The sequence below is a fragment of the Triticum aestivum genome, chromosome 5D (assembly GCF_018294505.1).
Source record: "Triticum aestivum cultivar Chinese Spring chromosome 5D, IWGSC CS RefSeq v2.1, whole genome shotgun sequence".
NCBI classification, from domain to species: Eukaryota; Viridiplantae; Streptophyta; class Magnoliopsida; order Poales; family Poaceae; genus Triticum; species Triticum aestivum.
Genome location: NC_057808.1, coordinates 489,049,920 through 489,122,008, shown reverse-complemented (window position 1 = coordinate 489,122,008; position 72,089 = coordinate 489,049,920). Strand labels below are relative to the sequence as shown.

Below are 72,089 nucleotides of genomic sequence, written 5' to 3'. Positions count from 1 at the left end.
TCGGCAGTAATTTGTTCACCCACCGTAATATTTTCTATCTTGAGAGAAGCCTCTAGTGAAACCTATGGCCCCCAGGTCTATTTTCCATCATATAACCTTCTACTTTCCAATCTACAAGTTTCTGATCTACTATTTTGCAGTCTTTTACTTTCCGATCTATAAACCAAAAATACCAAAAGTATTGACTTTATCGTTTATCTATCTCTATCAAATCTCACTTTGCAAATAACCATGAAGGGATTGACAACCCCTTTATCGCGTTGGGTGCAAGTTGTTGATTATTTGTGCAGGTATTCGGTGTATTTTTCGTTATCTCCTACTGGATTGATACCTTGGTTCTCAAACTGAGGGAAATACTTATCTCTACTTTGCTGCATCACCCTTTCCTCTTCAAGGGAAAATCCAACGCAAGCTCTAGAAGTAGCAGGAAAAATTTCTGGCGCCGTTGCGGGGGAGATCTACGCCAAGTCGAGCCATACCAAGTACCCATCATAAACTCTCATCTCTTGCATTACATTATTCGCCATTCGCCTCTCGTTTTCCTCTCCCCCACTTCTAAAATGATTTTCGAAAAGATTTGCCTTTTCTTCGCCCCTCTCCCGTTCGTCTTTTTCGCTTGCTTTTTGTGTGCTCGTATGTTGGGTTGCTTGCTTTGTCACTATGGCTCCAGAGAATACCAAATTATGTGACTTTTCCAACACCAATAATAATGATTTTATTAGTATTCCGATTGCTCCCGCTACTAATGCGGAATCTTGTGAAATTAATGCCGCTTTGCTGAATCTTCTTATGAAAGATCAATTTTCTGGCCTTCCTAGTAAAGATGTCGCATCCCATCTAAACAATTTCGTTGATTTGTGTGATATGCAAAAGAAAAAAGATGTGTATAATGATATTGTTAAATTGTAGCTATTTCCGTTCTCACTACGAGATTGTGCTAAAACTTGGTTTTCATCTTTGCCTAAAAATAGTATTGATTCATGGAATAAGTGTAAAGATGCTTTTATTTCCAAGTATTTCCCTCCCGCTAAGATCATCTCCCTTAGGAACGATATTGTGAATTTTAAGCAACTTGATCATGAGCATGTTGCACAATCTTGCGAGAGAATGAAGTTGACGTTACGAAATTGCCCTACTCATGGTTTGAATTTGTGGATGATTATACAAAAAAATTATGCCGAATTGAATTTTGCTTCTAGAAATCTTTTAGATTCGGCCGCGGGAGGTACTTTTATGGAAATTACTCTAGGAGAAGCTACTAAACTTCTAGGTAATGTTATGGTTAATTATTCTCAATGGCATACCGAAAGATCTTCCACTAGTAAAAAAAAGTGCATGCGATTGAAGAGATTAATGTTTTGAGTGGAAAGATGGATGAACTTATGAAATTATTTGCTATCAAGAGTGCTTATTTGGATCCTAATGATATGCCTTTGTCCACTTTGATTGAAAATAATAATGAATCTGTGGATGTGGATTTTGGTGGTAAGAACAATTTTGGTAATAACGTGTATAGAGGTAATTTCAATCCTAGACCGTTTCCTAGTAATTCCTCGAATAATTATGGTAATTCCTACAACAATTCTTATGGAAATTATAGTAAGATGCCCTCTGAATTTGAGAATAGTGTTAAATAATTTATGAGTTCACAAAAGAATTTCAGTGCTTTGATTGAAGAAAAATTGCTTAAGATTGATGATTTGGCTAGGAACGTGGATAGAATTTCTCTTGAGTTGATTCTTTGAAACTTAGATCTATTCCACCCAAGCATGATATCAATGAGTCTCTCAAAGCTATGAGAATTTCCATTGATGAGTGCAAAGAAAGAACCGCTAAGATGCGTGCTAAACGAGATTGGTTCGTAAAAACGTGTTCCTCTAGTTTCCGTGAAAATAATAATGAAGATCTTAAAGTGTTTGATGTGACTCCAATTGAATCTTTGTTTTCCAATATAAATCTTAATAAAGACGGGACTAGAGATGAGTCAACTTTAGTTAAAAGGCGTCCCAATGATTTGGAGTTTTTAGATCTTGATGCGAAAATTGATAAAAGTGGGATTGGAGAGGTCAAAACTTTAAGTAGCAATGAAGCCACTCTTTTGGATTTCAAGGAATTCAATTATGATAATTGTTATTTAATAGATTATGGTGCAATGTTGAATTCTCCTCATGCTTACAATCAAAACAGAGCTTTTACTAAACATATCGTTCATGCTATGATGCAATCTTTTGAAGAGAAGCTTGAATTAGAAGTTTCTATCCCTAGAAAACTTTATGATGAGTGGGAACCTACTATTAAGATTAAGATTAAAGATTATGAGTGCCATGCTTTGTGTGATTTGGGTGCTAGTGTTTCCACGATTCCAAAAACTTTGTGTGGTGTGTTAGGTTTCCGTGAATTTGATGATTGTTCTTTAAATTTGCATCTTGCGGATTCCACCATTAAGAAACCTATGGGAAGGATTAATGATGTTCTTATTGTTGCAAATAGGAATTATGTGCCCGTAGATTTCATTGTTCTTGATATAGATTGCAATCCTACATGTATTATTATTCTTGGTAGACCTTTCCTTAGAACGACTGGTGCAATTATTGATATGAAAGAAGGAAACATTCGATTTAAATTTCCGTTAAGGAAGGGCATGGAACACTTTCCAAGAAAGAAAATTGAATTGCCTTATGAATCTATTATGAGAGCCACTTATGGATTGCATACCAAAGATGACAATACCTAGATCTATTCGTGTTTTTCTGCCTAGCTAAGGGCGTTAAACAATAGTGCTTGTTGGGAAGCAACCCAATTTTATTTTTGTTTTTGCTTTTTTTGGTTCTGTTTTGCAATAAATAATTCATCTAGCCTCTGTTTAGATGTGGTTTTATGTTTTAATTAGTGTTTGTGCCAAGTAAGACCTTTGGGATGGCTTACGATGATAGTTGTTTTTCATCTTGCTGAAAAACAGAAACTTTTGCGCCAAGGAAAATAGTTTTCATAATTCACAGAAGCGTGCCTTTAATCTGATTATTGTTGCACAAGATTGGTACACAAATTACCCAGGTTGTCCTAATTTTCAGAATTCCTAGAGTTACAGAAGTATTCAAAGTTCTCTGATTGCTACACACTGTTCTGTTTTTGACAGATTCTGTTTTCTATGTGTTGTTTGCTTATTTTGATGAATCTATGGATAGTATCGGGGGGTATGAACCATGGACAAGTTGGAATACAGTATATTACACCAATATAAATAAAGAATGAGTTCACAACAGTACCAAAGTCGTGGTTTATTTTCTTATACTAACGAAGCTTATGAGATTTTTTGTTGAGTTTTGTGTTGTGAAGTTTTCAGGTTTTGGGTAAGGATTTGATGGACTATGGAATAAGGAGTGGCAAGAGCCTAAGCTTGGGGATGCCCAAGTCACCCCAAGTTAATATTCAAGGACAACCAAGAGCCTAAGCTTGGGGATGCCCCGGAAGGCATTCCCTCTTTCGTCTTCGTCTATCGATAACTTTACTTGAGGCTATATTTTTATTCACCACATGATATGTGTTTTGCTTGGAGCGTCTTGTATGATTTGAGTCTTTGCTTTTTAGTTTGCCACAATCATCCTTGCTATACACACCTTTTGAGAGGGACAGGCATGAATCCTGATTTATTAGAATACTCTTTGTGCTTAGAATACTCTTTGTGCTTCACTTATATCTTTTGAGCCTAATTTTCAGATCTTGTAGTCAGCATTGATCCAAAATCATAATATTTGGCTACTCAGAGCATGTGTGTGATCAGCCAACCCAAGACCTATCCAGGCCACTAAAGAAACAATTGTGTCATTGTTGCAGCAACTTCTGGGAAAATTCCACATGCCTGGGATGCTTAGCAAACTGAATCTCTGCATATAAACATAGATTGTCATGCTTGCTTCGGTGGTAGGAGAAAGAGAGGAGATATTTCAACATGTTTGGTAGTTTAAGGGAAAGGGAAGGGGAAATTATGAGGGGGAGTTAGCTGAGGGATTAGACTTGGGAAGTCGACTATTAGTCCCAATCCCACGTTTGGTGCGGGGTGGAAATTATTTGTGGGAATTTGAAGGAATTAGTTTCCTTTTTCTGAGAAACGGGAATTAGTTTCCTTTGTTTGATTTGTGGGTCTTGAAATTGGAGTTGCTCAAGATACGATTTAATTAGTTACAAACTGAACCGCTGTTGCGTCAATGTCACATCAGACACAGGAAAAATGATGGTCAGTAGACAAATACAGTTCACGCCATCGCGGCAGTTGTTGTAGTTATTTTATTGTTGTCTGAAAGACAAGCTTCCTTCGTCATTTCAAACTAACCTGAAGAGATCGATGGGAGTCGGGCCTCCTAATTCCCCTTCCCCTTCCCTTGCTAATTCCCAACTCCCACAACCAACCAATGGATTTTAAGTCACACTTACCTAAACTCCCATTCCCTACCTCCAATTCCCCCAATCAAACACGTTGTTTGTGTTAGTGCTGCCATGTTCAGAAATCTCTCCTTCCTCTTGTCTTTCTTACTTCGATAAATATTCGATGTTTATTGTCCTAGAGCTTGCAATGGTGTGGCTGGCGCACTAGCTAGCTAGGATTGGTGCTGCCCAGGAACATGTAAGCCTATGTAGTTTGGTCTATGACATCAGACTTTGTAACTTGTTTAGTGGCTGTCAATTTGTCTAGCTTGTCCCTTAATGAAAAATGTTATATCTCAGTAATATGTTGCTTATGCCATTCTTGGTGGTAAATCATGGTCTTAGGGGTTATGAGCAATCGTGGACTATGTAACTCAGATAATCCACCAAAAAGTAAAGGGAATGCTCACACCATGTACAATGGACTAAATCAGCTATTTTTTTTACCAATACAGTATATAACTATTAGTTTATGTCAAATTTAAAACAAACAAAATCTCAACACATATTAGTATTAGTATCAATCCCTAACATTGGAGTGCACAAATAGACGGGCGCTCCAGCGCGTGCCATCAATGATATAGTAAACAATAGTATCAGGAAAAACAAATGCTCTCCAAGAGATTGTCTATATGATAGTCTACCGCTTGACATTGCCTAAATATTGGTGGACATTGTCTAAACTAGAGAAAACTGCGCGCGTTGCCGTAGGAATCAATTGCAATATATTTTAGTGATTTTATTGTACTAGTGAGCTTGCACGTGCAACGCACGTATGGACTAGTATTACAACCAGATGTGAGAATTCACATACATTGTTCAGTTATTCCAATAGATTTAAACAAATTACAGACCAACTATAATGCAAATGAGTGCTATAGTTTAGCTTATTCTCTTGGTAATTCTTAATATGCTTACACATCTATCAATGTAGCTAAATCATAGAAGGTGTAATGCATGTCTAGTCTGTTAATAGATTTATTTGCGGGCAAAATGGGAGATTCCATAATCAAGCAGAAAATTAACCAATTAAAAAAATCTATATAATAGCTATAGGACAGAAAACTCCGCGTGCAAGTACCATAATGAGTCAATAATTATATGTGGCAACCAGACAAAATTGTATGCAAATAATAGTTAATCACCATCACATGTACTTTCCAGAAACAAAGCCAAATTACAGCCTAGAGCACATGTAATGTCCAGCATAGTTAGGCAGTGATACCTTTGCTACCAAACCATATTCAATGTCTAAGTCACACCAACATCAGAAATATGAGTGAGGTAAATGGCAGCTCGCAGATCTTCATTTGCTATAATCAGAAGCACATAATACTTTAGGTTTCCAAAGAAGAAATATCTGCAACATAGGAACGGAAGAAATTGAACTTTAAAGAACCCCAAGCAATGATTGACTCGCCCTCCTTGTCCCATATGAGCAGCGGCTTTGGTCCTGAAGAATAACACAGGGAAAATAATATTTCAGGCATAGTACAAATAAATATATTGAGAAAGATTTTCTCCCCCATTTCATTAGAGAGAAAACATTTTGAAAAAGATATCTTCTGTACCTATGTTTCTTTTGTACATCAACAACAAACACGATCAAAGAAAATTATCAAAATGTACATGATCAGCAAATCATGCAATTTGTTATGGAATTTTCCTTCAAAAGTTACACCCCCGAAGAATTCCCCTGACCCCTGCCATAGCAAACTTACACAGAAGTATCAATTTTAATATGTAAGGTGCAACACAATCTTGAAACTTGACTGAAGTGAACTGTGGCTTCAAATCAGTGAAACTTGACTGAAGAAATATTCACTGAAGTTCACTGTGGCTGCAAATCTGAAACTTGACAGAACTAAACTGTAATATAGTTTCTAATACACAGCAGGAGGCAAGAGAGATTAAATAATTTAACTGAACTGAACTATGGTCCATAACACTTAATTAAAAATCATTGCAATACAGTGCATCCGACAAAATAGATCAACTGAACTTGACTGACGTGAAGTATGGCCCAAACTAAACAAACACCACAGAATGAAAACTGTTTTAGTTGCTTGCTTCTTTAGGATCACTCAAATTAGAGCATATGACTTCCAAGAACAAAAAAGCACATCACCCTAACCCAGCTCTGCTCGTGCTGCACAAAGGTACATCTACCTGCACGTTATAATCTTAGCACTTCAATTTTCTTAAGTTGGCAGAAAAATAAATGAGTAGACAAAAAAATAAATGAGGTTGGCAGAGGATCGATCACCATTGACAGAAAAATACTAATCCACCAAACAAGGGACAAGCGAGGAATGAGGTTGACAGAGGATCGCTCACCATTTGTCTCCTGGTAGATCCGTGCATCCAGAAGAACAAAATGAATGAAAGTCATAGAAAAGAGAAATAACACAAATAAGATAATCCAGAACCAACACATCTGTTGGGTCTTCTGCTTCAATAAGATCGGTGACTAATTCTATTGGGTCTTTCACAGTACCAACACTTCCTAATACGTGTGTCTACTCTCTCCATACTCTCCAGCTACAATGCCTCGTGCATATGAGACCATAAGCACCGTAAGTGCCTTTCTGCTCCCGAGCTCATTTGAGCTCGGTGAACAGTAAAATCTCAAAAAAATTCAATTTTTTTTTAGAGAAACATTGACAAAAGTTTAAGTGCCTGCAAAAATTCATCATGAAATCACATTCCTGTAAGGCATGGCAAAAAAAACAAATTCAGTGCTTCAAAATGCTTTTGAAAGTAGCTTTTTCAGAATACTGTTTTTGTTTTTTTTTTTTTTGCCATGCCTTCTAGGAATGTGATTTCATGACGAATTTTTGCAAGCACTTAGAACTTTTGTCAATGTTTCTCCAAAAAAATTGAATTTTTTTAATTTAGTTTTGATTTTACTGTTCACCCGAGCTCATTTGAGATGATCAAGATCGACACACCTGTGACAGTGGAGCAAGCTACCTTCCTTATTGCCGTCTTGTTCCTGCACATGTTAAGCTAGGGGGAGTGGAGCACGGCCATTGGACTCGGTGAGAACGCCGTTGTGGGGTTGTTGACTTGTCCGTCCACCGCGGAAGCCGTCTCGGAGCAAGGGCAAGGGGATGTCCCGCAGCTCCAAGCCGTCGCCGCCCCGTAGGCCCGCGTCGGCGCCGTGCGCCGCCTCTCGCCGGAGACCGTCGCCACCGGAGGTTCACCGTCGAGGCTGTCGCGCCCCTGCCTTTCCTCCTCTCACTTCCTTTTGTTCTCCTCTATCTCCTCCTCACCTTCGAAGCTCTCTCTCCCTGGAACCGCCGCAGACCATGGAGGAGCTCAGCCGCCGCCGCCGTCCCTCCGACTCGCCGGAGCCGCCCGTCGTCGACCCGATCCGGCTGCCATCCGCCAGATCCGTGCCAGCCCCGCCGGAGCCCCCTGCATCGAGCTGCCGCGGCCGCCCCGTGTTGACCGCGTCGCTCACCTGAAATCAGGTATCTGTTTGCGTTTGGTTTGTGTTTTTTCCCCTTGGATTAAGGAAGGGATGTGTTGGCGTGGGCGGGGCGTGGAATCGTTGGTCTGGCAGAGCTTTCGTCCGCCTGGTAAATTGCTAAGCGCACTTTAGACTAAGGGTTAGTCTAATTTTGACGGTTAGATCAAATTAAGTGCTCCTCATCGTGAGGCTGTAATTGGTCAGTGTTGTTATGTGTCCGTGAGGTTGTGTGTATTTAGTGATGAATATATTTGCTTGTTTAATAATAGTATAGAAGTATAGATGAAACATGCATATTTAAATTAATAATACTAAAACTAAAAATCAATATTATATACTGTACTTGATTATTGTGTAGTTAGAAAAATACTTTGAATATATCTCACATTTTTTGGGAATATAATTGGTATAATATAATGAAAAAATTCTAATGCATGCCAGTGGACCTTTAATGAGGTGGCATGCATGATGATGTGGAATGCGTGCATAAGTTCAGCTAATAATGTAAAACTTTTTCTCATACATGTCTAGTGGTGGGTTTTTTTTGCGAAAATGATTCAGATCTATTATCAAAGTTCAGCGGAAGTTCAAAGCATCTTGAACATAATAAAAATCACATTGAGATTCCAAGACCCCGAACAACCACCACTACCGCCAGAACGAACCGCCGACGCGCCGCTATTGCCGCTCCCCTACCAGAGCCGGCTTGACCTTGTTGATGACAGCTAGGAAGTCTTTGTGCATGTGCCACTAAGGACCAGCGCCCTAGAGCCGCAGTCATCGCCGTTGAACCCTTGCATAGATCTGAAGCACCTGACACCAATTCTGGCCACAAGACGAGAAACCCTAACCTCACCGCCCCAAAGAGATTGTAGGAATCTATGTCAGAGCTCCATCGACTACGTCCAGACAGATGTACTCGAGGAGGATCGGAGTCCGGGAAACAAACTCGAAGAAGTAGCGTCGTCACCCGTTGGAGCACCGCATCTGCGAGGACCAAAAATGCCCTAATCTAAACTACTAACTGGAGCGGAGGCACTGAGATTCCCCTCCCCGCCATCAGCCACCGGAACGGCAGGCAGAGGGGAGGCGAATCCACGGGCTCGCTAGCAAAGTTTGGAGAGAAGAGTTTGCCCTAGCCGCCTATAAAATGAGAAGAAGTGGGATTGACTTCCTAATTGATCAGGTTAAAATCAGAGAGATAGTGAGATGAACTATTCAGGTACTTTCTTCATTCCTAAATATAAGTCTTTTTAGAGATTCCATTATAAACTACATACAGATGTATATAGACATATTTTAGAGCGTAGATTCACTCATTTTGCTCCGTATGTAGTTCACAGTGAAATCTCTAAAAAGACTTATATTTAGAAACAGAGGGAGTATATAGGATATGGACGATCGGTAGACATTGTCTAAATTTGAACATCATATAGACAATCTGCTGAAGAGCATTTTTCTTCATATTATTTATATTTTGTACACACAACACAATCGTTTTAAATAAGATTATATTAAAATATATGAGCAGGAATATGTACGTGAATTTTTGGGACATGCAGCCACGCCCTGCCGAAATCCCGATCGTCCGCTAGCGCACCACAATTGCTACTTTTTATAGGCCTTTCGCAATACACGACATGTTAATTACCAGCTTTCCCAAATACGTCGTGGTATACGCCACACAAGTGGACTAGGCGTCATTCAATTTTATTTTATTTTGAGGGGGAAAACCAAGTTTATTCAGTAAAGTCCACATGAAGTGGGATACATCTCTGGTCATGAGGAGCGCCAAACCAGACGTGGCGTCTCGGACCTCTCTCGAGAGAAAACTTGGCTAAACTATGTGCTTCATAATTCACAGCACGACTCTCAAAGGAAAAAATACAATGAAAGGAAGAGGCTCTAAGGTTTATTTCCGCGATAATCGCTCCATACATCCCGTGTGACCTCCTGTTGATATCTGAGACGACTTGCTGGCAGTCCGAGGCAATAACAAAGTTCTGGATACCCATATCTTCTGCAAGGGATAACGCCTCCCGACAAGCAAGAGCTTCAAGTGTCGCCGGGTCTTCCACTCCCTCGACCACTAGGGCCGAGCTGCCCATGTAGTTTCCGTCCGCATCTCTACAAACTGCTGCCGCAGATCCTCCTCTTCTTGCCATAACCCCGGCGTCCACATGAATCTTGCAACATCCAGCAGGAGGTTTCTTCGGCCGACGTTGAATGGGTGCGGCAGCCGCTAGTACAGCGACCCGATCTTGTTCCATCGTCTTTATAGTATCTAGTTCTGCAATGAACCGTCCAATAAAGTCGAAGGTAGATTGGGGGCTCTGAAATATGGCTTCATGAATAGCTTTGCGTCGGGCATGCCAGATGGACCACAGTGTAACTGCTGCGAGGATGAACTGATCATGTGATAACATTTGCATGAGTGTGAACAGCCACTGCCTTGCATTTGGCTCCGTGCTCCCTATGATTTTATGTGTGACATCCTCATCAATGAGCGCCCAGACGCTCCTTGATGATGAGCACTCTAGCAAGGAGTGACGCCATGAATCCCGGTTACCGCAAAACCCGCACTGGTCGGAGTAAGCCATGTGACGGTTTGCCCTGACATCGTTTGTTGGGAGGGAGTGCTTCGAAAGTCTCCATAAGAACATGCGAATTTTCCCCGGCACCTCCGTCTTCCATAATCTCTTCCATGATCCCTCCTCTGCAATGGAGTTTGAGGGTCCCGCAGACCCTTCTAACCACGCCTCCCTTCTTAGTTTAGTTGCAGCAAGCATCTTGTACGCCGACTTTACAGTAAAAACTCCATGTTTCTCATAGTACCAAGCCCAAAAGTCACTTACGTTTCTTGTGCACAAAGGAATTGCTAATACAACTTGTGCATCTATTGGCATAAAATGTTGTTGGACAAGTTGCCTGTTCCATGATGCAGTTGCACCAATGATGAGCTCGGACACCCGATTGGGGGGTTGGGGGCAATACTTCCGAGGGGACGAAACATCCCCTCATGGGGCAGCCAGTTCTGACCCCATATGTGTGTTGTTTCTCCGTTCCCAATCCGTCTGATTAATCCCTAACGTAGTGTATCCCTGCCCTCGATGATGGCACGCCAAACTTGGCTAGGATGGCTTCCTAGTTCAGCGCCCAGTATATCCGAGTTTGGGTAGTATACACTTTTCAAGATACGAGCGCTCAAGGTTTCTGGATTCTGTAGCAGCCTCCAAGCTTGTTTCACCAACATTGCTAAGTTGAAGAGTTCAAAATCTTTGAACCCCAAACCCCCCATGCCCTTGGGTTGCGTCATAGTTTTCCAGGAGACCCAATGAGGCTTTCGTTTTCCTTCCTTGCTACCCCACCAGAATTTTCTAATAAGCATGTTCAGATGTTCACATAAACCTCTTGGGAGCTTGAAGCAAGACATAGAAAAAACCGGTACTCCTTGTGCCACAGATTTTACCAGCACTTCCTTTCCCGCTGAGGAGATAGTGCGTTCAATCCAGCCCTGAACCTTGCTCCACAGACGGTCTTTTAAATACTTAAAAGCACCATTCTTTGAACTCCCTATATCAGATGGCATCCCCAAATATTTCTCATTTAGGGTTTCATTAGGAACATGGAGTATATCTTTGATCTCCTGTCTCACAGAATCGGGAACCCCCTTGCTGAAGTATATAGACGATTTTGCATGGTTTATCCGCTGCCCAGTCGCCTGGCAATAGGTCTCCAGAACATGGTACACCTCATTAGCGCCCACACTATTGGCCTTGATAAACAGCAGGCTGTCATCAGCGAATAAAAGATGGCTGACAAGTGGTGCTGTTGAAGCAACCTGCAAACCACTTAAGTTGGATGACTCACTCTTTGATTTTAAAAGGCACGAAAGGCCCTCTGCTGCTAGCAAGAACAAGTATGGAGATATCGGGTCCCCTTGTCTGATACCTCGCGAAGGTTTGAAATGTTGAAGTTTCTTTCCATTGAACAAGACAGAGAAACTGACTGTGGTAACCAGGCCCATAACAATATCAACCCACCTGTTGCTGAAACCCAGCTTAAGCATTATAGCTCTGAGGTACGGCCATTCCACCCTGTCATAAGCTTTCATCATATCAAGCTTAAGAGCACATGATTGGTTTTTCTTGGCTTTGTTCCTCTTCATAAAGTGCAGGCACTCATAGGCAGTTATAATATTATCTGTGATCAGTCTGCCTGGGACAAAGGCTGACTGTTCCTCTGATATAATTTCAGGCAACACTTCTTTCAGTATGTTAGCTATCACCTTTGAAGCAATTTTATACAAAACATTGCAGAGGCTAATTGGGCGGAATTGAGACAGGAGCGTTGGGTTTTTTACCTTTGGGATTAGAACCAAGACGGTATCATTGATGCACTCCGCTGATTCTGTACCTTCTACAATCCTCAATACAACCTTTGTAACACCATCCCCACACAAGTCCCAATGGTGCTGGAAAAAATGCGCCGGGAATCCGTCGGGGCCTGGCGCTTTGGTTGGGTACATCTGAAAGAGAGCTTTTTTAACTTCCTCTTTGCTGTACGGCGCATTGAGAGACTCATTCATTTGTGCGGTTACTTTTGTAGGTACCGTATCAAGGACTTGGTCCATATTGTGCACTCCCTCTGACGTGTATAGATCTCTATAAAAACTGTTGGTCAGATTCTCCATCTCCGGGACATTAACTGTCATCTGCCCGTCCGGTCTTTGAAGTGATTTAATCTGGTTCTTTCTTCTTCTGCGACTCGCTCGGAGGTGGAAGAAGTAAGTATTCTTATCACCATGCATTAGCCATTCGAGACGGGCTCGCTGGCGCCACAAAATTTCTTCTCTGTGATATAATTCGGTGAGCCTCTCAATTAATTTTAACTCAATGTGTGTTGGGCCATATCTGTTTGGGGATTCCCGCAGCTCCTGTAGCTCCTTTTTCAGGCGCTGAATGTCGCGCCGTACGTTCCCAAAGTTTGCCCTTTCCCATGTGGACAGCTCTGTTGAAAGCGACCGCAGCCTATCATTGAGAGAAGAAACCGTATCTCCTGCGCCATTGGCCCATGCGTTCTGGACAGCAGGTTTCAGTGTGGGGTCTCGTTCCCATGCAACCTCATACTTAAATGCTTTTGGGGCCTGCTTGCATGCCTCGCCATGCAAAAAGTTCACATAGATTGGGACGTGGTCACTGGTAGCTGCCGTCTTGTGCTCAAGCTTGGCCGATGGAAAGGCAATGCACCAGGCCGGGTTAGCCACTCCCCGATCTAGACGCACCCTTGTGTATGTACCTCCTGTCACCTTTTTCTCAAAGGTCCATCCTGTGCCTGTATAACCTATATCCGTGAGCCCACATGTATCAAGGGCATCCCTAAACGCATCCATCTGCGCTTGGCTCCTGTTACCCACTCCATCATGTTCATGGGCATGTAAAACTTCATTGAAATCTCCGACGACGAGCCATGGTATATCGCTAGCACCCACGATTACTCGGATCATATCCCACGTTTTGTATCTTCGTTAACTTGTGCCTCTCCATAAACAAAGGTGACCCTTGTTTTCATCTCAACCAGCTCATCAATTTCAACGTCAATATGATACCGAGAATAACCAACAATCTCAAGCTTTATTTCTTTGTTCCAAAAAAAATCCTAAGCCACCACTTCTACCAGAGCTACTAACAGCAAAACTCTTATTATAGCCTAATGAATCAACCAAACTCTCGACTCTAGAACCCTCTATTTGAGTTTCCAAGATACAGAGTACAGAGGGGGCAAATTGCTTCGTTAGTTCACAAAGCTCTCGAACTGTCGCAGGTTTGCCAGCCCCACGGCAGTTCCAACAAAGAAGACTCATTGCGCTAGGCGCGACCCCACTAGGGAGCCCGCCAAATGCGCATCAGGGGTTTTGTTTGCAGCCGTGTTCTTTCCATTGATCTTCTCAGTTGTTGACGTGCTTGGTTTGTTCCTTTTCTGCTCCTGTTTTGAGGATGGGCTGGGTGGAACCTCAGTTGGACCCGGAAGCAGCAGAAGGTTGCTTGCAACGGGCGCTGGTGCCGAAGGATCCATCCCGGCTCCCCTCTTTCTGTTCCTTTCAGCCTCTATCATGGCGACGTCACTGTCCTCCTTCTCTCTGTCAGCCTCAGAAGGATCTTCCGAGGTAGTATGCTCTGCGGGTCCGCGTGCACGACCGCGACCCCTTCCGGAACGGCCTCTGCCCCGTCCGCCTCGTGCTCCATTGCCTTCAGATGAGCTGCAGCCTTCTCCTGGCCCGTTACCCGGACCTTTGAACCAAGCTGCTTTTAGGTCTTTGAAAACCAGGGCTTTCGAGGGGTGAACTCCATCACCGCACTCCTTGAACAGATGGCCCATGTACCCACAAACCGCACACCAATCTGGAAGGCGTTCGTATTTTACCCTAAAGATCACCCTCTGGACAGCATCTTTCTTCTTGATTACCAGCGACACGGCATTCTTAAGAGGTTTTGTAACATCAATTCTCAGTCGAACCCGTGCAAAATTCCCCTCGAAGTCGTGAGATTTTGGCTCTGCAAAGATGAACTCTCCCACTGTAGTGGAAAGAGCCTTGATTTTGGGGGAAAATCCATCTGGAAGATCATGGATCTGCATCCACATGTCAATCTTATTCAGCTCAATTGTTGACGGCTTGGTAAACCCATCATACTGCGCGATGACCACGGCCTTCCCTTTGAACGTCCACGGGCCTTCCTCCATAACGCGCTCCCAATCGCCGAGGCAGCCGAACTGCATCGTATACAGGTTATCCTCGAGAGGGCGTATCTTTACCTCCTTTGCCAAATCCCATGCAATCCTCATGTTTCTGAAGAACCAATATTGGCTATAGGGTTTTTCTGTGTGAACCCTAGCGATTGCCATCCACCGGGTCGATTCCACCGGTAGTTCCTCGTCCTCCACCACAACATCTTGGAGATCATCCTCTTTCAGCCCTAACTCCTCCATCATCGCCTCCAGGTCGGAGACCGCCTGTCCCGATCCCGATGCGATATCCTCCATGTTCTCTTGCCCGAGAAGTTGATCCGCGGGCGGTAAGGAACCCTAACACGAACCCCGACTCCCTGCCGCTGGAGAGGCCACACGGGCCCCTGCAGTCGCCGGCGGGAAGAAGAGGCCAGGGGATGTCAGGTCTCTACGGGGGAAGCTGGATCGCCGCCGCCCGAGAGGAGAGAAAACCCTAACGAGAGGGGATCGAGAATAGGCGTCATTCAATTGATCGTACGAATACAAGGCCCACGTGCCTGGCCCAGATGATGGAATAAAGTGCGGAGATGGGTTTCCCATAGACGGAGATCAGGTTAGCACATCCATTTACTTATACAAGGCCACTATGAAAAATACACTTTGCATATATACAAGGCCATCAACAGTAATCGAGACCAAAGTTAATGATATTCGCTGGAGTTAGCAACCTATTTAATATTTGCATGCATGCAGTCATAATGACACTATAATCAGCTTTCTATCCCTTTCTTGCACTAGTCAATGTGCACGTGCAATGCACGTTAATTTGGAAGTATATTAGGTGCATGCGGATATTAAGTAGGATATTATTTGCGTGTTATTATGTGATTAGCACTATATTTGGCATGAAATTAACTGCACGCTAAACGTGTTGAGCGCTCGACATTGAAGCAGTGTAGGTCATTGGATTGACATGATTTGATGGCCGAGATTAATTGGGTCTGCCTCTTTGGGTCTTTTTATATTGGTATAGATATAGATACATGCAGTGTATTAATGATCTCATTAGACGAAAAGAAAAGTTGGCTTATAATGCAAGAAATTAAATTTTACCTTAATACATGTAATATGAGTTTGTGTCCTTGTATATAAAAATGGAGGGAGTACGTAGAACTTGATGATAAGGTGGGATGGGTTAGGAGGTAAGTTTTGTGTACCGTAACACTGTTTCTTTCCCGGACATCCATCCAGCTTGAGCTTATCTAAAACCTCTTTGTGATTTCTCTCAGGAAAAGGAGAGCTGCCATGCATTGCCTGCCGTTGCGTTGATAGCGCATTCAACCGCTTGCTGGGTGGCTTTATGATTTTCCGGGCAGGTGGCGGGATTGATTCGCACTGGCATGTTTTAACTTCGCCATTACTCGTGTCGGCTGACCGTGCCTTGAATTATTGCCGTTGGGGGCGGGTGTGGTGTACACGTAGCGCCTGGTGTTAATGCTGTTCGCTTCTCCTGAGCGTAATTTAATTATGTTTTGCAGTGTTCTACTATCGTGATTACCGTACTCGGATTACGTAAACATGGTCCAACATGGACTTAATGCTCCAATATCACAACCGTTGCAGTCTATTATTGATAGGTGTTAAAACTAATTATGTAATTAGGGGAAAATCTTTCCTTGCCCAACCGTCGTTATTTCTTTTTTTTTCCGGGAAAAAAAGAATTCTCATTACTCAAGGAGGCTTCTCAGCGAGAGCCAGGTTTATAACAAAGTCCATCCCGGCAGTAAGCCAGACTGCTGTGCGCGGAGTGCTACGGCCATAGGCGGCCAGCTCATGACTAATCATGTTCTGCAGACGGCTACAAAGAGTAAAAGAGATCTCCCTAGCATCGCTTCCAGCCAACCTACGAATCTCCTTTATAAGTGCACGATGTGACGATCTATCCATCTCGCGTGCTGTAATCATCGACACCGCCTCCGCGCTATCCAACTCAACCAGAATAGGTAGGTTAGATCGGTGCAAGGCCAGCTCCAAGCCTTCTCTGCACGCTTCTAACTCCGCCTCTAAAGCGTTGTCACATGTACGTAGCTCCCTACATGCGCTGTAGATGATCTCGCCTCTGTCATCACGCAGGATCATACCTCCTCCCGCCGCACCTGTGACCGCTATGTAGCTCCCATCCGTGTTCAACTTAACCCAGCCCGGCTGGGGCGGTACCCAGTGTGCACGCACCTTGGGCGCCGTACTTTCTGGAGCGCGTGGTGGTGAAGGCAGGACCACCATCTTCCCTTTCTCTAGGTTACCATCAGGATGTTGCTTTATGCACATGAGTGAGTTGATGTATCCGTGCAAAAAGCGTCGAGAGGCTTCGGCAGTGGGCGGCGCCTTGTCGTGTGTGATCTCATTCCGGACATGCCATACTCTCCACATGGTCATGAGCACCACCAGTCTCGCCGTCTCATCCAAGGGGTCCAGCAGTGAAAAGATCCACTCTGGGCCAGTGTTGACGATGGCCTCCACCTTGGGGATGTTCCAGTCCAAGGCCATAACTCGCCAGAGCTCTCTTGCCAGGGGACACCTGCAAAGCGCATGGAATCCATCCTCGCGTTCAACACCACACAAGGGGCAAATGGCAGTAAGCTCGAGGTGTCGCGAGGCTTTATTGGCCCAAGTAGCAAGTGAGTTGGTGACGACTCTCCAAGCGAACACGCGTACCTTAGGGGGAGCAGGGCACCCCCATATGATCTTCCAGATGGCGCGACGACCATCCGGTGCCCTGCTCGTGGCGGAAGCCGAAGGACGCTCGCGCTCGTCCATGGCCAGGCGGTAGGCGGACCGAACGGTGAAGATACCGTTCCTCTCCGGTGCCCATGCAATAATATCCTCGGTGACGCGGGTCGACATACGGATACTGGTGATGACGTTTTTCCACCCTTATTTTTTGGGATGGTAGTCCTCCCACCCTTATTTTTGATGAGATTTTGAATGATGTAAGCTTATTCAGTGTTCAATAAACTGCGCCAGAAGGCTTTCCCGTAAAAAAATTTTATGTAATTAGGGGAAAATCTCCCCTTGCCCAACCGTCGTGCGGTTGTTCCCGCAACGGACGCCTCCCATCGGTTCCCTGGAACCGACGCCCCCAAGTGATGGATCATCGTGTCTCTTCGGGACGTATAAAAGGGGCTTGTAACCATCGATCAAGACACTCGATCACTTTTGATTCGAAACACGTTATCATGCACGTAGAACAGCCAGCAGGAGCAAAAGAAACAACAGAGAAAGGAGAAGAGAGGGAGCACTCGCCGCCGATGAGATGCCTAGCCTCGTTTCCTTCTTCCTCCGCCGGCCGTGTGGCTCGCGCTGTCGACACCAACGCCCGCCGCCGAGGCCGCCGGCCCGCCCGGTTACATCCCCGTGCCGATGCACGCCGTCGTGAACGAGGAGGAGGCGCTCGCCTTCATCTCCGCGCCAACCGGCGCCTCCGGAGTCGTCCGCCTTAGAGCCGGCATGGAGGGCGTCGACGCCACCGCCACGCCTCAACAGGAGGCGGCCGCAGGCTCGAGCAGCCGCACTGAGCAGCGCTTCGGCCGCCTCTTCGGGCGCGCCGTTGCAGCCCTCGACCGCCGTCCCGGCCGCCGCGCCGGCTCGTGGACTCCCGCGAGCCTCAGCCTCGCCAGCGCAGCACCACCAGGAGCCTGCCTGGATCCCGTCGTCGTTGAATCTTCTTGGACGAGGAGGGCTCGACGGTGTCGCGCCGTTGATCACCGGAGCCACGAGAGGATGCGGGGGCGGCCTCTCCCTCCCATCGGCGGCGCCGTGTAGTGGCGGGGATCGAGCAGAGGGGGTGCGGATGTCGGATACTCCGACGCTCATCCGATACGCCCCTCCCCTCTATCTTATGCGGCGTAGCCGCGCGTGGGCTGGCCAAAGGCAGTGTAGGCCCAGGCCCAGGCACCTGCGTGACCTCCGGCTGCCTCCTCTGTGGCTACGTTTTTTTTCTCTGTTTCATTAATCATTTGTACTAATTATTGTATTAGTGCAGTTTTAGACTATGTTTAGTACTGTTTAGTACCTAGTTTGACTGCTACTTACATTTAGTCCAGTTCTAGATTTACTCTAGTTTAGGATTTGTGTAATTATTGGTGTGTTTATATTATGCAATGGGTTGATAATATAAATAAAGTACCGAATTTCATTCGGGAAGAATGACATGTTCCATGTGTTTACCACATCTCATTTTTATTGAACATGTTTTTGCGATTGAGACCTTCTCTCGCATATCAAACTTGCAAATTTTTGAATATTTCTCCCTCATCTTATTTGGAATCACAAGGTAATGAGTTGTGATCTACTGCACATTTGCAGACCATCCTCTCTTACCGTGAGGTCTACGCTTTGTCAATCCCGACAAGCGATTACCTTCAACGTGTATTCCTTATATCTAAATTGTAGCATACACAAGGTAATGGCCATGAAGCCTATTACTATGAGATCTAAGTGATCTTCAAAGTTTTATGTTTACACAATTGAGGTTGAGAATTTTTCAAGTTTACACTTGAGTATCAAAATTTTGCATTCTTATTACAGAACCATGATGGTTTTTAATTTACCACCCGTAAATTAATTATCTTTGGTTTTCCCATGTAGGCAAAGATGACTGCCAAAGAGTTTGAGGAGCTTGCCCTCAATGGCCACAATTACCCTACATGGGCTATGGACATCAAGATCAGTCTTGCGTCCCCTGGGATAGCGCGTGCAATACAACCCCCGGAGACTCCTCTCCCGGCTAGGGCCACGCCGCTGACAGAACAATAGAACTATGTTGCTTTATTCATCATAAGGCACCATATTCATCCAGATCTCAAGTCTGAGTATTTACAGGAGGAATCTCCTAGTACTCTGTGGCCCTCAAAACGAGGTATGAACAGCAGAAGGCAGTAGTCCTGCCAGAAGCACTCCATGATTGGACTCATCTCCGTCTTCAGGATATCAAGTCCATCGGTGAGTACAATCATGTTGTTCATAAGATATGTTCCAAACTGCGCTTTTGTGAGAAGGAACCTACCGAGGGGGAGAAGATAGAGAAAACGTTGTCTACTATGCTCCCTTCAGATGGAATCCTCCAACAGCAATACCGTGCTCGTAACTACACTGTCTATTCCGAGCTTATGCACATGTTACTTCAAGCTGAAAAGCATGATGAGCTACTCGCTAAGAATGGCTCTCAACGCCCAGTTGGGGCACAACCTTTACCTGAAGTTCATCTGAATGTTGCGAATAGGCAGAAGTTTAATGGTACCCTTCGGGGTAAACAATCCAATTTCGAGCATAAGCGAAAGCGCAATGGGAACAGGAGATCCAGAAACCCAGGAAAGGAAAAAAGGCACTTCAAAGCCCAGGTTTGATAAATCTAAGCTTTGCAACAAGTGTGGATGCTACACGCATTCTACTGAAAAGTGCACAATGCCCAAGCATCTGGTTATGCTGTACCAGCAATCTCATGGACGCAAAGCACCTCAAGGGAAAAGGTTTGAAGTCAACTTCAACCTTCATCTGCATAGCGCAAAAGGAGCCGGTGGTTCGCACGATGTTCCTCCTGGACCGAGCAACGCCATGATTCCTTATCTGCCTGAGGATACTGCTGAAACGGAGAACACACTGATTGAGTACACCGCAAACAACGTGTTTGGCGACATCGACTAGTCCGTCAATCTCCTAGTGATCTAATTAATTATGTCCATTTGTGATGATTGTATTAAGAACATAAGTCTGTTGTTGTCTTTATATTGTATTGTATCAACACACTTGATATAGTAAGATTGTATTCTATGTATTAACATGAGGTTTTCTTATTGAAAATTCTTTTGTTTTATATAGTTTTCTACTGGGACAATCCGATGGAAGAGGAATTATGCCTTGTGGACAATGGTACCACAAACTCCTTACTGAGGGAGATGAAATATTTTCAAACTCTGAAAAAGATGAATGGAGATATTCTAACTATCGCTGGACGCGATACAGTGATTGTTGGTACTGGACGTGCCATATTCACCCTCCCAAGAGGTACACAAGTGACGATTGAGGATGCTTTATTGTATCCCGACACATCACGTACCCTGATCAGTTATCGAGATATCCGTAAGAATGGTTTTCACATTGAAACCCATGAAGACAACAAAGAGGAGTATCTACTCTTTACTAAAGATCACGGATATGGCAAAAAGGTACATGAGAAAATTCCTTCTCTATCGTCTGGTTTGTACTATACATACATCAAACCCGTGGAACATGTTGCATACAAAGTAATTTTTCAGAATGTTAACGCATTCCAAACCTGGCATGATTGCCTAGGCCATCTTGGAATAGGGATGATGAGAAAAATTACTAGCAGTTCAATCGGTCATAATATGCTTGAGTCAAAATTTCCTCAATCTTCAGATTTCATGTGCACATCTTGTGCCACGGGAGGCCTAATTTTGAGGCCCTCGCACCTCAAAATACAAGATGAACCACTTCAGTTCCTTGAACGTATTCAAGGAGACATTTGTGATCCCATTCAGCCATTATCTGGACCTTTCAGGTATTCCATGGTTCTGATTGACGCATCTACATGATGGTCACATGTGTGTCTTCTGTCGACACGGAACCATGCATTTACCAAGATAATGAGGCAAGTCATTAAGTTGCAAGCCCATTATCCAGAAAGTCGGATTAAGTCAATTCGAATGGACAGTGCTGCAGAATTCTCCTCACGTGCTTTCAATGATTATTGCATGGCTTTGGGGATTGAAGTTCAGCACTCTGTTCCATATGTCCATACACAAAATGGTTTGGCTGAAGCATTGATTAAGAGGATCAAACTCATTGCAAGACCTTTGTTGACGAATTGCAACTTGCCAACCTCTTGTTGAGGTCACGCTGTTTTACACGCTGCTGACTTGATACAATTGAGGCCAACTGCATATCACAGTTCTTCCCCTCTAGAATTGGTACATGGAAATCCTCCTAGCATTTCCCATTTGCGTAAGTTCGGATGTGCTGCATACATCCCGATCTCACCACCACAGCGGACATCTATGGGCCAACACAGGAAGTTGGGGATCTATGTGGGGTACAAATCGCTGTCGATTATCAAGTACCTGGAACCCCTAACTGGGGATCTGTTCACAACCCGTCATGCTGATTGCATATTTAACGAGGAACATTTTCCGGCATTAGGGCGAGATTTCAAGTACCAGAAAGAATGCCCAGAAATTGATTGAAATGATCATGCCATTTCATCCTCTGATCCACGTACCCAAGAGATCGAACTTCAAGTTCGGAAGATCATTAATTTGGAACATCTTGCAAATAATCTGCCAGATTCATTTACTGATTTGAAGGTGTTACAAAATCCTAAATCCGGCCAGAAACGCACCAGAAAGAGTGGAGTACCAATAAAAACCACTCAACTCCCTATTCCTAAAAAGAGGGGGAGTAGTACGGCCTCTGACCGGAGCATGCTTCTAGCAAGCAGCAAAGGAAATCGAGGAGAAAAACCTCGGAGTCAGTAAATGCAGGTCAACTCAACATTGACAAACACCTGATGGGTTGTATACACCCAGTGGAAAGGCAACCTCCACAACCCAGCTCCAGTATGCACAAACTAGCTGGGACATCAGAACACCCAGACTCAATCGTATTGGGAAATCATGAAGAGTCACTAGGGGTGCAGGAAATTTCCATCAACTATGTTGATTCTGGAGAATCATTTGACCGTAAGACTACGACTGTCGACATATATTTTGCTGAAAAGATTGCAGATATCCTTCTCACTGATCATGATCCAAGTGAAAGAACATGCGGTGCCCCCATGTTTGGTTTTGGTAATTGATGACAATCTCGAAGGACTAATGGTTACCTTGAGTTATATTTGAAGGTTTTGTCCATAGGCTTTTCTTGGAGTACATTTGTTGGTTTCAAGGAGAGTTTGTGATGACCAAGGTGCTATTCAAGGAATTACCTAAAGATTGGTCTTGTGAGAGGTTGATCAAGACTAAGTAAAAGAGTGAATCAAGTTGATCAACACACAAAGCGTAGAAGATGTACCGAGAGGGATCAAGCGATCCCATGGTATGGTAAGCATTGTCAATTACGCTTTCTGTACTAACCCATGATCTTCGTGAGAGTTCTTTGTGGGGTTAGGTTGCGGTGTGCAAGTTCAAGGAAGCATCACGAAGAGATCAAATGCTTGAAGCTTGTCGTCCATTGTGGTGACAATGGACTTGTGAAGATGTTCGGAAGAGTGGCTCACCCATAGTGGAGTATGGGGGAGCAATCAACTAGTCTTCATCGAGCCAACGCAATCAAGAAAGGTGGTCCAACTTGAGGGAGTCAAGATCGTCTTCATCTAGCTCAAGTGGACCATGTACAAGGCAAAGGTTTGCCCTTGATAGGTTTTCTGTTTTACCGGTCTCATGGTGGTAGTTGGGAGACTGGGTTATAGGATCGATTGTCGTACTATCAAGGGGGGCTCTCGATGAGTAGCTTGATCGTATCATTCGTAGAGAGCTCAAACAATTGCATCCTTGCATCATCTTTCTTGGTTCTTGTTTGCTTCTCTTTGTGAGTTTTGGAGCTTTTGGTCATCTTGTTGACAAGCTCGGGTTCATCGAAAACAGAGTTCACTTGCATCTTCAATGATGTTTTCGATGTTGGAGGTTATGTCGGTTCTTCTCTGTTGGAGGTTTCACTCCTCTATGTGTTAGGCATACCTCCCCTGCCTCTTCTTACTATAACCAACAAGCTTGAGTTTGCTCAATTCGGAGCTCATTTGCAGAAGTTATGGCAGTTCTGGTTTTATTGGATCCATCTGTTGTCTTTAGCTGCGTTTTGAAGGCATCCAAGTGCTAAAGCCTCTGTGGCGTGCGGTAGTACTACTCAAGGGAGCGGTAGTACCGCAGGGGCCGGCGGTAGTACCGCTCCTGTGAGCGGTAGTACTGCTGCCTCTAGCCCAGAACACTGGCGCGCACGGAAGTAGGCGCGGAAGTAATTTTTTACTTCCGCGTCCTACGCACCGCTCCTGGTGAGCGGTAGTACCGCTGCCTCGCATCCTGTCGCTGATTGCGTGCGGTAGTAGGCGCGGATGTAATTTTTTACATCCGCCCTTGCGCGGTAGTACCGCTCCCTGTGAGCGGTAGTACCATGCCGCCTTTTTCTCGTAGCTAGCTCCAGCGGTTGTAGGCGCGGCAGTTATTTTTACTTCCGTGGTCGCGCGGTAGTTCCGCAAGGGCAGGTAGTACTACCGCTCCTGCAGTAGTACCGCCCTGTTGCCCGTTTGCAGTGTTGTTTCATTGGGCTTCTGCCGCCCTAGCGGTAGTACCGCTCGTAGGAGCGGTGGTACCGGTCGGTGCAGGCTGTGAGCATAACGGTTGGATTTTCCCCCTCCTATAAAAGGGGGTCTTCTTCCCCAATGAACCTTATCCTTTTGAGCTCGTGTTCTTCCCCCATTGTTGACCTTCTTCGAGCTTGCTAACTCTCAATCCCTCCATGGATTCTTGCTAGTTTTTGAGGGAAAAGAGAGAGGAGATCTAGATCCACATTTCCACCAATCACTTTCTCCTCTATGTGAGGGGAACCCCTTGGATCTAGTTCTTGGAGTTCTTGGTGTTCTCCTTCTTGTTCTTCCTCTCATTTTCCTCCCTAGCATTAGTTGCTTTGGTGGGATTTGAGAGAGAAGGACTTGGGCACTCCGTGTGCCCTTGCCATTGCATTTGGTGCATCAGTTTGAGTTCTCCATGGTGATACGTGGAAGTTACAAGTTGAGAAGCTTATTACTCTTGGGTGCTTGGTACCCTTGAGCTTGTTCCTCTTGGGTGCTTGGGCGCCCTAGACGGTTGGTGGTGTTCGGAGCTCAATCATTGTGGTGTAAAGCTCCGGGCAAGCGTCGGGGTCTCCAATTAGGTTGTGGAGATCGCCCCGAGCAATTTGACGGGTTTCGGTGACCGCCCCCAAGGGTTGCCAAAGTGTACGGGTTCGGTGACCGCCCCCAAGGGTTGCCATTTGTACGGGTTCGGTGACCGCCCTCAAGGGTCCCTTAGTGGAATCACGGCATCTTGCATTGTGCGAGGGCGTGAGGAGATTACGGTGGCCCTAGTGGCTTCTTGGGGAGCATTGTGCCTCCACACCGCTCCAAACGGAGATTAGCATCCGCAAGGGTGTGAACTTCGGGATACATCGTCGTCTCCGCGTGCCTCGGTTATCTCTTACCCGAGCCCTTTACTTATGCACTTTACTTTGTGATAACCATATTGTTTCTTGTCATATATCTTGCTATCACCTAAGTAGTTTTTCTTGCTTAGCATAAGTTGTTGATGCACATAGGTGAGCCTAGTTGTTGTAGGTTTTGTGCTTGACAAATTAACCGCTAGGTTTATTCCGCATTTGTTCAAGCCTCAACCGTAATTATTTTAAAGCGCCTATTCACCCCCCACCCTCTAGGCGACATCCACGATCTTTCACCAAGGTCTATCGTTGAGTGCCAAAAGCGCTCCGACTGACCTAAGTGGAAGGATGCAATCCAAATAGAAATTGCCTCGCTTAACAAAAGAAAGGTATTCACTGAAGCAATACCGACACCTCCCAGTGTTTTCCCTGTGGGATTCAAATGGGTTTTTCTCCGGAAAAGGAATGAGAACAATGAGGTGGTGAGATATAAAGCAAGACTCGTAGCACAAGGTTTCACGTAGAAACCCGGCATTGATTTCACTGCAACATATTCTCCAGTAATGAGTGCAACCACTTTCCGATATCTTACATCCTTGGCAGTGCAAAATCGTCTATCTATGTAGTTGATGGACGTCGTGACCGTATATCTTTACGGGTCACTAGATTCGGACATATATATGAAGGTTCCTGATGGAATCTCTGTCCCGAATAAAAATGCAAAACTCAACATATATTGTGTAAAGCTGAATAAGTCATTATATGGCTTAAGGCAGTCGGGATGGATGTGGTACAACCGACTCAGCGAGTTCCTTCTTCGGAAAGGATCTTGGTCTATTTTTCCAGTTCCAAAAAAATCAGGACCCCAATATGATTGGATATGCAGCCGGCTATTGGTCTGATCCCCATAATGCCAGATCACAGACCGGCTTCGTGTTCCTACATGGTGGCACTGCTATATCATGGAAGTCTTCAAAACAGACTCTGGTGGCAACTTCTACCAATCATTCTGAAATAATTTCATTATTTGAAGCAACATGCAAATGTGTATGCCTTCACAGAATGATAAACCACATACAACAGTCATGTGGAATTGGTTCGATAGAATCACCTACCATTATCTATGAAGATAATCCGTCCTGTGTTGCACAGATGCAAACATGATACATCAAGAGTAATATCACCAAGCATATTTCTCCTAAATGGTTTCCCCCCCATAATCTTCAGAAAAGCGGGGAGATAAGCATTCTGCAAGTCAAATCATGCGACAACTTTACTGATTTATTTACCATGTCTCTACCAAATTCAGCATTCCAGAAATATGTTCATGGAATTGGTATGCGACGACTTAGGGACTTGCAGGTGTCAGGGGAGTCTCTTCTTGAGATATCCTTATTTGAATGACATCACATTATGCTATCTCTTTGTGAGTTTATGTTTCAGGATCGCATCAAAGATTTTATGAAGAATTTTTGAAGGAGAATCTTTTGAGATCATAGAGCTTCCCGAACAATCGTGAAGATGATTCTACATGGTCAAGCATAGATTAGGAAGAGTGTTAAACTAATTATGTAATTAGGGGGAAATCTCCCCTTGCCCAACCGTCGTGCGGTTGTTCCCGCAACGGACTCCTCCCTTTGATTCCCTGGAACCGACGCCCCCTAGCGATGGATCGTCGTGTCTCTTCGGGATGTACAAAAGGGGCCTGTAACCATCGATCAAGACACTCGATCACTTTTGATTCGAAACAATAGGCCATGATGCTACGTACGTACCGCACGACATGCACTGGCAGATACTACATGCAAATACGTAAAGCAACAAGAGAGAAAATTTGGGGCAGAGCTTTATAATAATGGCCATGAGGAGCAGGTTCGCGACGCCGAGGATGAACACACGGTTGTGAACTAAGAGAGATGAACGAGAAGTGAGAATATGATTTGAGCAAGCACGATACTCGGTTCAATGCCCCGCTCACGCCTTGCGGACCATCTACTGCGCATGCGAGTTGAAAAAATACGTGGGATACAGAGTGTTATATGAGAGGCTGGAATCGTTATACAACTTGCGCGTATTCAGGTTTGCACGAACCACGAGAGGGCATGCGGTGTGGATTTCCACAGTGCGTGGCCGCATGTCCACCTGCAATTATTCGTAAGAATATACACAATCTGCTGAAAAATTGATAATATATATGAAGAAAAACTTTCTAGAGATGCTCTAAGAGCAACTCTAGCAAACCCTTAAATCGCACCGACCTGCAAAATAACCGTCAGTTTACGGTTTTGGTCAAAGAAAGTGACCCGAACAGAAACCTTAAAATCGCCCGGCCCGTAATTGTTTTTGAGGGGCACGATAAAATCCCCCTTCCGACCCGCGAAAACGCAGCCCCCCCCCAGACCCGTCGGTGCCTTGTATCCCGCAAAAGCGGTTGGCGGGAGGGACATTTCAGCGCGCGCTCCCCACATCCCCTCCCGCAGCCGCCCGCCACCGTCGTCGCTGCATGCGATTCCGGCCATTTCGTCCAGCAGAATCGCGCCGGCCGCCCCGGATCCGACGAGCCGAGCCACTGCGACGTCTCCGTCGCCCCGAATCGACCGCCTCGAGCCGCCGCCCGCCCCGGATCGACCGCCTTGAGCCGCCACCCGCCCCGGATCGACGGCCTCGAGCCGCCAGCTGCCCGGATCCGACGAGCCGAGCCACTGCGATGTCTTCACCACCCCAGATCGACCGCCTCGAGCCACCGCCCGCCCTGGACGCCAGCCTCGGATTCGCCGCCGCCCCGGTGAGCCCCCTTTTTCTTCCTCTTTTTAGCTTGGTCGTAGAAATCTCATTGATGCAAGCTTCGATTCCGTTTTTATAGATTGGTTCGAGACCGTGCGAGCAATTTTCGCTCGAGGCACTAGTAGAAAACAGGGCTCTCGTTCGGGCCTGGCCAGTGCATTAGTCCCGGTTCGGCACGAACCGGGACCCATGGGGTGCATTAGTCCCGGTTCATGAGCCCAGGGGGCCGGCCGGGGCCTCGTGGGCATTGGTCCCGGTTCGTCTGCACCCATTTGTCCCGGTTCCTGGCACGAACCGGGACCAATAGGCCTCGCTCCTAGCCCACATACATTGGTCCCGGTTCGTGGCACGAACCGGGACAGAAGGGGTGCCTTTAGTACCGGTTCCGGCCATGAACTGGGACAAATGAGTTGCCTATATATACCCCATCGCCGCGGCAGAGCACTCCACAGTGCTCTGTTTTTTGCTGGCCGGCGAGGGGAGGGCATTGGGTGCTCCAGCTCACCTCCTATGCACATGAGGTGTTCGATGAAATGCCCGAGCCACACTAGTTAAGCTTTCTCCTCTCGAAGCTCGACCTCCGAGCTCCATTTTTCCCGAGATTTGTCTAGGTTTATATTAGCGGTCCGTCACGCCCCGTCCCCGTCTTCACCGCCGTCGATCGCCCGCGCCGATCTCGTCGCCGGCACCACCGTGGTGAGCCTCTTGTTCTTATCTTCTTTCCGAAAGAAAAAAATTCTTACTTTACATAGATACTTGTCTAATTTTCTTACTTTTGACACACATAATTATATATAATGCACGCAGATGAACCGACAATGGATGTACGGTGACAGACACACCTCCGAGTACATTAAGGGCGTGCATGATTTTCTCGAAGTGGCTGAGGCAAACAAGCAGAATGGTTTTATGTGTTGTCCATGCCCTAAATGTGGGAATACGAAGTCTTACTCTGACCGGAAAATCCTTCACACCCACCTGCTTTACAAGGGTTTCATGCCACACTATAATGTTTGGACGAGGCACGGAGAAATAGGGGTTATGATGAAAGACAACGAAGAAGAAGAGGACGATGACAACTATGTGCCCCCTGAATACGGTGATGCTGCAACGGGGGAAGCTGCTGAAGATGAAGAGGAACCAGACGATGTGCCCGATGATGCTGCAACGGGGGAAGTTGCTGAAGATCAAGAGGAACCAGACGATGTGCCCCATGATGATGATCTCCGCTAGGTCATTGTCGATGCAAGGACGCAATGCGAAAGTCAAAAGGAGAAGCTGAAGTTCGATCGCATGTTAGAGGATCACAGAAAAGGGTTGTACCCCAATTGCGAAGATGGCAACACAAAGCTCGGTACCGTACTGGAATTGCTGCAGTGGAAGGCAGAGAATGTTGTGGCTGGCAAAGGATTTGAGAAGCTACTGAAAATATTGAAGAAGAAGCTTCCAAAGGATAACGAATTGCCCGGCAGTACATACGCATCAAAGATGGTCGTATGCCCTCTAGGATTGGAGGTGCAGAAGATACATGCATGCCCTAATGACTGCATCCTCTACTGCGGTGCGTACAAGGATTTGAACGCATGCCCGGTATGCGGTGCATTGCGGTATAAGATCAGACAAGATGACCCTGGTGATGTTGACGGCGAGCCCCGCAGGAAGAGGGTTCCTGTGAAGGTGATGTGGTATGCTCCTATAATACCACGGTTGAAACGACTGTTCAGAAACAAAGAGCATGCCAAGTTGATGCGATGGCACAGTGACGACCGTAAGAAAGACGGGAAGTTGAGAGCACCCGCTGACGGGTCGCAGTGGAGAAAAATCGAGAGAAAGTACTGGGCTGAGTTTGCAGGTGACCCAAGGAACGTATGGTTTGCTTTAAGCGCGGATGGCATTAATCCTTTTGGGGAGCAGAGCAGCAATCACAGCACCTGGCCCGTGACTCTATGTATGTATAACCTTCCTCCTTGGATGTGCATGAAGCGGAAGTTCATTATGATGCCAGTTCTCATCCAAGGCCCTAAGCAACCCGGCAACGACATTGATGTGTACCTAAGGCCATTAGTTGAAGAACTTTTACAGCTGTGGAATGGAAATGGTGTACGTGCGTGGGATGAGCACAGACAGGAGGAATTTAACCTGCACGCGTTGCTGTTTGTAACCATCAACGATTGGCCCGCTCTCAGTAACCTTTCAGAACAGACAAACAAGGGATACCACGCATGCACGCACTGTTTAGCTGACACCGAAAGTATATACCTGGACAAATGCAGGAAGAATGTGTACCTGGGCCATCGTCGTTTTCTTCCGACCAACCATCAATGTCGAAAGAAAGGCAATCATTTCAAAGGCGAGGCAGATCACCGGAAGAAGCCCGCCATGTGTACCGGTGATCACGTACTTTCTATGGTCAATGATTTACACGTAATCTTTGGAAAGGGTCCCTGTGGACTAGCTTTTCCAAATGACGCTGAGGGGCGCGCACCCATGTGTAAGAAGAAATCTATATTTTGGGACCTACCCTACTGGAAAGACCTAGAGGTCCGCTCTTCGATCGACGTGATGCACGTGACGAAGAACCTTTGTGTGAACCTGCTAGGCTTCTTGGGCGTGTATGGGAAGACAAAAGACACAACTGAGGCACGGGAGGACCTGCAACGTTTGCACGAAAAAGACGGCATGTCTCCAAAGCAGTATGAAGGTCCTCTCAGCTACGCTCTTACCAAAGAATAGAAGGAAATCTTCTTTGAATGCCTGCTTAGTATGAAGGTCCCGACTGGCTTCTCGTCGAATATAAAGGGAATAATAAATATGCCAGAGAAAAAGTTCCAGAACCTAAAGTCTCATGACTGCCATGTGATTATGACGCAACTGCTTCCGGTTGCATTGAGGGGGCTTCTACCGGAAAACGTCCGATTAGCCATTGTGAAGCTATGTGCATTCCTCAATGCAATCTCTCAGAAGGTGATCGATCCAGAAATCATACCAAGGCTAAGGAGTGATATGGCGCAATGTCTTGTCAGTTTCGAGCTGGTGTTCCCACCATCCTTCTTCAATATCATGACGCACATCCTAGTTCATCTAGTCGACGAGATTGTCATTTTGGGCCCCGTATTTCTACACAATATGTTCCCCTTGAGAGGTTCATGGGAGTCCTAAAGAAATATGTCCGTAACCGCGCTAGGCCAGAAGGAAGCATCTCCATGGGCTATCAAATAGAGGATGTCATTGGGTTTTGTGTTGACTTCATTCCTGGCCTTAAGAAGACAGGTCTCCCTAAATCGCGGTATGAGGGGAGACTGACTGGAAAAGGCACGCTTGGAGCGGACTCAATAATATGCAGGGACGGGCATTCTTGGTCTCAAGCTCACTACACAGTTCTACAGAACTCTACCTTGGTGACCCCGTATGTCGATGAACACAAGAACAATCTGCGCTCCAAACAGCCGAAGCAGTGTGACGACTGGATTACATGTGAACACATCAGGACTTTCAACAGTTGATTGGAAACACGTCTCAGAGGTGACAGCAGTGTTTATGATGAGCTGTACTCGTTGTCCAAGGGACCATCTTCGACTGTATTGACTTACAAAGGATACGAGATAAATGGGAATACATTTTACACGATTGCCCAAGATCAAAAGAGCACCAACCAAAATAGCGGCGTCCGCTTTGATGCAGCAACCAACAGGGGAAAGGACACATATTATGGTTACATAGTGGACATATGGGAACTTGACTACGGACATGATTTTAAGGTCCCTTTGTTTAAGTGCAAATGGGTCAATCAGTCAGGAGGCAGGGTACAGGTAGACCCACAGTACGGAATGACAACAGTGGATCTGAACAATCTTGGGTACACAGACGAACCGTTCGTCCTAGCCAATGATGTGGCACAGGTTATCTATGTGAAGGACATGTCTACCAAACCGAGAAAAAGAAAAGATAAGAAAGCAAATACATCATACGATGAGCCAAAGCGCCACATAGTTCTTTCAGGAAAAAGGGACATCGTGGGAGTGGAGGGCAAGACAGACATGTCTGAAGATTATGAAAAGTTTCATGAAATTCCTCTCTTCAATGTCAAGGCTGACCCAAGCATCCTAATAAACGATGAAGATTATCCATGGTTACGGCGCAATAAGAAAACGGCACAAGCGAAGAAAAAATGAAGACTTTCTCTCTACAACTATTATGATGATGCCATTGATCTAGAATATCACTGCAGTTACATGTGAAGAAATGAAATGCATGTTGTAACAGACGAGTTTCCGTGTGAAATGATGATACCATGCCAATTTGCAACCTTATCGGAGTTCATTTGAAATGCTTTTCAATTTCCGGGTCTTATAGCTAAAAAAGCAGTAAATGCATGAAAAATAACAAATGAAGTCAGAAAGGGTTGAAAATTGATGATGTTGCTTTGAATGGTGCATTTTGAACACACAAGAAGTCTGGAGTTCAAATAAGTTCAAAAAAATGAAATCCCTTTGTAACAGATGAGTTTTCATCTGAAACCCTGATACTTCGAAAGAGATTGTCCGTTTTGTACACGAAGTGCATCTAGTTTCTGCCGTAACCCTCTCAACTTTCTTGCACATGCTATGTGGGTGAAATGATAATACCAAGCCAATTTTCAACCTTTTCGGAGTTCATTTGAAATGCTTTTCAATTTCAGGGTCTTATAGCTCAAAAAAATCAGTAAATGCATGAAAAATAACAAAATGCATAAAACTTTAATATTTGTTATGATCAACTAAAATACTAAAATCAATTAAAATATTATGTTATGATCAACTAAAAAAACTATAATATTCTTCAATAGCAAAAAGAATCAACTAAAAAGATTTTAATAGCAAAAAAATTAACAAAATTTGTTTTTGATTAAAACAGATAAAAATAACCTAAAATTACCAAATTGAGTATAATGATAAAACACAGTAATATTAAACAGCAGGAAAAAGAATCACTCAAAAATCTATTTTTATAGTAAAGTTATTCATAAAACTAGTGATTCACATACATTAAAAAAACAAATTTCAAAACTAATGGCACTAACAGAAAGTTTATAATTTTTGTGACCTAAAAGCAAAAATAAATCACTAAAACTATAAGTATTTAGTTTTAAGTAGAAATAAAAAAATAAAAAGAAAAAAATGCCACCTACTGGCCCTCCACGGCCTGAATACGACTAGAAACCCTACAATGGGCCAGGATTCAGGCCCGCAAAAGGCCCAATAGGCCCAACAGGCATGGCAAAGTAGAGATTAGGCCCGTAAGCCTGCAATAGAGAGGAGCTCGAGATGGTGGCAGCAGCAAAGCTTATAAACCACCCCGAGCCCCTCTCAACTAGCGAGGTGGGACTAAACTTCCCACCGCAGCGTGCCAGCACAAGGCCTATGGTCCCGGTTCGTGCCACCAACCGGAACCATAGGCTGGCTATGGTCTCAGTTCATGGCACCAACCGGAACCATAGGCTGGCTATGGTCTCGGTTCATGGCACCAACCGGGACCAATGCCAACCTATGGTCCCAGTTCGTGCCACCAACCAGGACCATAGGCCTCTGTTTCCCGCCCTTTGGGCTGCCGAAAAGTGACCTATGATCCCGGTTCGTGCCACCAACCGGAACCATAGGTGGGCATTCGTCCCGGTTGGTGCCACGAACCGGGACCATTGATTTTGCTATATAAGGTAGCACTTGTGGAAATTTCGCCAACTGCTCCCATTCCCCCCAACGCCGCCAGGCCGTTCCGCGTCGTCGTCGCCGTCGCCGCCCCTAGCCCCTGCCCCGACGCCGTCGCCGCGCTCCTGACCCGCCATTGACGTCGTCCTCGCCGTCGCCGTCACCGCCCCCGAGCCGCTCCTCCCCGAGCCCTCACCGCGCGCGTACCCCTCCCACGAGCCCGCCGTCCTCGTCGCTGTCATCGTCGCCGGCCTCGTCGTCGTCCTCGTCACCGGCCTCGTCGCCGTCTTGCCTTGAGCCCCTAGTGAGCCCCTTCCCATCCCGATCTGTGCGCTGTTGCCGCCCCTGCGCCGCCGCTGCCCCTGTTTTTTTGTATGTATGTATGTATGTATGGATATGCATGTATATGGATGGATGTATGTGTATGTGTTCATAGTTTTTTTTGTTCATAGCATTTTTAGGCTGTATAGTTTTGTTTTTCTTCAATGTTATGGTTAGAAGAGGAGAGGAAAAAATTGTGTTGCAAAAGTTACATTTAAGGGTTAGTTGATTTAGTGCATTTTAGGATCGTACATTCTAGGTTAGTGGATCGGAGAGGAAAAAGTAAAATAATGAAAAGGAAGAAAAGAGGAAGAAGGAAGAAGTAGAAAAAGAAGGAGAGGAAAAAGGAAAATAAGAAGAGGAAGAAGGAGAAGAAGAAGGAGAAGAAGAGGAGAGGAAGAAGTGGAGAAATAAATAAGAAGAGAAAAAAAAGAAAAAAAAGAGGAGAAAAAGAAAGGAATAGAGGCTCTCCTCTATTCCTGTCTTCTTCTCCTCTTTTTTTTCTTCGATCTTCTCCTCTATTCCTTTCTTCTTCTCCTCTTTTTTTATTCTTCTTCCTCTTCTTATTTTTTATCGGGTATGTCGTTGTCGATATAACCCCTCCCCGATAACTTCGACATGGGGGGGGGGGGGGTTGATAGATAATAGAACTTGTTAAACAAATTTATTTTTTGTAAGTGCTTAGTAGTTGAACTAGTTGATTTAATAAAACTACTTTATTTTATTTATTATAAGTACTACTTTATTTTATTTATAGTAAGTGCTTAATTAGTAGTTGAACTAGTTGATTTAATAAAACTACTTAATTTTTACTATACATAGAAGTAGTTTATTTTTAGTAAGTACTAGCTACTTTATTTTATTTATAGTAATTAAGTGCTTAGTAGTAGTTGAACTAGTTTTATTTAATAAAACTACTTTATTTTACTATATATAGAAGTAGTTTATTTTTAGCAAGAAAATTAATAGGACTAGTTTGTTTTTTTAGTTCAAGCAATTATTCCTGCATCGACGTCGACGATGCCTATCCTGCATCCTCGTCGTCGACTCGGCGGAGGAGGCCGGCTTGATCAGAGGGGCCATGTCCGGGACTGGGCTCCGCCAGGCTGGTATTGGGAAGTGCTACCTTCCGGGGGGGCGTAGGTTGGTGAGGAGCCAGCCCGTCTTTGACCCGATCCTTGTTTGGTGGCGGTCGCGTGGGCCAGTGACGGTGCCAAGGCTTCCAGACACCACGGAGGTGGTACGTCACCGTGTCAGCGAGGAGGACGAGCACGTCCGTCGCTACATGGTTGCGTTGGAGGGCAGGTCCGACAATACCTGGCAGGTTCTTCAAGGATCTCACTGGAGCTATGATCCTATGATGGTTCCTTCTCTTTGGGTGTCCACGGTCCGCGCCGATACCCGTCGGGCGCTACGGTTCTAACTGTATTAACGATGCTATATGTATGATAGTATTCGAGGTGTATTAGTGATAATATTCGACGATGTACGGACGCAAGAGATGATGTAGTTTTGCTTATAATTGAATGCATGCTAATTTGAATACTACTTTATTTTACGATTTGGTTTTGCTTATTGAATGCTCAAATTGAAAAAGTACTCCTACTTTGAATGCTAAAATTACAGAGCACTATGCAAGGCGTATGCATTTGATTAGTTGATAGCTTATAGGGTTTATGTTTTTGCAGAAATCTAGGAGAGCCCCTCCATCATACCCGCCGTCGTCCCCGTCACCAACCCCCCCTCCGACCTTGAGGTGAGACCAGCCAAATCTCCATGTCAATATGAGTCCTATATATGAGAGGACGATATGTCCTTTTTTAGAAAGATAATTAAATGATATTTTGGGTCGACTTTAAGTCTGTCGAGTCTCCATCATATATGAGAGGACGAAGAATCCCGACTGTTGTCATGGGGGTAGCTTCTCCTTCGTTCCCGCGTGCTACACAATTTGGTGTAATGCACTCGGGAACGAAAGGAGGAGCTACCATCACCGACGGTAGCAATGTCAGAGAGGAATCCGTGAGGAAGAGTCTCCACCATATATATATGAGAGGACGAAGAATCCCGATTGTTATCGTGGGGGTAGCTTCTCCCTCATTCCCGTGTGCTAGACAACTTGGTGTAATGCACTCGGGGATGAAAGGAGGAGCTACCATCACCGACGGTCGAATATATGTACACCACGTGAGTTGAGTGTTTTCAAGAAAAGACTCGACAGACCAATAGTCAACCCGTGATGAATAATAATGATCTAATTTAGGTTTTTTATGAACATAGGAAATGTCGTACTCGGACGACGAAAGTCTCCCGGGGGAGTGCGACTGGTGCCACGACGACCGAGGTCTGTGCGATAGGTTCATTGAGCTGGACGAAGATCGACGCTTCAGCATTAAGCTCGAGGAGACCTTTGATGTTGAAACGGTATGCAGCGACGACAAGTGTTTTTTCGTAATTAAGCACGACTTCAACTATATATTTCAACGTGTACTTATCATCTTTTACAATTCGACTAGCTTATCCCATGCTATGCAAGACGCTATGTCGTGGAGAGGATGGGTTTTGAAGACCATGAAAATTCACCTAAGGACCCATCATGGTATGGATTTCGGAGTAAAACTGTACAATTCTGAGAGCGTAGCCCATTTTGGTTGCAAAAATTGGGAAGCACTTTGCAAGATGTATGGTTTTCATGAGGATATGCTTGTCACCATGGATCTTGGTGATCCTGAAATCGAGCAAAACAATCTGGACATTTGGGTCTTTGTTGATACGCCTCCAATTCTACCGCTATGTGAGTTTCTCAAACATAGTTATTAGCTAATTTATATTGTTTATTTCAAAATAGTTGACAGCTTATTTTCATTCTTCAAAGAATGTGCGGAAGATGGTAGACAAAACCCACTACGATGACTGCGAATTAACTTATCAGGAGAAAAAAATCATCTGATCGCATTTTGTACTGATCTTGAGAATTCTACAATCAAACTCCTCAACATTATGGTCAATACATGCCACTAGTGCACGTGTTGAACAACAGTAACTTCCATGGAGATACCCTGGTAAGATTTTTTACTATTACGACATCCTTGCATCTTTTGCATACTTCTCAAACTAGTACATCATTGCTAACTACGAAGTTATTACTATGTTTTTCAACAGATAATCCCGAATGATTGTGTGCCTCATCTGATGTATCAGCATGGTGGTCGCCTTGATGTTTTGAACATACTGCCAGGTCATCCTACGAATCTCAACTGTCCATACCGGATTTCTTAAAGAAGTGGAGACATGACAATCAAAGAATGGAAAAATGTATGGACAGTCGTAAGGAGGTTCTTGGAAGCAAAAGGAAGCGAAGCGCAAGAATTGGAGACAGGATGATCTCCATTCTCCATAATGGAGAGTCAGGGTCTATATTGTTTTATGCTATTTTACCTTAAAGAGGGTATTTAGGTCCTACCTAATACTAATGATCATGTGCCTAGAACAATTAAGTAGGGTTGGTTCGATGACTATGAGGATGATGATCGTATGACTTGTTATTAATAACAAGTAGAAGTTGTATGATGATGATTAGTAGGACTTATTATTACGATGATGCATGATGCGGGCATGAAGAGTTATTATATATCAGTGGGTGAAATGAACAGGATTGGATTGACGTGAAGGCAACAAGCATGTGGTGCATGTCGAAAGTAGTACTAATCCAAACTTGATCAAGTTAGGATTAATATTACTTTCGACATGCACCACATGCTTGTTGCCTTCACTTCAATCGAATCCATATTTAGGCATAGCAGTAGCGTTGGTAAACCAAGCATGGAAATAGGAGAGGACACTTCTCTCTGTTAGCTAGCATACACACCCTAAATTACCCCCTAAACCACCCCCTTTTAGAAAAAAACAAAAACCTCAGCTCCTGCCAGCCGCTGACGCGTGGATGCCTATTGGTCCCGGTTGGTGCCACCAACCGGGACTAAAGGCCCTCCTACCTGGGCTCGCTGCACCGGCCACGTGGAGGCCCATCTGTCCCGGTTTATGTAAGAACCGGGACTAAAGGCTTTGGGCATTAGTAACGACCCTTTAGTCCCGGTTCAAAAACCGGGACAAAATGGGCCTTACGAACCGGGACAATAGGCCCTTTTTCTACTAGTGAGGATTCATCCTTGTCCGACGACTCGGGCGTGGAATCGATGCTCGAGCACCACCGTCAGCAGATGGCCGTGGCGGTCCTGGCCGTTAAGGAGGTGGAGGATCGAACCCGCAAAAGACAGCGAGGTTCGACCGTCGGTTGTCTTTGCATCCCTCGCAACCGGTCTCTCGGGAATATGATGTTGATGCAAGACTACTTCGCGAATAATCCAACCTATCCGCCGCATCTCTTCGGGAGAAGGTACCAAATGCGCCGATCACTCTTCATAAAAATTGTGCAAGCTTGCGAGGCCAATTGCCGGATTTTGTTTTGAGCTAGAACACCTTGCATTCCAATTTCTGGTTTTTTACTCAAAGGAGAAACGCCGCGGGCTTGTTGGGTTTTAGTGCCTACCAAAAAATCTCCGCGGCTATGTGTGTGATTGCATATGGTATTCCGGCTGACTTTGCCGACGAGTATCTTCGCCAATGCGAAGATACTACAATTGAGTCAGTGCGTAGGTTTGCCAAAGTGATGATCCGCGTCTCTTTGGTCCTGTCTATCTTCGTCCACCCAACGAGGAAGACACAATAAAGTTGATGGGAGCAAATGAGAAGTGAGGTTGGCCCGGCATGCTTGGAAGCATTGATTGCATGCATTGGACTTGGAAAAACTGCGCGATGGCATGGCATGGGCAATTTTGTGGCAAGTCTCGTAAGGCAACAATTGTGCTAGAGGCCGTATCATCGGAGTATTTATGGATTTGGCATTGTTTTTTGGTATGTCGGGTACTTTGAATGATATCAATGTGTTGCAACGGTCTCATTTGTTTGTTAGACTTGCTAGTGGTGATACTCCTGCTTGCAACTTCACGGTGAATGGACATGAGTACACAAAGGGGTACTATCTTGGAGATGGTATTTACCCCTCTTGGTGTACATTAGTGAAAATCATCAAAAAGCCCAAAACTAGAAAGCATATTGAATTTGCAAAAGTGCAAGAGGCTGCCCGAAAAGATATAGAAAGAGCCCTCGGGGTTTTGCAAACTAGATTTGCCATTGTTCATGGTCCTGCTCATTTTTGGGACAAGAAAAACCTGAGCAACATCATGTCATGTTGTGTGATTCTGCACAACATGGTCATTGAAGATGAGAGGGACTTGAACTTGGAGTTCTTCTACGACAATGTCGGTAGCCGTGTGAAGCTAGCTAGAGATCATGACCGCATACAAGCATTCCTTCAGACATACCGGCAGATTGAAGATGTAGACACCCACCATCAACTCCTGGAGGATCTCATTGAGCACCGTTTGCAGAGGCATGGCCAAAGGCATTGAGCACATTAGGCAAAGGCACCGGCCAATTTTACATTCATTTCATTTAATTCATGTGTGATCGGTATCATTGTTGTATTCGAAATAATTGTTGTATCGAATTGTTAGTTTTATTTGGTGACTTGAATAATCATTGTAATTTGGATACATAATATTCACATTTTATATTATTTGAATTCATATTACTATCGTATGTGAGATATGTGTTAATTCTGAAAACCACGCGTGAGCTCGCAAAACACGTTTTTCGCGAATTATAATCGCGCGATATGGGTCGGCGATTTAAGGGGTCCGCTAGAGTTGCTCTGGAGTATAGCTGGCCAAATGGGCCGGTTTTTTCGGGCCGGCCCGTGAGCACGCCGGCACGGCCCGCCTTGGGCCAGGCACGGCACGGGCTAAACGGGTCGGGCCTGGCACGTGGCACGCCCTGGGACGTGCCTGGACCTGGAGGCTGGGCACGCGGGCCGGCACGGCACGGCCCGATTACGTTTTTTATTTTTTTTATACATCTATATATGGCCCAACATGTAAAAATAGGCTAAAAAACGCTCAGTGCGTCAAATAACAGGCTGAAAATATGCAGCCCACCGTGCTAAACGGGCCAACATGCCGGCCCGTTTACTAACTGGGTCATGCCTGGGCCTAGGGGCGCAGCACGCGGGCCGGCACGGCACAGCCCGTATAGTAATTGCGCCCTGGCGGGCCGTGCCGGGCCAGGCACGATTACGTTGGGCCGGGCCGGCCCGTTTGGCCAGGTATGCTGGCTGTGGAGATGGACCTCCAACTCGGCCGTCGGCTCACTCCCCGTTAGCTAACCTACCATTTTTTCTCTGTAGGCTAGCGGCCGCCTCCTCGTTTCCGCCGCGGCCTTGGCTGGAGAAGAGATCTCGCATTGAACCACCACCACCCCCCCCCCCCCCCCCCCCCCCCCCCCCCCCCCCCACACACACACACACACACAACCACCCCCACTCGCGGCCGGCCCTACCTCACCGGGGCCTCTCCTCCGCCGTCGTCGCGCCGTCGTGAGGCTGGGTTTGGATCTGGGCCGCCACCATGGAGTTGGCGGTAGGCGCCTCGGAGGCCACCATCAAGTCCCTGCTGAGCAAGCTCGGGAGCCTTCTGGCGGAGCAGTACGCCTTGGCCCGCGGCGTCCGCAGCGACATCCAGTTCATTAACGACGAGCTCGCCAGCATGCAGGCCTTCCTCAGCAACCTTGGCAACAGCACCGGCAACCACGACGACCAGACCAAGGACTGGATGAAGCAGGTCCGCGACGTCTCCTACGACATTGAGGACTGCGTCGACGACTTCACCAACGGCCTCCGCCCGGATCCCCAGCCCGACGACTGGCTTTCCAAGGCCCGCGGGTTCCTCTACGAGATCTGGACCTTACGCAGCCGGAGCAGCATCGCCGCCCAGATCGCCGATCTCAAGCAGCGGGCGCAGCATGTGGGTGACCGCCGCGTCAGGTATGGCGTCCGCGACCCGAATCCCGGCACCGGGAAAAATGGTTTGGGTGGATATACCATTGCTGAGCACCAGGAGATAACCCGTCGGCTTATCGGCATCAAGGAGCCAGTTGGGGTGGACATAGCGAAGCTTGAGGAGTGGATTAGATCTGAGGAGTTGAAGCTGGGTGTTCTATCCATATACGGATTCGGCGGTGTGGGAAAAACCACCGCCGCCATGGCACTGTACCGGAGTTGCGGGGTTCATTTCGAGTGCCGGGCAATGGTCACCGTGTCTCATCACACTGACCCTGATGTAGTCCTCTGCGACATACTGAGGCAAGTCAAGATGCAGGTGAAGGATCAGCAAGACCAGAATAGCACCGTAAGCATCTCGGAGGAGAAGAATCGAGCAGCAGTAGCTCCCCTCCAGATGCTCAGCAGGTTGAGCCAAATCCTGATGTGTTGGGCCAATCAAGACAAGGATGGTAAAGCCTCCGACAAGGAGCACAAAGCCATAACAGAGGGTCTCCAGAAACACCTCGGGGATAATAGGTATTAATCAGAGATGCATGGATATTATCGCTTCTGTTTGTGCCATAGTAGATGGGAAAATGAAATTAGTTTTTGCCTAGAGTTGAAACCTGTTCCAAAAATGCACTTTTTACATGTCCAAGCGTTGTGCAACTAGCAAGGAACCCTTGCTGCACCACAGAGCCACAGAAAACAACGTTGAATTTGGTTTACTCAAGAACCTTTTGTGCTAGCTTAGACGAGTTTTGGCAGTCGGCACGAATGGTAGTAGTTACTCCCTCCGTCCAAAATAATTTTAGTACAAAGTTGTACTAAGATTGAGACACTTATTTTGGGACGGAGGAAGTATATAACTAAAAGCTATATGTCTTTCAATATTAGGAAATACATTTCAAGTCATTATTTGTAACTATACTTGTAGAAATTTAGCTAATGAATTGTGGTTTGACCTAGTATATATTTGATCCGTTCTATTATGCTCCTACCAAAACAAACATTTTGTGTATCTTTTGTCTAGCTGTCTTAGAAAATTAAAACATGAGTGCATTGTCCTTCTCTTTGCTATTGCATAAGACCACGTGCGCTAGACTCTTCACGTAAGAGAAATTAAACTTTGATTATAAGTGATACAAATGATATAAGAGTGCATGTTGATCCAACTCACGTGTTTTTCTTGTCTTACTATTGGCAGGTACTTACTGTTAATTGACGATGTCTGGTCATCATCTATGTGGCAGACAATCTTGAACTGTTTGCCAAGAAAAGAGCAAGGTAGCAGAATAATCGTGACCACCCGATTTGAAGCTGTTGCGAAGAATTCACTCGTGGACCATGATTATTTCCATCAGATGGGTACTCTAGGTGACGATGGTGCCAAGGACTTATTTAACAGAAGTTTGTCCGAGTGCAGGGATACTCAAAGCACTAAGGCAAGTCAGAATGATCAAGTTCCACCCGAAAGAATCTGGAAGATGTGTGGCGGCCTGCCATTACCCATAGTTACCATGGCTGGTCTTGTGGCATCCAACAAGGACAAGAAGCCAGAGGAATGGAATGACGTTTGCAAGACCTTGTTTCCAGAACAACAAGTATGCCAAAAACCGGAGGAATTTATGAGGATAATCAATTACTGCTACGGTGTTTTGCCTAGTGACCTCAAGATTTGCTGCCTGTATTTTAGCATCTTCCCAAAGGGTCGCAAGATCAGCAAAAAGCGGCTAATGAGGAGATGGATATCGGAAGGTCTTGTCAGCGAGAAGCAAGGGTTGAGTGTGGAAGACGTTGCAGAGACGTGTTTTAATCAACTTATTAAAAGGCAGATAATACGGCCTGTAGAGAACAGCACCGATGGCAAGGTGAAGAGCTGTCAAGTCCATGACATGGTCCTTGAGTACATTATATCCAAGGCAGCCGAAGAGAATTTCGTCACTGTGGTTGGTGGCCAGTGGTCCGTACCAACCCGTAGCAACAAAGTCCGCAGGATGTCCCTCCACAGCAGTGACTCCAAACATGCGAGGAAAGCATATGCAATGAACTTGTCTCATGTCCGATCACTGACTGTGTTTGGGAGCCTAGAGCAACAGCGGTTTAAATCATTCAAGACTGGAATAGTGCAAGTACTAGACCTCGAAAGTTGCAGTGGTTTCAAGGCAAACCATGCCAGTGTCTCGGACATCTGTAAAATGACTCTTCTCAAGTACCTGAGCCTCCGAGGAACAGACATCAGCGTACTACCACCGAACATTGGGGATCTCAAGTATTTGGAAACACTGGACATAAGGCAGACGGAAGTTGAAGAACTGCCTAAAACTGTAGTTCTGCTGGAACGAATCAGCAATATACTTGGAGGAGATAAGAGAACACGGAAAGCCTTGAAGTTGCCTAAAGAGATCAAGAAGGGAGCAATGAAAACCTTGCGCGTACTGTCTGGGATCGAGATCACCGAGGGATCGACTGCTGTATCAAACCTTCATGAATTAACTGGGCTTAAGAAGTTGGCCATTTACAAGCTTCACAAGTCTGGCCATGATGAGTTGCTCTCCACTATCCAGTACCTCGGCGGTTATTCTCTTAAAACTCTTGTGATTGATGATGAGTCATCTGAGTTCCATGATAAACTGGACGAAATGTCGACACCTCCACTATACCTGAATGCTCTAGAGCTGTCCGGCAAGTTGTGTAACTTCCCAGAATGGATCACTAAACTCGGGGACATTGTCAAGTTAACCCTTTCAGCAACACTTCTTGGGGCAGAAAATCTGGTGAGACTTAGGGGCTTGAAGACATTATTTTCTCTCACCTTTTCAGTATGTGCAACAAAACACGATCCTGATATTGCAGCCATTCTTCATAAGAACAAATCTGATTATGGCGGCGAGATCTTTTTTCCACCTGGAGGGTTTGCTAATCTCAAGTTGTTCCGCATCTTCACACCCATTCTTCCATCACTGAACTTCTCAGGAGGGGCGATGCCAGGACTTGAAAGGCTTGAGCTGTGTTTCAAAAGGTTGGAAGGTCTTCATGGCGTGGACAAACTTAAACTTCTCCACGACTTGATCTTGACAGTTGATGGAAAAGCAGATAACACGACCAAGTCGATACTAAATGATCTGAAAGCAGCAAAAGGTAACTACACCCTAAGCATTAAGGAATAGTGTGATTGACTGAAGCGTCGACGTGCTATGGTGTTTCTTGGATCTTACAAAATCATCCGACCTTGCTGTATCGTCATGCGTCAGTGGAGATGTTGTCTTTATGCATTGAGTACTCGGTTATATTTTGGCGTAAGTTTCCTTTTCTTGTTTTGTTGGAAATATGTCAAATAGTTGTATGGGTGAACTGGAACCTTATGCAATTTGTTTCAAGGGTGGACTGTTGCCCTTTTACCAATATGTATATCTTCCTACTCCCCACTTGCCAAATTAAAGCGCATATTCGCAATAACTCGTATCAGTACCAAATTACCAAGGGTTGTTTATGCTTGATGCATTGGCTCATGGAGCCTCTGGGTAATAAATGCTCCTGCATGCATTGGCTTACAGTGCCTCGATCTTAGCCCTCCTTTGGTTTGGAGGAATTTTGTAGAAATTTCATAGGATATGATTTCTATAGGAAAAATTCCCTTGGAGCACTTTGGTTTGTAGGAATAGAATCCTATTCGTATAGAGGAATTCTTGCAATCCTCCACATTTCATAGAAAAATAAACATTGGCCTAGACTTGATGGAAAAAAAAAATCCTGTGACGTGAATCAAAGGACATATCCTTTCCTATTCCTACTCATAGGATTTGAGATGCATATCTCATTTCCTATAACTTTCCTATTCCTATGATTTTACTACCCTACGAACCAAAGAAGGCCTTAATATGACAAAAATGTAGAAAATAATAATGTGCACTTTAATTTGGCAAGGTGGGAGTATATTGAAATTACGAGGTTGATTGTTGATATTGGCATCAAACCAATGGCGTGGGAGGAAGAATATCTGCTGCTACATCCATCACATGATTTTAAAAAAACTGTTTTTTTTTGTGTGTGTGTGTACAATCTCTAGAAAGTTGAGATCTAAACTCCAAACACACATCAAGAGACAAGAAAGACAAATCTAGGTGTGAATAGTGCGTTTTTTGCTTTTGTCTTTTTACACTATATTCATGTCATGGATGGCTGGTAGAAGAAGATAAAATAGGACGCTGTTGATATTCACCCCGTTGGTAGTACACCTTCATTAACTGATTCCTACCTAACAGTGGCCCATATACACATGTGGTGTCACGGTCCTTGATAGGTAGGTGATGGCCATGGAACATGATGATGAATAGGCCACTGTTGATGTTAACTGATTCCTGCCTAACTAATGTACTACTCCCTCGTCCCGAAATGTAAGACGTTTTTTAGCTTAGACTAAGTCTCAAAAACGTCTTACATTTTGGGATGAGGGAGTACTGTACATCATCATGTACCTGTCGATAGGTAGGATAGGAGTAGCAGCATTGATCAACGGTGTCCTATACATCATCATTTTCCATCGCCGTCCCGCACATGGGCGGGGACCAGCCAGGCATTAACTCGAATCGAGGACGGACGGAGGCACGAAAGAGAGTTTTTCTCGCAATACAAGCTAGTTTGCTCGATTTGGGCGCAACTGTTGGCTGGGTTGGTCGGGGCTGGGGGGCATTCCCCTTTGCTCCATCCATCCAAGTTCATCTTGGACTCGGAGCACCGAGCTCATCCTAGAACCACAAAGCCAGAAGCAACTTTTTCATCCTCGGATCCAAAGGTAAACCTATCTCGATCTACTGCTTTCTCTAATTAATTCCCTGCAAAAAGGCTCGGTGAGATTTTAGCATTTGTTTCGAGATCCTTGGGTGCTTGGTCCCTGCATGACTTGTGGATTGTAGATCCCCTTTTTCTTAGCAAGTGCAAGACGCAGATTAGAGACTGCTTGATGTACTGCACGCGCGGATTAGAGACTTGTGGAATGTAGATCGCGGCCCCTTCTGCGATGTACTCCACTATATATCATACTCTAGTATTTTTCTGTTTTCGCTGTACTGCACAATACCAACGAAGCTGGCTTTTGTTTTGCTCTTAATTTATTATATAGTACTACATCGCAAGTTACTGAAGCTGCGGCAATGGGGATGGGCCTGGAGGCTCTTGCATCCTACGTGGAAAGTATGCTCACGGAGATGGCACGGGAAAAGGTGGGGTTGCTGCTCGGTGTCTCGAGTGAGATCCAGAGCATGGAGAACAAGCTCAGGTTCCTCAAGGACTACTTCGCGGATGCCGACCGGCGGGTCATCGCAGATGAATCAGTTCGGGACTGGGTTGCACAACTCAAGCAGATCATGTATGGGGCAACCGACATCATTGACCTCTGCCAGCACGAGGCCATGGAAAGAGGTCCATCAGCAACTCGTGTCGTGCGGCGTTTTACTCCTTTGCTCTTCTGCATAAGGAATCCTTCGGTTGCCCACGACATTGGCAGCCGCATCAAGGCGTTGAACCAGAGGCTTGATGCAATCATGGAGCGTAGCGCTGCGTTCAACTTCCTAAGTCGTCGTGATATGGACCATGGAGGCGAGGTGCACACATCTCATCCATACAACTTCAAGACTTCAGGAGAGCTTGACCGGTCGGATGTGGTTGGGGAGAAGATCGAAGAAGCCACAGAGGCATTAGTGGCCGAAATCATAAAAACAAGAAACGAGGTCAACAACGACATCGCGGTGGTCGCCATCGTAGGAGTCTGTGGGATTGGCAAGACCACCCTTGCACAGAAGGTCTTCAACGACGAGGCCATCCAAGGCGAGTTCGACAAGAAGATATGGCTGAGCATCAACAAGCACTTCAATAAGGCTGACCTTCTGAGGACAGCAATCACTCAAGCCGGAGGTGACTCATGTCCCACAAATGATGAAATGGACATGCTCGTTGATATCCTTGCAGATGCCTTGGCAGGGAAGAAGGTCCTGCTGGTGATGGATGATGTTTGGTACCCCACAGCATGGGAGTGTGTGCTCAAAAAACCATTTTTCAATGCTGCCGCGCGAGGTAGTCGAGTGCTCATCACCACTAGAAGGGAAGATGTTGCCCGTCGTATGCGAGCCCAGCATCCGTGCCACCGTGTCGATAAATTAGGTCCGGAAGATGCGTGGTCACTGATGAAGAAACAGGTCTGTAACGGATCCAAATTGTCATTTTGGCGTTAGCCAATTCATACATCTTGCTTATAATTCATGGTTTAACTCATCACCGGTGAGAAATCGGCATCAGCCACTTAATTATTACTTAGTCAACCAGTAACTCCTGAGCAAAAAGAATCTAATGAAAAATGGCACTAGCTAGCAGCTCGTGAGTGTTCCTTATTAACTCTATTGGCTTAAACTGATTGCAGATAATGGGCAATAACACACATGAGACAGAGCTTGATGAGCTAAAGGATATTGGATTGCAGATTATAGCAAATTGTGGTGGTTTGCCACTTGCTATTAAAGTGATGGGAGGAGTGTTGAGTGTGAGACATGTGCAACGGCCTGACTGGATGAGGGTTCTGAATGATTTTATTCCAAGTTGTGAACTGCCCGAGGTGATAAACCACTCAGTGTACTTAAGCTATGAAGATCTAGCTCCTTGTTTGAAGCAGTGCTTCCTGCACTACTCACTTCTCCCTACAAACGCAGTGTTCTATGAGAATGACATTGTTGGCATGTGGATCAGCGAAGGTTTTATTCATGGAAACTCACATGATTATTGGAGAGATTCAGAAGATTTAGGAAGTGAGTACTACAGGGAGCTTATACTGAGGAACCTTATAGAGCCGGATGCAAGGTACACTAGTCAACTGGTTTGCAACATGAATGACGTTGTTCGCTCATTTGCTCAATCCATTTGTAGGGATGAGGCACTAGTGGCTCACAATGGAGATATGTATGGTTATCTTAGTTCAAGAAAGTTCTATCAGTTGTCTCTAGAAAGCAAAGAATTGGAGTCAGATATGTTAGTCTGGAGTCTTGTACAAGAACAGACATCATTGCGAACGCTAGTATCAATTGGCCAGATAAAGCTTAAACCTGGTGATTCTTTGATGGCCTTTCCAAGTCCACGGACCCTACACATAGAATCCACAAATGCTGCTGTATTGGTTGAATCTTTGTGTCAACTTAAGCACCTGAGGTATTTGTCTGTAGCACACACTGATGTATCTAGTCTTCCAGAAAACATCAACACGATGAAATTCTTGCAGCATATTAACCTCCAGGGTTGTGAAAGTTTTGAGAAACTTCCTGATAGCATTATAAAGCTAGAGCAGCTGAGGTATCTAAACCTTAATGACACAGGTATAAATGTTATACCTCGGGGTTTTTGTATTCTAACAAATTTGAGTAAACTATATGGGTTTCCAGCCTACATGGATGGCAACTGGTGTAGTCTGGAAGAGTTGTGGCCTCTTTCCCGGTTAAAAGAAATTGAATTGAAGGGTTTGGACAATGTAGCTGCTGGTTTGTTTGCTGAAAGCGCCAGCCTTTATCAGATGCGTCTTAGCTACTTGAAGTTAGAGTGCAGCACCAGAGTGGGAGGTGGTGGGTTGGTTATAGAAGGAAGAAGTGTATTCCAGGATGAAGAAAACCAACGAATCGAGGCGGTGTTTGATGAGCTCCACCCACCACAGCGCCTAAGTACTCTTGTCATCCAAGGATACTTTGGTCTGCAGCTCCCAGTTTGGATGAGAACAGAGGACCGTCTTGAGTGCTTGGTTGTTCTGACGATGGAAGATTTGGCTTGCTGCACCCAGCTTCCATGTTGCTTGAGTCAGCTTCCCTATTTGGAGGTCCTTAAGATTCAACGAGCCCCAGCCATCAGCTGTGTGGGGCCTGAATTCTTAGGAGTCTCCGAACATCATGACCAGACGGCGATTATGTTTCCTCGTTTGCATGAACTGGTCTTCTCTGGAATGGTGAAGTGGGAGGAGTGGGTGTGGGAAAAACAGTTAAATGCCATGCCCGCCCTGGAGGAGCTTCTGGTCGATAACTGCAAACTGAGGAGCTTTCCTCCTGGCCTTGCCTTCCGTGCAAGGGCTTTGAGACGATTGGTCGTTACTGCGGCTCAAAACCTGAACTCTCTTGATAGTTTTGCTTCTGTTGTTGAGCTTGACGTGTATTTCAGTCCAACGCTGACAAGTATAGCTAATCTCCATCAACTGCAAAAGCTTACAATCATTTTCTGCCCGAAGCTCGAGAAATTGATTGGTGTTCCTGCAATCCGAAGACTAGTGCTGGAGGATTATGACATGGAAACACTCCCGAGATACCTTCAAGATGTAGGGAACCTGAGCCTTTTGCAGCTAGACTGCAGCCTAGAGCTTCTCACGTCCATAGCCATGGGGCAACCTGGACCAGAGTGGAAAAAGTACAGCCATGTCAAGCATGTCGAGGCATATGCGCATGATGGAGACAATCAAAGGGAATGGTATGTGTTATACACAAAAGATCCCTACAAATTCGAGACAAACATCAACCAACGCTCTTCCAAACTGGCAGGTAACTAATATGCGTCACCGATTGCTCATTTGATTTTATTTTTTCTTTCCATGTTGCTTGTAATTAATAGTCTATTTAAATTTATCTTCTGTATTTTTTACTTTTCGTTGACTGACTCTGGCAATAGCTGTTGGCAAAGGTGAAGACAAGCTTATTGGCAAAGAGGCAGAACAACTTCTTGGCATAGACAGCTCGAGTGACTCAGCAGGTAGTTTATTAAATTACCCATACGTTCTTGGCGTCGATTGTCCATTTTCTCTATCTATCTACGTGTCACTGTGAAACAATCTTTATATCTAGAATGCCATAATCTCTCGGTGCTCACGAATCCAGTGAGTCGGCAAGTAGTTAATTATACTAATCCATAAAAAATCCAGTTATTTATTTATGTGACATTTTTGGTACGCACACACTAATATGAACCTTAATTTAATCATCTCTTACCCAATGGCTAGGCTATCAATAACTATAAAATGTTAGTGATTCATCAATTCATTTGCTTGAAGTTTTCGTAAATTTCAGTCACCTTCCCAAGTCTTTGGATCGGCATCTAACCATGCTCATAGCTTCAAACACATCTCATCCCATATAGTCTGCATACTAAAACTGGAACGAAGTTACATCTTAGTAAAATTGCACTATCTCAATACAATAATTTCATTGTAAATGCTGTGCAATTTTTTTATGACTGAGATTTACAATTTTTTCTAAAAAAATCAGGCAACTGGAACTTAAGAAAATTAAAAAAAAATAACAAATATGAATTTTACATGTCGCACCGACAACAAATATGGAAAGGAACTATTAGGAGAATTTAATGGATTCCAATTTTTATCCACCTTTTTCCACACTCCAAGTTTCTCCCTTATGCTGCGCGCGGCACGAAGCTGCCGAACTCAAGCAACATATTTTTGGTGCAATAGTAATTGCAGGCCCACAAAATGCATGGTCCACTCCATCTCTTCCTCGATGCACTTTGTTTACATGCAACTTATGCTTTTTCACCATAACTAGTTGAGATGTAGTTCCATCTATGACGTGCCTGTATTAATCAGTGTTTTCTGAGGACTTTGATTCAAGATCTAGTTGCATCTACGTCCTGTATCTGTCACTTTTTCTGTGGACTTCGTACAGATCAGTAGATTTTTTTAGAGGAAGTCTAGTAGAATTTACTTGTAATACTTACATTCATCAATCTTAAGAAATGTCACTAATGTCATTATTCAGCAAACATGTAGCTAATATATTTGAAGCACAAAGAACATGAATATCTATGGATTTACTTTCCTTGTCATTGGTGACACATATGCCGATAATACATGTAAATTTCAAGCAAAGGAAAGAGGACTATTTTTCTTAATTCTTGAACAGTTGTGCTAGAAAATGTAAAAGAAGTCCTGGTTGACCTGTTTACCATATACATTCTAGTCGTTGAGAAAATTGCAACATGATAAATAGATCTATTAAAAACCATTTGTTCGTTTGTGACACACAGGACAACCAATTACTTGCTATAAGTAGAGAGCTCTAGTCTTGCTTTCCTTCCTTCTCCACGTGCAATTGTTAATCCGAACTTATCTTTGACTGTAGTTTTTTTCACTACCACAGTCAGCGAAGATAACAGCGAACTTGTTGGAATTGAAAATCCATGTCAATCTATAATCAAATTGCTGACGCATGGTGATGAGGAAGAACTAAAAATGGTCTCCATTTGTGGAACTGGAGGTTTGGGTAAAACGACAGTTGCCCATGCAGTTTATAGGAAGATTGCAAATGAATTTAAATATAATTTTTTTGTTGACATGCCCCGTAATCTTGACATAAAAGTGATCATTGGAACCATATGTGCTGAAGTTGGTTGTCCTCGCCCCAAGTTTGAAGAATGTGGTGTTCAGCAACTAGTCGACCGACTCAAAATATTCTTTGAAGGGAAAAGGTGTGTTCTCTATCTTTTATGCTATGCACGAATATCATACGGAAACCAACATTCAAAGAAAACTTCGTGGAAACCATGTTTGCAAGTTCCAAAAAAATCTGAAAAAAAAGTGGGATGTAAAGAGGAGGATGTTCTTTTTGAGATGTTAAATTTCAAGTTTAAACACATTACTAGGTGCAAGCTATGAAAAAGACAAATTGAACAATGAATAGTGGCGTTGTTGTTTGGCACTATTCAATGCTATTTTTTTTCATAGCTCACATATCGTAATGTGTTTGAACATGAAATTTAGCATGGCAATAGAACATCGCCCTCTTAATATCTCGTATATTTTTGAGATTTTTATGAAACTTCAAAACATCATTTTCGCGTGGTTTTCACCGAATGTTCGTTTCCATATGATATTTTCCCAGCGCTCTAGCAGTCACAGTGTTGATATTTTTAGCAGTAGCAAACCAAAGATTACATAACCTATAGCAGATTGCAACTCCTATTCAGCAACGTAAGCTATAGAGTAGATTAGTGTGAAAGTCATCTTCTGCTCGTGAACTCATTTGAGCTCGTGATGAACAGTAAAATCACGAAAAAATGTTTTCTTTCAAAAAGTTCTAATTTTTTTGTGATGAACTTTGACGTTTAAGAGTTTGCAAAATTTCATCATGAAATGACATACATTGAAGTCGTGACAAATAAAATAAAATCAGACTTAAAAATGCTTTCGAAAATAACACTTTTGAAGCATCAATTTTGTTTTTTTGCTACGACTTCCACGAATTTCATTCTTGGATGCAATTTTGTTAGCACTGAAACATTTTTCAAAGTTTGCCGCAGAAAGGTTTCAGAATTGTTTGAATTTTTTTTCCATTTTATTGGATTTTACTGTTCACCCGAGCTCATTTGAGCTCGAGCTCAGAAACTCTGAGTCCAAATTAGTGCCCTTTCTAAAAAAGAAGACTATATTAGTGTCGTGCCTGTGTATTGCTGTGCTAAATGGTAACATGGTATAATCTGTTTTGCGAGTAGAAAACAAAAAATATGAGTGATTTTCATAGTTATGTATTTACAGCTTTGCATAATGTTGAGTTATTATTATTTGGTTTTGATCTGTCGGCTAAACAATGTCGGTATAGAAAGTTGGCAAAACCAAGTTGACTAAGTGAGTGCCCTGATTGGGGCCAAAGACTCGGACAGAGACTCAACTGATAGGTAGGTCTATTCTACAAACGTCTACAAGCACTTCTGAAGCTCCAGTAGAGAGCAAGTGAACTGCAATTTTAACAGACAATTGCATGTGATTTTTGGACTCTGTTTTTGAGATAATTTTTGAACCTTTTATCGGAACGACATGTATGATACGTCGTTGGAAAGGTATCGATTAAGGAAAAAAAATCATGTAGAACACTTTCGAGACTAGTTACGGTTTAAAATTAATTTCAAAAACGATGTGGTGCTCGTCGAGTGGCATAAAGCGTATTTTCATGAAATTCTTCAAACCGCTTGTCGTAATGATGCAAATGATACACCATTGGAAGTTATTTACTATATGGAACTTTTTGATGTAGAACACTTCCCAATTATTTATCATTTAAGAGAAGTTTTGATAATAGGGAAAAGTGGACGTTGTTTTTTTGCTGCATCCAAATCCAATTTGTGAACTGCACTAGACAGGACTACGCGAGATGTACAAGTGTATTGCAACGGTTGAGTGCAGTTCTTGTGTGTGGGTGGGTGGGTGGGCGTTAACTTCGGCATGGAAAACAAAGTGAACTACATAACTTTTTTATTTAACGCGTCTGGACTGCCGGGACGACATGTGTGAACTGCGTTTAGTTTTTCTAATTTTGTTTGTATCTTACATTCTATACAATTTTTTTAAATGTGCACTGTCGCAGTTCGTCGAGTTAACTGTTCTTTTATTATTACTAATATACAATTATTTGCAACCAGGAGGTACCTCGAATGTAGAAAAAACAACCTCCAAGGAAACTTTTAAATTACAATCTGGTCAGTTCGTCGAGTTAACTATTCTCTTATTATTACTAATATACAATTATTTGCAACCAGGAGGTACCTCGAATGTAGAAAAAACAACCTCCAAGCAAACTTTTAAATTACAATCTGGTCCCCCTGCAATGTTATTGCGCGGTAAAACACTTCAACACGCGCACCACAGGGTGCTGTTGTTCATCCTCCTTTTGCACCCTGCGGCCAGTGCAACTCTTGAGTTGTAGGTCGCGTTGAGTTCCATCGTCACCGGGTGCTCCATGGTGGCCGGTGGCTAGCAGAGGATGCAACGGTGGAAGTCGTTGGGTCGGGGGCTCTTTGGGTTCGTGCATCGACTGTGGTTGTGACCGTGGTGTACTAGGTTCAGTGGCGATACGGTCTACCGGGGGTGGTCCATGGACCGAGAAGCCCGATACTAGGCCGGCCTCAATGTCCGACGATGGCTCCATCCTAGCGTATAGTTCAAGGGCCCGACGATGCCTCTTGTCGATAGGTCGGTTAGGATCTTCGTAAACCCTAGCCCACATTCACTTTATAAGGCGAGGCTAGGGTTAGCTCGAGACATTTGTTCCATTATACATACACCTCAGTAGTCATCATCATCATCCACTTGTAACACCGATGCTCCCATATCAATCCAGAGGAAAGTCGGATATAGGGTATTACCTCAACCATGAACGATAGGTGATCGGGCCTGACAAGGCCTCCTACCTGGATGATCGACTTTTAAGTCCTGAACCGGCGGCGGCTAACTTCGATGAAGACGGGACGAAGCTGGGCTGTCGGATGGCCCCATGTGGGCTCTTGGTGGCATCGATGCATTTTTGTACGGTTCGCGTACAATCATTGTAGAAGGCTTGGAACTTCTGAATGGCCCCTTGAGGGAGCTCTTGCTCGCATCGGTGACCTTGTTGTTGGTGGCTAGCATGCTATGCTATGCTCCTCGTATATGTGGGCATGTCCAGTTGCGTGTTGATGTCTATGTCCTTGAGCTCTGTAGTGAAATCTCTAGGTCTGACTTGCATTGGTTGTACCTGGCAATGGTGGTGTTCCACATCCTGTTGTTGGAGGCATTCTCTTTAGTTTTCTTAGATTTCCTTGTCGGAGTGAAAAGACAAGATCTAGCCTCTGTGGGTCATTCCCTTAAGAGCTGTTGTTGTTGAAGCACATTTCACGCAGTCCGGGTGCTATCATTGGTGTTGGTTGATGTTGATGGTTGCTACATGTTGTAGTTTGCTTCAACATGACTTTTCGAGGTCACGTTTTCTGTGTATTTTCTTTCTTTGTGTGTTGGTTGTGTGCATTCTGGTCATGCAGAAGGTCGGGTGTGTGCTCATTTTGTTTGTTCCCCCTTGACGCAACAACATTTTGAGTCAATAAAGCCCCCTTTATCAGAAAATGATGGTCCATATATGGACTCACATCCCAGCTATTGACCAGTGTTGATCATTACTCAATCCCAACTATCCATGAACAAATCCTTATTGTTAATGTGACATTGACCAACTTCCAATTGACCATGAATGCAAGAACCAACAAATAAGAGTCAAAGTGGAGATTATTGTGGAAGGCGTGATTGTAAATCAAACTTTGTTAATTAGGACTTGATGGTCTACAGAACATCAACAATCCTACTAGGAGTATAATTCATACTCTCTTTAGAGGACAAGTGGGAATATGGTGTGACCATATAGAGCGCTACCAAAGCAATCAAGCAAAAACAAGAGACTATTAGAAACAGATTCCTTAGCAAGGAGAACGCACGGGTCCTACAAGTGTGAGCGAGCGACAATCCATCATACACCTTTGTGTTACGGATGCAGAATTGCGTTTTGGCACTCTATGAGATTCATCTAATTATGATAGGGTGGTCATCTATGCTGATTTGACAAGGGTGGTCGTCTTTCCTTAGTCATCATGCCTGAAAAGAATAACAAAAAAACTATGTATACTCCCAAATGCGGCATCCCCTTGGAGTGACTTCCGAGGAAAGACACCTCTAATGTTCCAAGTGCTCACTGCACAAGTTCTCCCGGTTTCGCTCCTCAAGTTTTGCAACCGCTTATAGGAGCACCACGCCAAACAGCCCACCGAAGATTACTCAATTTCACATAATCCATATTTTCACGGACATGCCTGTATCCAAAGTTTAGGAAGTTTGACGGACATGGAGCATCTGACCCGAGCTCAAATGCTCCCTCATGAACAGTTAAATCAACAAAAAATAGTAAAAGAAAAATCTGCATCTTTTTTGTGGCAAACTTTGACAAATGTTTTGTATGTTTGCAAAATTTCAGCACGAAATAACATTCATGGAAGTCGTGGCAAAAAAAAAACAATGTTCCAAAAATGCTAGTTTTGGAAATTTTTTGAGTGCTGATTTTTTTTTGCCACGCCTTCCATGAATGTCGTTTCGTACTGAAATTTTGCAAGCATACAAAACATTTGTCAAAGTTTACCCCAAAAAAAAATTCAGATTTTTTTCACGGACATGCCTATATCCAAAGTTTAGGAAGTTTGATGGACATGCATGGGGCATCTGACCCGAGCTCAAATGCTCCCTCATGAACAGTTAAATCAACAAAAAATAGTAAAAAAAATCTGCATTTTTTTTTGGCAAACTTTGACAAATGTTTTGTATGCTTGCAAAATTTCAGCACGAAATAACATTCATGGAAGTCGTGGCAAAAAAAAACAATGTTCCAAAAATGCTAGTTTTGGAAATATTTTGAGTGCTGATCTTTTTTTTGCCACGCCTTCCACGAATGTCGTTTCGTACTGAAATTTTGCAAGCATACAAAACATTTGTCAAAGTTTACCACAAAAAAATTCAGATTTTTTTTACAAATTTTTGATTTTACTGTCCACGAGGGAACATTTGAGCTCGGGAACAGAATAGGACTTTCAAAGTTCGACTACATATATTGTAAGATGTAGCATATATTCTTTTGACTCAAGATGGTGGTGATCCTATGATAAGAAGCGAGTCATGTTGGAGTTTTATCGTGCCATTATAGGTTCTTTTCCTCCTTTTGTGTTTTTTTAAAGGATCCTTTTGTGTTTGTTATTTGATAATACATATATAGCTATATATTTGCATGCTCATGCCTGTCAAATGCCATATCAACAGGTACTTGATCGTTTTTGATGGCTTGTGGACCACATCAGTATGGGATCAAATTCTGCCTGCACTGAAAGATAATAGACATGGAAGTAGAATAATAATTACAACCCGGAATGTCAGTATTGCTGAACATGTTGGTGGCCTTTATCGTCTGCCACTTCTTTCTTGCGACGACTCGAACATGTTATTCTTCCGAAGAACATTATTTGGCAGTAAAGATGATTGTCCTTCTCAATTTAGAGAATTGTCTGAGAAAATGTTGAGTAGATGTGGACAGTTACCATTAGCCATCACTGTCATAACTGATTTGCTGCCTAAAGATAGGGTGTTGGAGGAATGGCAAAAGGTGTGTGATTCTATTGAAAGGGGTAACGGTATGGAGAATATCAGAAGAGTTCTAAAACACAGTTATGATGATCTACCTCCAGATCTCCAGAGATGCTTGTTGTGTCTAAGTATTTTCCCAGAGGGCTATGAGATTGGAAGAGATAGTTTGGTGCAGAGATGGATGGCTGAAGATTTAATACGTGGGAAGCATGGACAGAACTTACAGGAACTGGGTGAGAGTTATTTTTCTGAACTCGTAAATTCTAACATGATCCAACCAATAGAATTTGACGGTTCTGGAAGGGATCTGGTTTACCGTGTACCTGTAACAACTCTTGATCTTATTGTCGATTTGTCTATTCGCGAGAACTTTGTTACTATATTACCTAGCCTACAACGAACAGATCTCCCAAGTGAGGTACAACGATTATCTCTCCGAGGCAGCAATAATAAGCATGAGTTAAAAGCAATCAAGAACATTGACCAAGTGAGTTCACTCTCCCTCTTTAATGGTGCTGGTTTGATGCAGCCACTTTCAAAATTTCAAGGGCTGCAAGTGTTACATTTACAGAAATGTGATTCTGTGAAGAATGAAGGTGATTCTGTGAAGAATGAACGAGATTCTGTGAAGAATGAAGGTGTTTCTGTGAAGAATGAAGGAGATTCTGTGAAGAATGAAGATCTTAACGGTCTTGAGAGTTTGGACAAGCTGAGGTATCTTGTTCTAGGCAGCAGTCATATTACCGAGATCCCCAAAATGATCGGGAAACTACGCCATCTGCAGATACTGGATTTGACGGCAACTCGTGTAAAAGAGCTGCCATCAAGCATTGGTAAGCTTACAAAATTGCGGCGTCTGCTTATTAACAGATCCACAGAAGTACCAGATAAGATCATTGGGAAACTAGAAGCTCTAGAAGAACTGGTGGGCATTGATATCTCCAAGTCTCCAAATATTCTGCAAGAGATTGGTACCATGCCAGAACTGAGGGTGCTCAGCATTGCCTTGTGGTCGTGGGATGAGCATCATACCACACTTCTCTCCCAGATTATCTGCAAACTGGCTATGAAGAAACTCAGACATCTCTCTATCTGCTCTTGCTGTTTACTAGATTTGAAGCCAGATTTGAAGCCAGATCTGCAGCCGGTTCTCCAACTGGAAAAGCTTGAGATACAGGGCAGCATATTCGAGAAATTACCAACGTGGATTAACGGACTCACCCATCTCCGCTCCTTGTCCATCGAGATCTACTCCTTGGAAAATAATGCCCTTGAAGTACTTGGGGAATTAGAGCTTCTTTTCCTATCCCTTGTTGCAAAGAGGACCTCAGGAGAAAAGTTGGTGATTATGACAAATAAATTCTGTACCCTGGAAACTTTCCTTCTGTTCAGCCGTGCCACAGCAATCGAGTTTGAACAAGGAGCTATGGAGAAACTTCAAAGGCTTAAGTTAACGCTGCAGGCGTCACTGACAAAGACGGATCATCTTGGCCTGGATACTCTCTCTTCACTTGAGCACGTCCAAGTTGAAATTATCTGCATCAGTGCCACGGATGGGGATGTGAAGGTTGCTGAGGCTGCAATCCGGAGCATGATTGGAAATAACCCCCGTAAACCTAGACTTGAAATGAAAAGAATCGTGGAGGGATATATGGAAGAAGATAAAAAGAAAGAGTCAGAATGTGAAATCGAGGTAGAAGATGAAGATCAAGAAGCACTCCGTATGACAAAGCCGGAAGAACAGACCGTTACAGCAAAGAAGAAGAAGAGCAGGAGGGCAAGGAAGAAGAACAAGAGGCATTACTAGTGAGGATTTCATTTCCCCATGCAAATCTGATTCCTTAAATCCAACCTTCTTTTTTGTCCTCATATACATTTAACACACCATTTTCTTGTTTGCTTGTCAGGAAACAATGAAGATCGGTGCCTTCACCTACCTGGGTGGACTTTCATTTTGTTTTTGTTAGTGTTCTGTATTTGCTTCCGTTTGCACGTGAATTCATGAACTATCACCAGCAGGGTGCCTCGTGCATAACATCAGAACTTTATAATCTGTAATAGGACTAGTCGTCTCCGTACTTAAAAACCGATGCATCATGGCGCTGCCAGTTTTTTTGCCCCATAGCCCAAATCCGGGTGGTGGGTTTTTCTGGTGGTACGGTGCTTACAACTCTCGTTTAATTTCTTGTACATAGTTCATTTATTGCCGTTGTGAAATATAATCAAGAATGAGGGAAACCTTATTCGAGAATTTATCTTTATTCTATGGTGCTTCTTGCATGTTTGCTGTCTGCTAGCTAGCTGGAGTGATGGATGAAAGCTTGAGTTCACCGCTTTTTAACTCTGGTCGGCGCATGGATTCTGCATATATTTTTTCATTCTCATTTGTCAGAATGGAGCTTTGTGGTGTGCTGCTTGTTGGTAGACTGACTGCTCTTAGTTGAGCTGATTTGTTTGCATATCCGGCTAGATGCTCGTAGGTGTGGTTTTGGATTTCACCCCTTCTCACCATTTTTTTTCCAGAACACACAAAACTTTTGCACGTGATTGAATCAAGAAGAAAACGGGTATGGTACAAGATAGTTTTTGCTTATGTTACAAGGGCCACGCATAGAACTGGCCTGGAGGTGAGCATCAGAGGACCAAAGAAGCGCTGCCCCGGGGAATTCAGTTTGGCCCAGGAACAGAGCATTGCAAGCCGAACGAGACGAGTATCGACCGTTTTGCCTGGAGCTTCGAGGTGAATGAATACTCAGCGTCAGGGTCGAGCTGGACGTTCGAGGCGAATTTGCAAAGCTGACAGAATTGCGCAATGGCGGGGGCAGAGACTTGGCCTCTGATGTCTTTGGATCCTTGAACTTTGCTCGAGGGCTTCAGCCACCGTTTTTCTGAAACTGAGCTTCCCGACGGAGGGCAGCGAACCGGGCGCATTTGTGTCTGATAGCGAAACCATTGAGGCATTGATCCATCCATCATTCCAAAAGTAGACCCGAGTACCGCTACCAACGTTAATACGCGTGTCAGCACAGGTACTATACACAAGGTCGAGGCTCCAGGGCCACGGCCTTGTGCATCTGGCAACCTTCGCCGGAGGGGGGTGCGGGCGCGGGCTCGGGTGACGTGTCGGGAGCGGCTCGGAACATCAGATCCATGACAGCGGCGTGCTTGGTGGCAGACAGGATAGCACCGTCCAGGAGGACTGGCCTCGCCTGCCTGCCTCATCTCCCTCTGCGCCGCCGGCGGCGGCGTCGTGCGGTCAGGAGAAGTCGCGGTCCCCTCCGGTGCCTAGGGTTGGACCGGTTGTGCCGGGCGCTGTCGTTGGGCCTGGGCCGGATGGCAATCCAAGACACGCGTCGGGCCCATCTGTTGGGCAGGGGCTGGGGACGGACCTGGGTGCGATTCCTCATGGGCCACCGCGGCCCGTGGCGACTCGGCCTGCCGCGCGACCGGCCACCGGCTATAAATGGATGAGGCGAGGCTCTCTGGACCGTCATTTAGGGTTTCCAGCCACTTCTTGCGAGGTGCGGCACCTCGCTCACTCCGCCCGCACCCTCAAGATCTCTCCACCTCCTCCCCTTCTCCTCAAATCCTTCACGGCGGTGGTGATGGGAGACCGACGAGCTAACAAGCGCCCCATGGAGATCTCAGATCCGGAGGCGGAAAGGCGCAGGGAGCGCAAGCTGCGAGACAAGGCGAAGCGCGCGATGCGGGAGCGCTCTGATGGTCGTGAGGTCAGAGCCGAGCGCGGCGGATCTCGTGACCAGGGCGGGCGCGAGGGGGATTGGGGTCCGCCTCCCTCGTGGTGGATCCAGCTTCAAGAACACAAGAAGAAGAAGAAGGTCGGCGCGAGCTTGAGAGGAAGCCGGAGGCGCATCTGAACTGTGGTGGGGGCCATGGTGACCCGATGGCCAAGAAACCTCGGGCACCCGCAGATCCATTAGCGGTGGCTCTCCCTTCTTCGTCCAAGGGCACGGCAGAGGAGCCCATTCCAGTGGAAGAGGCGCCCGACGTTGAGTGCTTCAAGTGCGGCCGCCTGGGGCATTTTCAGTCCAAGTGCAAGTTCCAGCCCCTGTGCGTGCTCTGTAAGGAGGAGGGCCACGCGTCTGCTCACTGCCCGACGCGGGGTCGTCAACTGCATCTGCAGATCATGGGTAACGCCATCTCCGACGAGGGCTTTTTCTGCCTTGAGTTTGATGAGGAAGCCGAGGCCGAGCTGCCAGTGGATGCCTGGATCGAGAACGCGGCCATACTCTCTGCAGAGCCTGGGAGGCTCAACCTGTGCATCCTCAAGCAAGAGCTACAGCACATGGTGACTGGGTCTTGGGATTGGCAAGTGACACAGGTAGGTGACAACGACTTCTTGGTGGTTTTCCCGTACGCAGATCTACTTCACATGGCAAAGACTAGTGGGAAGCTGTTTCTGTCTATCAACGACATCACGACATCGGTTCGGGATATGCTGCATGAGGAGGTTCAGCCGATGGCCATGCACGAGACATGGGTGCGGCTACATGGCATTCCGAAGAAGCACAGGCGTGAGGACTGTATCAAGGAAGGGTTCCGGATGCTTGGTCGCCCGATCGTGCTGGATGAATTGTCCTTCATCGGGTTGGGGCCAGTGAGGATGAAGTTAGCGTGTAAGGCTTCGGAGAAACTTAATGGTTTTGTGGAAGTTTGGTTCAATCACGAAGGCTGTCAGATTAAGGTGGAGCCTGAGGTTCTGCCCAAGCGTGGCGGCGAACGTGTGGTGCCTGGTACTGGTCCTTCCAACCCCCCACCCAAAGTCCCCGATGTCACTGGTGGTTCACGGCCATCGGGAAGCGCTCGGCCTAGCGGTGCGGGCCCGGGATCAACACCTCAGGGAGAGGACCGGGCGCCCATCATGGCTGCTGACGGCGACGCCAAGATGCAGGACATGGGAGAGGACTTTGAAGACAGCCAACAAGACACTTCAATTGACACGGAGACATGGGACAAGCTGGGTGCCCTCTCGGCTGATGCGGGTGCCATGGGGGTGGCGACCCAGGACACGGAGGTGAGTGTTCCACCGTTGACCCGCTCCCTTGCGCCGACTTTCGATGAATACGGATCCAATATCTCAGCCCCGCTACTGGCGAGGCCTGAGTCTCATGAGGTGGTTGGGGCCACTTCAGTTGCTGCCTTGACGCCCTCTCTTGTTGTGGCAACGGAGACAGACTCTGGGTGCGTTGTTGACTGCGACCTGACTCCTGCCAACAAGCGTGGCTCCAACAGCGCGGGTCGTCAAGCCAAGAAGATGGCAGGCAGAAAGCCGGCCAATAAGCATGTGTCATCTGAGACGGGGGCGGCGGCGACTCTTGGTGGCGAGTTGGGGGCGGGCTTTGGGTACGGCAGAAGTGGGCAGCAAGGCCAGGCATTCCAAGGCTACTCCAGTGGTGCAGCGGGCCCCCAGCGTTCGGTCCAAGGCCAAACTTGGGGAGCTGTCTTCGCTGGAGAGCGCCAAGCTTCGGATCACCGACAAGAATCCGGAGTCGCTAGGTAATCCCTTACCTTCTTACTGTATCTTGAAAGCATTTTCGGATGAACATCTGGCTAGCATCTTAGACGATAGTGGCGTGGCGATTAGTGCTCCGTTTGGAGAAATTATTTCGCTGGTGCGCGCGCCGGAGGAAGCGCAAGCCATGCTCGCAGCTGCGGCTGCGCGCTGTGCTGATTCGAACCAACTGACCATCGTACCAGTAGAGGCTGGTGGCGAGGCAGGTCCCGATGAGGGGACAGAGGCTAGGGATGCCTCTGATCTACCTTCTTCCAGCCGGATTCTGGCACGGAAGCGTGTGGCGAAAGCGGTGACATCCAGGGGGGTGCTCCTTCGAAATCGAATCATATAGATGCGCTACCTGTTTTGGAACATTCTTGGTTGTGGCCACGGTGGGAGGCGTACTCAACTCAAGGAGTATATAGCCAAGGAGAGGATTGACGTGGTAGCGCTCCAGGAAACGATCAAAACTTACTTCTCGTTCCGCGATCTCCTTGAGTTTGACCCTTTGCAACGTTTCTCATGGCACTGAGTGTCCTCGACGGGCCACTCGGGTGGAATTTTAATGGGTTGTAATTGTGATGTCTATGATGTATTGCAATGGGATATTGGTGTATTTTTGTTGTGGCTACCATTCAACATCGTGCCTCGGGTCTCTCATGGGTAGTTGTGTGCGTGTACGGGCCTGCTGACCATTCGCGTTCAGCTGATTTCTTGCTTGAGCTAACCAATTTGGTCAGGGCCAAACGAGCTATCAACTTGCCACTCATGGTGGGTGGTGATTTCAATTTAATCCGTTCGGGGGCGGACAAAAACAACGTCAATATTGACTGGACTCGGGTGTCCGTGTTCAATGGGGCCATTGCGGCAACGGCATTGCATGAGGCTGCACGGACCGGTGCTAGATATACATGGACTAACAAAAAATTGCAGCCGGTGCGGAGCGTGTTAGACAGGGTGTTTTTTTTCTCCCGAATGGGAGGTTCTATTTCCCTTATGCACGCTTGTAGCCGAAACACGCATTGGCTCGGACCATGTTCAGTTGATATTTTCCTCTGGGGAGGACTACATTAGACGTAGCTCGCGTTTCTACTTCGAAACGGCGTGGTTCGAAGCCGAGGGGTTTGTACAGATGGTCGCGGATCGTCGAATTTCGATTTGCGCCCAGCTCGGGCCGCAACGCGGACCGGCAGAGTGCTGGACCGCGGCGGCTAGCAAACTCCGGGCGTTCCTGCGTGGGTGGGAGGCTAACCATGGCAGTGAAACCAAGAGGGAGCGGACTAGAATTGTAGAGGCAATAGCCGCGCTGGACTTGGAGGCCGACCAACGCCCCTTCTCGGAGGGAAAATGGGCCTTTCGGTACGATCTTGAACGCAAAGTCATAGCCATCCTTCGGGCAGAGGAGGAATATTGGCGACGTAGGGGCGGAATCAAATGGGTCACCAAAGGAGACGCTAACACCGGCTATTTTCGTGCTTACGCTAACGGTAGGAAACGTAAAAGTACTATTTTACGGTTACAATCAAATAATGGTCTCTTGCTAACCAACGAACTCATTGTGGCCCACATCTATGAGTTTTTCATCGGCCTTTTGGGGACGGCCGAGGAAAAAGCCCTTTGCCTCCGCGAGGACCTTTGGGACCCATCCGAACGGTATCACAGGAGGAGAACGAAGGGCTCGTTCTCTCGTTCCTTCCGGAGGAAATCGATAGGGCTTTGCACGATATGAAAACGGACACGGCGCTTGGGCCGGATGGCTGGCTAGTGGAATTTTTTGAAAAGTTCTGGCCTAATCTTAAGCACCTTTTCTATGATATTGTGAACGGTTTCGCGTTAGGTACAGTAGACCTTGCGAGATTAAACTATGGGGCTATCAGCTTGATTCCCAAAGTAAAAGGGGTCGAGGACATCAAAATTTTTAGGCCAATCACTTTGATTAATGTCCCTTTCAAGATTTGCGCGAAAGCTTACGCCTCCCGCTTGGCGCCCATGGCTCAACGGGTGATTAGCTCTAGTCAGACCGGTTTTGTGAAGCATCATAACATTCTTGAAGGTCCTTTAGCGCTTCTTGAAATCGTGCATGAGCTTAAACGTACCAAGTCGCGAGGCGTACTTCTCAAGTTAGATTTTGAGAAGGCCTACGATCGCGTGAACTGGGAGTTCGTACGTGAGGTCCTCATCAAAAAGGGTTTTGATGGGGGTTTTGTTCACCGTATCATGCACCTTGTGAGTAGTGGGCACACGGTGGTGACCATCAACGGTGAAATGGGCAATTTCTTCCGCAACAAACGTGGCCTTCGGCAGGGAGACCCGAGCTCGCCATTGATCTTTAATTTTGTTGCGGATGCCCTCGTGGCTCTGATTAACAAAGCCAGGGCTGCGGGACACGTTAAAGGGCTAATCCCCCACCTCATCCCCGGCGGTGTTACTCACCTGCAATTAATACGCAGATGACACATGCTTTTGTTCGAGCCGGACCACCATAGCATTGCCTCGATTAAGTTACTGCTACTAGCATTTGAGATTTTGTCGGGTCTTAAGATAAATTTTCTCAAAAGCGAAGTGATCACCATAGGGATGGAGGATCACGAAAGTAGGAGGATTGCAAACTTGCTCAACTGTAAGATTGGGAAGTTCCCGATCAAATACCTAGGGCTGCCGATTACGCACAAGAACCTGACCATAGTTGAATGGGCGCCACTTTATGGCAAAGTGGTGAATCGGGTTAGCCCGTGGAGAGGGAGGTTTATGTCTTCGGCTGCTAGGTTGATTTTGACCAATTCTAGCTTATCCTCCCTCCCTCTATTTACAATGGGAATGTTCCTCCTAGCCGATGGCGTGCATGCCAAGCTGGACACGTCGCGCGCCCGGTTCTTTTGGGAAGGAACTAGGACGAAACGCAAATACCACTTGGTAAAAAGGGTTGCGGTCTGCAGACCGAAAAAGTTCGGTGGTTTGGGGATCACGAACTCGAAACTTATGAATGTTGCCCTGCTCACCAAATGGTGGTGGTGCCTCGCCCAAAATGCGAAGGGTCTCTGGGCGGATATCCTTCGGGCAAAATATTTCCCGGACGGCAATCTTTTAAAGGCCAAGACCAAGGGATCGTCGTTTTGGAATGGGATCCAAGCGGTGAGACCAGCATTTTCGGTTGGGGCCCGTGTTTCAGTCAACAACGGCTCGTCAACGCGATTTTGGCATGACTGTTGGAGGGGCCAAACTCCGCTGTGGCAATCACATCCGGAGCTGTATCAGCTTGCCATGGATACTAACAGTTTGGTCGCTGACGCCCTTAGAGTGCACCCTCCGGCAATCTCCTTCTTCAGGACTCTGGAGGCAGGAGAGGCAGCATCTTGGAATGCACTGGTGGCTGAGCTCGAGGGGAGGAGCCTCAGCCAGGATAATGATGAGGTCACGTGGAGGCTAACTGCTTCACGGAAATTCTCAGTGAAATCCTTATACGAGAAGCTTACGGAGGGGAATGAGCTAGACATGGCTAGGGGGTTGTGGAAGGCTGGCATTCCCCTCAAGATTAAGATTTTTATGTGGCAAATGTTTCGTAATCGCCTCCCAACATCGGATAATGTGGCCAAGTGCCACGGGCCGGCGAATGGGACATGCGCCATTTGTGGACTCGGGGAGGACGCTAACCATGTCTTCTTCAGGTGTTGTATAGCTAGATTTGCGTGGACCGCGGTCAGAGATACTTTTAATCAGACTTGGAACCCGCAAACTAGCGTCGATCTACTTCACTTGTTATCCACACAAAGGGGTGCGAATGCGAGGGTGGTGTGTATTAGAGTATATTCGGTTTTCATATATTTGGTAGTTCAAGTTGTAATCTATCTCTACTATTCTTGGTCTCCAAGTTTTGTATCTTATATCAACAGCCCTTCGAGGCCCTAATACATATTCAGAATCCTATATTCTTCATGGTATCAGAGAATACTTCGGTATCTCAAAGGCACTCTTGATCATGGTCTTCTTCTTAACTCTTCCTCTCCAACAAGCTTGACAGTTTATTCTGATACAGACTGGGCGAGTTGTCCAGATACTCGACGATCTACATCCGGCTTTTGTGTTTATTTGGGTGATAATCTTGTTTCTTGGTCCTCTAAAAGGCAGGTTACAGTTTCCAGATCTTCTGCCGAAGCTGAATATAGGTCCATTTCTCATTCTATGGCCGAGGCCGTGTGGCTCCGTCAGCTTCTGGTTGAGCTTCATCGACCGATCGAGCGTGCAACAATTTTTTGTTGGAAATATGCCCTAGAGGCAATAATAAAATGGTTATTATTGTATTTCCTTGTTCATGATAATTGTCTGTTGTTCATGCTATAATTGTATTAACTGGAAAACGTAATACATGTGTAAATACATAGACCACAACATGTCCCTAGTAAGCCTCTAGTTGACTAGCTCGTTGATCAATAGATGGTTATGGTTTCCTGACCATGGACATTGGATGTCATTGATAACGGGATCACATCATTAGGAGAATGATGTGATGGACAAGACCCAATCCTAAGCATAGCACAAGATCGTGTAGTTCGTTTGCTAGAGCTTTTCTAATGTCAAGTATCATTTCCTTAGACCATGAGATTGTGCAACTCCCGGATACCGTAGGAATGCTTTGGGTGTACCAAACGTCACAACGTAACTGGGTGGCTATAAAGGTGCACTATAGGTATCTCCGAAAGTGTCTGTTGGGTTGGCATGAATCGAGACTGGGATTTGTCACTCCGTATGACGGAGAGGTATCTCTGGGCCCACTCGGTAATGCATCATCATAATGAGCTCAATGTGACTAAGGAGTTAGCCACGGGATCATGCGTTACGGTACGAGTAAAGTGACTTGCCGGTAACGAGATTGAACAAGGTATTGGGATACCGACGATCGAATCTCGGGCAAGTAACGTACCGATTGACAAAGGGAATTGTATACGGGATTGATTGAATCCTCGACATCGTGGTTCATCCGATGAGATCATCGTGGAACATGTGGGAGCCAACATGGGTATCCAGATCCCGCTGTTGGTTATTGACCGGAGAGTCGTCTCGGTCATGTCTGCATGTCTCCCGAACCCGAAGGGTCTATACACTTAAGGTTCGGTGACGCTAGAGTTGTAGAGATATTAGTATGCGGTTAAACGAAAGTTGTTCGGAGTCCCGGATGAGATCCCGGACGTCACGAGGAGTTCCGGAATGGTCCGGAGGTAAAGATTTATATATGGGAAGTCCTATTTTGGCCACCGGAAAATGTTCGGGATTTTTCGGTATTGTACCGGGAAGGTTCTAGAAGGTTCCGAAGTGGGGCCCACCTGCATGGGGGGGCCACATGAACGTGGGTAGTGGGGGCAAGGCCCCACACCCCTCGTCAAGGCGCACCAAGATCCCACCTTAGAAGGAATAAGATCATATCCCGAAGGGATAAGATCAAGATCCCTAAAAAGGGGGATAACAATCGGTGGGGAAGGGAAATGATGGGATTTCTTTCCCCCACCTTTGCCAACGCCCCAATGGACTTGGAGGGCAAGAAACCAGCCCCCTCCACCCCTATATATAGTGGGGAGGCACATGGGAGCAGCACCCCAAGCCCTGGCGCCTCCCTCCCTCCCGTGACACCTCTTCCTCCCCGCTTGCGCTTGGCGAAGCCCTACCGGGATCCCGCTACTTCCACCACCACGCCGTCGTGCTGCTGGATCTCCATCAACTTCTCCTCCCCCCTTGCTGGATCAAGAAGGAGGAGACGTCCCCGCTCCGTACGTGTGTTGAACGCGGAGGCGCCGTCCGTTCGGCGCTAAGATCATCGGTGATTTTGATCACGACGAGTACGACTCCATCAACCCCGTTCTCTTGAACGCTTCCGCTCGCGATCTACAAGGGTATGTAGATGCACTCCTCCCCTCTCGTTGCTAGCATCTCCTAGATTGATCTTGATGACACGTAGGAAAATTTTGAATTTCTGCTACGTTCCCCAACATTTTTTATTGCGACAATATTTCTGCAGTCTACATGGCGTCCAATCCTGTTCAGCATCGTCGCACCAAACACATCGAGATTGATATTCATTTTGTCCGTGAAAAAGTGGCTCTGGGCGTGGTACGTGTGCTTCATGTTCCTACCAGTGCGCAATTTGCTGATATTTTCACCAAGGGGCTCCCAACTGCATCATTCACCGTCATTCGCTCCAGTCTCAACATCGGTACACCTGGCATTGACACTGCGGGGGGGGGGGGGGGGGGGGGGGGGGGTATTAGAGTATATTCGGTTTTCATATATTTGGTAGTTCAAGTTGTAATCTATCTCCACTATTCTTGGTCTCCAAGTTTTGTATCTTATATAAACAGCCCTTTGAGTCCCTAATACATATTCAGAATCCTATATTCTTCAGTGTGGCACATCGTAGGGGCGATGCTTTGGTCCATCTGGACCGTGAGACGAACAAAAATACTATAGAGCACAAGTTCCCTGCTCACCCTGCTGAGATTCTTTTCAAATGTCATATTTTCTTACAGGCTTGGGCGCCATTGGGAAGCAGCGTGACGAGGGACGCATGAACGAGATTATGGAGCAGATCAACCTGTGCATGACGAGATCAAGACTGCATGGACAGCACGCTTGAGCCTTTTGCGTTTAGTTTAGCTGTGATGCGATCAATGCTATGGTCTATCTTCCCTAGTTTGAACTCTTAGCTTATCTTTGCCGGGACGTTGAGCCCGCTGAACTTATGTCGTTATGGTTGTAAGGTTGAACCTTGTGTGGATGCTGCCTTGAGGCTTTATTAATTTAAAGCCGGACGCTTCGTGCGTCTTCGTTCAAAAAAAAAGCATGTTAAAAGCCGGGCATTTTTCTGCTTTCCGTCTAATAAAAAACAAAACAGAGGAAGCGCATGAAGGAAACACGATGAATGGAGGCTGCAGCATATCCTTTGCTTGTACAGCTGCACTTCCCATATGTAATCAGATATCACTAATTATGTCACATCTAGACTCTAGACGGACGAGTGGGGCGTTTTGGTCACCGAGCTCCATGTAGCCCCTTTTTTTCTGAAAAATACAAAATTCAAACTTTTCTGTTTCAAAAAAATCTGAAAAAAATGCAAGTATACAAAGTTGAAATGTATATGTGTGTAAAAATTCATAATGAAATGCAACCAGTACAAAAAAGCAAGTTCATGGACTTTCAGGCAGTATCATGTGCTGAAAAGCCCCAGCATTTTATTTTCACAACCCTCATTTCAAAGTATTTCGTTTTGAAAATTTACACGCATGTACATTTTGCCTCCATGTATATCTGTATTTTGTTTCAGAATTTTTTTGGAACATAAAAATATGAATTTTGAATTTTGCAAATTGAGGCCTCCATGGAGCTTGGCCTCCAAAAGCAATTTTCGTAAACGAACCCTACATAGAAGTGGAAGATACGTTGATCCTTCCATGATGAAGTGAGTAACTCGTTACATACACAGTCTAGCACGCCAGAAGCAAAACAAGCTGGCTAAGAACAAATACCACCCCACACCATACGATTCAAGAAACTTGCCTAATCCATCGTAGGTCACAAACGGGCCACACCACCTAGGGGAGACGATGCTTTCCTCATACACTGCAGCGTCCGTCGTGCTTGTGATGGAGTCATAGACCATGTCGCTTCCACTAAACATGTCCTCAACATCACCCGTCATTGGGTCGTATGCACACATCCGGGAGTAGTTGTTCTCGTGGGCCAACGAGCGGGGTCGTACGAGGAGGATGCGACTACCATTGTTGATGGTGACGAGTGGGTTTGGCCATTTCACGAACCGGTTGGTCATATCTGGTGACACCTTGCTCATGTCGAGTCGCCAATGCAAATTCTAGACACGTGCTCCATGTTCGGGTAGCAGCCATATGTCGTAAAATGAGTTCGAAACATTATGGGAAACGAAGCATAAGTGCTCATCGACCTTGGTCAAATGATGTTTGGGCAAACTATGTATATCCTTGTCCATACCAAGTGGTGGTGGCAGAGTCCCGAATGTATGATTAGTGAGAGAGAATGATACAATGACCATCTCAGCAGGTTTGATGTTGATTTTCCAGTCGGCTAACCAATACACCTGTCCTTGTGTAAAGACCAACGAAAAAAATAGCGCGCTACAAAATATAACGAGGCCCTTCTCCAAATGCTACAAAAGTTATAGCGTGCTAATAGCGTGCTATATTTCAAAATAGCGTTTGCAAAAAAATTCAAATATATCTAGAAATAAAGTATTTAAGCAACTAAATTTTTGCTAGGAGCAAGTAATATATGCATAAGGGCCAAATCTAGGACATAAAAATTGTAAGTCTCAAACAGTTTCAAGATAGAAAGAGTGAGAAACGTAGTGGTCGTGGGTTGGTTTTGGCCTGCTGGGCCTGCTGGGCTGTGGTTGTTTAAATTTTGCATGGTCTGCACGTTAAAACGTGTAACGCTACAACGTTATAGCGTGTGTAGCGCGCTAATTACGCAATTAGCGCCGTAGCGGCCGATTTTGCCAAAACGTAACGTCTCCCTTCCGAATATGCTATAACCGCGCTATAACGACGAAATAGCGTGCTATTTTTTTCGTTGGTAAAGACGCTCGCCCTGTTAGGTCTTACCCAAGCGGGCGGCTTCCCTTGAATCGGCCAGCGGCCGTTTGAATTGACAACATAAAGATCACATCCCGCGAACCTTGGGAGTCCCTCGCTATCACATCTGGCACCCCCATAGTAGACGCACACAACTTCATGTTTCTTCATATGTGCATCATAGCCGAGCCCTAGACTCGTATAATGTCGACCCAAAACATCATCCCAGTACCACGGCATCTTCTCACGCTCTGGGAGCGCCGCCATCTGACCAGTCAACGGGTTGCACAGATAGTTGATTTCTGTACAGGGTGTTTGAAAGATGGCAAGGCCACGACACACAAGTGTGGCGATGTGTAAGGCCCTTTTGGCGTTGTCAGCCTTTGGAACATACAGGGTCAATGGTGCACCGTTAGGGCTGTCCTGCGGCGACCAGACGTGCATCAATGGTCCATCGCGGGACGAGTGATGCAAGAAGAAGACCCTAGGGCTGTGGCGATGGTTGGCGAGGCGACGGTGGCGATCAGCAAAGTCCTCCGAGGAGAGCATGGCGGCCCAGGCGCGAGAGAGATAGCGGCACCGGCCCACAAACTTGGCCGGCAGCCGCGCAAAAATGTCCATGATGACATCGTCTGGGAGGGAGGGGCACGGCAATACCACCGTGTTTCCCAGGCCGGTCGGCGAAGTTGCCATCTGATCTCGAGTGTGTGCAAGCGGCGGCGGCGTGTGCGTTCGATCTCTTGCCTGCCTAAAATCGATCGGTGGATCTATTTAAGGACAGAGATATAACAAGTCCGAGCCGGATCCCGAGCAGATAGGCTTTCCTGTTGGTAAAAAATTACTGTAACTCGTTACAAAACAGAAGGGCCAGAAGGAATTGGATACTCGGATCTAACACGGCGAAGAGGAGAAACACCAGGGACGATCGATGTCGTCGAAGCGCCACTCCGACGTGCTGGGCGGTGGCCGGGAGGCCAAGCGCCAGCGCCAGCGCCGCCACCTTTACTTCGTCGTGAACGACGGGGACGGGTACGCCATCCGAAAGACATATCTATCGTCGGACTACGACTCCGACGACGACGACGCGCGGCATGAGGACGGGGAGATCGAGACGGTGGGCGCCGCGTGGTCGCCACTGCCGCGGGTCCTCCTCCGCCTGCCTGCTCAGACGGGCGAGTACTTCGTCGCCAGCGGCACCAAGATCCTGCTCACGGAGTCCGGCTAGCCCAAGCGCGCCGCCCCGGCCTTCGACGTCCGCACGCGGAGCCTCACCCCCGGCCCCCGGCCTGAGACGGGCCCTCTGAATCCAATCTACATGCCCCTCGGCCGCAGCCTCGTCTCCCTGGACTTTGGATCTGCGGAGTTCCTCGACCCCTCCCCCGCCGGAACGCAGCAACGTCGGTTGTGTTAGTAGTAATCTTGACAAGCAAGGTTGTTAGCTGGATTAGATTAGCTAGCCTGCGTTGTGTGTGTGGCTAAGTC

The 72,089-nt window shown here is 45.7% G+C and overlaps 2 protein-coding genes across 7 annotated transcripts; both read left to right on the top strand.

Annotated features, from left to right (window-relative positions):
- Nucleotides 1-40,032: 40,032 nt before the first annotated feature.
- LOC123123083 (disease resistance protein Pik-2) lies at nt 40,033-43,957 on the top strand. Its single transcript, XM_044543512.1, has 2 exons — nt 40,033-41,089; nt 41,760-43,957. The coding sequence occupies exons 1-2, from the start codon at nt 40,140-40,142 to the stop codon at nt 43,720-43,722; spliced, it is 2,913 nt and encodes a 970-aa protein (XP_044399447.1). The 5' UTR covers nt 40,033-40,139; the 3' UTR covers nt 43,723-43,957.
- Nucleotides 43,958-45,102: 1,145 nt separating this feature from the next.
- LOC123123082 (disease resistance protein RGA2) lies at nt 45,103-58,762 on the top strand. 6 transcript variants are annotated; one of them, XM_044543511.1, is made up of 8 exons: nt 45,103-45,347; nt 45,675-46,746; nt 46,968-47,401; nt 47,468-49,110; nt 49,238-49,318; nt 50,701-51,046; nt 56,181-58,307; nt 58,409-58,762. In XM_044543511.1, coding segments are annotated over exons 2-8 (5,673 nt in total). In that variant the 5' UTR covers nt 45,103-45,347; nt 45,675-45,705; the 3' UTR covers nt 58,410-58,762. The 6 variants fall into 6 exon arrangements, with proteins under 6 accessions (XP_044399446.1, XP_044399443.1, XP_044399442.1 ...); XM_044543508.1 differs by having other exon boundaries at nt 46,968-49,110; nt 49,250-49,318; XM_044543507.1 differs by having other exon boundaries at nt 45,104-45,347; nt 45,688-46,746; nt 46,968-49,110.
- Nucleotides 58,763-72,089: the final 13,327 nt, after the last annotated feature.

Excerpts from the sequence above, each read along its gene's own strand:
- LOC123123083 (XM_044543512.1), top strand. The coding sequence starts at position 40,140 with ATGGAGTTGGCGGTAGGCGCCTCGGAGGCCACCATCAAGTCCCTGCTG. Across the intron at positions 41,090-41,759 it reads AAACACCTCGGGGATAATAG|GTACTTACTGTTAATTGACG; the intron begins GTATTAATCAGA and ends TACTATTGGCAG.
- LOC123123082 (XM_044543507.1), top strand. The coding sequence starts at position 45,706 with ATGGGGATGGGCCTGGAGGCTCTTGCATCCTACGTGGAAAGTATGCTC. Across the intron at positions 46,747-46,967 it reads GGTCACTGATGAAGAAACAG|ATAATGGGCAATAACACACA; the intron begins GTCTGTAACGGA and ends AACTGATTGCAG. Across the intron at positions 49,319-50,700 it reads CAGCTCGAGTGACTCAGCAG|TTTTTTTCACTACCACAGTC; the intron begins GTAGTTTATTAA and ends CTTTGACTGTAG.